The sequence below is a fragment of the Pinus tabuliformis genome, chromosome J (assembly GCF_031772625.1).
Source record: "Pinus tabuliformis cultivar Carrire ecotype Pingquan chromosome J, CPIR1, whole genome shotgun sequence".
Classification (NCBI taxonomy): Eukaryota; Viridiplantae; Streptophyta; class Pinopsida; order Pinales; family Pinaceae; genus Pinus; species Pinus tabuliformis.
In genome coordinates this window covers 1,321,547,477-1,321,619,565 of record NC_142295.1, presented here as the reverse complement: position 1 = coordinate 1,321,619,565, position 72,089 = coordinate 1,321,547,477, and the positions used below count along the sequence as shown (strand labels likewise).

General features: G+C 36.7%; 2 protein-coding genes across 2 annotated transcripts; both read right to left on the bottom strand.

Annotated features, from left to right (window-relative positions):
- Positions 1-19,412: 19,412 nt before the first annotated feature.
- Positions 19,413-23,469, bottom strand: LOC149232141 (cyclin-dependent kinase B2-1-like). The gene is made up of 8 exons (XM_089376439.1): positions 22,841-23,469; positions 22,607-22,748; positions 22,409-22,470; positions 20,626-20,737; positions 20,437-20,530; positions 20,186-20,255; positions 19,922-20,066; positions 19,413-19,835 (listed from the first exon to the last, which is right to left on the bottom strand). Exons 1-8 carry the CDS (start codon positions 23,038-23,040, stop codon positions 19,740-19,742), a joined length of 921 nt encoding a protein of 306 aa, XP_089232565.1. The 5' UTR covers positions 23,041-23,469; the 3' UTR covers positions 19,413-19,739.
- An 874-nt stretch (positions 23,470-24,343) lies between these two features.
- LOC149232140 (cyclin-dependent kinase B2-1-like) lies at positions 24,344-44,084 on the bottom strand. The gene is made up of 8 exons (XM_089381840.1): positions 43,754-44,084; positions 37,870-38,011; positions 37,672-37,733; positions 35,931-36,042; positions 25,067-25,166; positions 24,789-24,858; positions 24,526-24,670; positions 24,344-24,439 (listed from the first exon to the last, which is right to left on the bottom strand). Exons 1-8 carry the CDS (start codon positions 43,951-43,953, stop codon positions 24,344-24,346), a joined length of 927 nt encoding a protein of 308 aa, XP_089237966.1. The 5' UTR covers positions 43,954-44,084.
- Positions 44,085-72,089: the final 28,005 nt, after the last annotated feature.

Genomic DNA, 72,089 nt, shown 5'->3' with positions numbered 1-72,089 from the left:
GCTACAACTGAAATTAACTCAACCTAGGCTCCTAAAATTTAGGAACCCACTGCACACAACTGAACTTCATGCCCCTAACTCGAATTAACTAAGCTAGACTCATATTTTTTAGGAATCAACACAAGTAATTGAACCTCAGCTCATTAACTCGAATTGAGTGTTCTTAACTGAGTGACAAGTGCCATGTCACCTCAATTAACTCCTCCAAGTTGTCTGTTGATATGGAATTTCAAATTTTCTCAATTTAGTTAAGACAAAAATCAAATTGAGACTTTTCTTGTTGCATTTTCAATACTCTCAGCAAGAAAGGGATTATCAACCACCCCTATTCTACACCTGTGGAATGTACTGCATGAAACACCTCCCACTATTGTTCCTACTACTGCAACATCTGCAACTAAGAAGCACCCCAGAAAACAAATTGAATCAATTGTGTCTACAACTTTCTACTAGGAAAACCATGTTGTTTTTTACTCTGCTACTAAGCCTCCTGCGCTGTTGTCAACACTCCTCTGCACTCCTCAGTATATGACTGAAACTGATCCTCCTGTTACTGAATATTGTGGGACCATGTAGCGAGGTAATGATCCATGAGGAAAATTCCTCAAAGGACCCTGCCCAAATTTCTGCAACTCTTGGACTAAGGATCTACATCACTCCACCTCACTCTTAGAGGTATAGATGCATGTGCTCCCTTTGCCCACTTGGCTCGAACTCTCCCCCTGCTGGAGGTATTTTCTTGAGTGGATGTCTCCACTCTTCCTCCTGTCTACTTCTTCATTTGTGGCTACTCCACAACTTCCTAAGGCTTCTTCTGAGGCTACATGTTGATAGGTCTAACATGCTCCCTCTCAACCACCATATATCTAGTCTCTGCCTTACTCCTCAAGGCTTTGCATGCATATTCTACCTCAAGTGCATATAGGTTCTTGACTCGAACCCCGATCTACTTCACCTATCCTATGGATATGTGTCTCAGGAATGCCTTTCTTTTGCTGAAGATCACATCGTAACCACGATATTCCAAAACTACAATGGAGACAAGATTCTTCTTTAGACCCTGAACAAACATCACATCCTTAAGTTTGAGAGGGGAGCCCAACTCCCTCTGAAAGGAGATTGTATCAATCTTGATCACATTGTACCTTTTTTTGTCCCCAAACTCAATGTTCATATGGAGAACTTTCTCCTCCAATTCGTTGAAAATTTTTCTATTCCCCGTCATGTGGAACGAAGCACCACTGTCCAAATACCACATGCTCCCCATCATTGTGATCGCCATGCATGCAATGAGAGTGAAGTCAAGCTAGAACTATGAAGCCAAAGCTTCACCTGTTGCTACTACTACAAGCTCCTTCTTGCTTGTCTTCTTCTGTGGACACTTCGTGGCATAGTGCCTGAATTTATGACAGTGAAAACACTTGATTTTGGAAAAGTATTTATGCTTGCCCTCTTGGATGGAATGAGCCTCACCTTGGGACTTCTTCCCCTTGGACTTATTTCCCTTGCTGACTAATGCAAAGTCCTCTTCCTCTTCTTTGGAAGAGGTCCCATCTCTAGTATTTCGCCTTATTTCTTCCTGCACTAGATCAGACCATAACCACTCCCAACTTGGTAGTTTCTCTCTACCATTTATCGAATCTTGATAGCTATGCCAGCTCTTGGGAAGGCCCAAAAGGGATAGAGCTACCAAGTCTTCTTCAGGGACATTAACACTGACCCCACCAAGTTCATCATGACACTATGTAAACCTGCTCAGGTACTGTGGAATTGTGTCATTCTTTTGCATCTTGATACTTCGAAGCTTGTCCTTGAGTGCTAACTTCCTGTGGTCACTATTGTTCTCGAATAACTATGTACATCATGAACGGAGTCTCTTCTCCGTGGAGATTTGAGACAATATGATCTTGAACTCCCTCCAATATGATTCTCCTCGCTTTGGACACATCCTTCTTCCACTAAGCAAGACCCTGGGCATTAGATGCTTAGGGTTTGCTACATTTGTCTTGTTGTGTTCTAGCAGCCAATTATCGTCCAATACTACCTCCATGCATACCTTCCATGCAACAAAATTTGAGGTGTCTTCCAAGGCATACTCGAGCCTGAGTCCATTGAAATCCATCTTCTCAGTCTAGAAGAAAACCTACAACACTGATCTCCAAATCCGAACCTCCTACAATGACAACTTCGAAATCTCTACTCTACAGTGATTCTAGCTCTGATACCATGTAGAAATTAATGTGTAGATTCAATACTTCTCATGAAATTTACTAAATCAAAAGACTTGAAGCTTATCTACTCATTTTCAGAAGTTAATTCACCATCTAAAACAAGAACCATTGACAACATGCAATAGGAAACATCACACATGCACAGAGATTTATCTAGGGGAAAGAAGCTGCTCAAAACCCCTTCCTATTTGTATTTCATTAATTAGAGAATAGAGATTAATACATATGCTTTCTCAATCCTGAGCACAATGTCGGGCAGTATAAATGCAAGATTTACAACAACATTTAATTTGTTAATCCGATTAAGTAAACTTAGAGGCATAGCACAATATATGCTAGAATACGACCTCAGGGATCTGTTAAATAAAAACCAAGCTTTTGCAAGAAATTCAAAAGAAGCATCATTCAAGAAAAAGGAACAAGACTCTTCAAAACACACTCCGAGAATCTACTTATGGCTTCTCTTCTGGGTTGAGTTGACTCCTGCAGTAAGTCTTCCTCAGTTGTCCAGGGGACAAAGGAATGTAGGCATGTTCAAAAGAATGTGATTCAAGAAATAAAGAATGCAAAACCTCTTAAAAATTACTGCTATGTTGCAAGCATGAAACTAGAAATCACACGACAACTTCATTCCAACTAATCTAAGGAAAGAATCAAAATAATGATGCATTGCTTCTCTTAAAGACAATTTAGTACTACAGTTGTAAGAGAAATATGCAATAAGAACCAATATATGATTCGTGTTGTTTACCCTGATCTTATTAAATATGTCCTTATAATATATGCAAAAAAATTAATTATAATGAAGAATTATGTGAGCGTTTTGTCAACAAGGTTCACAATCTTTCCTTATGTTGATCCTGGCATCTACTTGCAAAAGTGCAGGAATAAATGTTTTTCTGCAAAAGTGTAGGAATCAGTCTCATATAATATTCAAAGGCAATCATGAATACATGTTAAGTTAAGTTAACCAGAATTCTTTCTTAGCAATTATTTCACCATTGCGTTCTGGAAATAAACTTTGTTATGCAGCAATGAGATCAGGGTAAATCTTTGTAATAATAAATAAGAGACGCAGTTAAAACATTCACTGTTTACTTTAGTTCAGCCTTTATGAAAATACATCCAAAAGCATTGATATTAAACTTAAATAACTAGAGCAGTAAAATAAAGATTTTGGAATGAAATTGAAAATTAAATGACTGAAAGAAGAGCTATGAAGTGAAATTGCAGAACTAGAAATGCACTAGTGCAGGCAGCGTGCTTGGACTGGCCGTGTGCTTGTACTGATCTTGCAGAAATGAAATCAATCATGAAAAGAAAAGCTTATGTAAATTGAAATCAAATACTTCTAAGCACTATGCAAAGAAAAATGCAGCAAAAGAAATTAAGAGGTTTGGGGAAATGGACTAGCTGGTGGGCCCAACCACCCAGCTTGTTGCCCTTGCAACAATTAAATCACAACCTTAAAACATTTAGGAGAAACAAGAACTCATAATCGAATGCCAAGTAAATTCGTATAAAAGTCCTGTTACAGAATTCATTGAATAATGTAGCGCTGCTCCAGTGGTCCCCTCTAGGGATCATCCCACTGAGTGCGCAGCTCCTCCCCTCCTACACAATCATAATCGATCCTCCATGCTACAAACAATGTGATTTACAAAGTACGATGTGCCATCCTCCTCACACCTACGTAACTCCTCTCTTTTATATTGTTTTTACATGATAGTTTCCTTAGAAAATAACATGGGGATTGAATCCCAACTGATATTAATCAATAGAATATCAGTAAAACCATTTACCTATTGAAGGAATGAAGATCTGACACGAATTTCCCAAATCTGGTCATTTTCTGCAATTATGGAAAAATTGGTTTTTTTAACAAAATGCCTCCAAAGAACTCTGCGTATCTCCTTAACCATTACGAATTTGGGAAATTTGTTTGGAGGAAACCTGGTGTGTTATATTTACAACAATAAACTCTCTCATAATTTTCTGGTTCAGCTCCATTACCTTAGAAATCGTGCCCGAAATTGACTGTTTGAAATCTAAGATCCTAAAATTTTAGAAAAACAGTCTATTTTTATAAAAATGCCTCAAAGATCATCATGTAACTTTTAGACCATTACGAATTTTAGAAATCGGTTTCAAACTTAGTCAATTTGCTATACTGGGACCAAAACCCATGTTCCATAATTTCTCTATTCGCCTTCACCTGCATGGAAATGGAGGCAGAAGTTGGTAGTCTAGAAACTATTGCGAATTTGGGGTTGAGGCATTAATTATTGCCTAAACATAAATCCGTACGACCTGGGTGTATTTTAGCTTATGTGGAAGTTTTCAAACACCATTTAGAACAAAAACCTCTTTCATATTTGCCTAGAAATGTGTCAATGTATGAAAGTCCCAAATTGGTGCAGGCGTGTTGGTGCAGGCACAGCTGGTGCAAGAACTGCTACTATAGGAATGTTAGCACCTTCCACAAAAGAGCCTAACATTAATGACATTCTCACATTAAATACTTTCAATTTAACAAAACAAGGAGAATTCATAAATCAATAATTGTTAGCTCTAAATGCCTCTTAATAATGCGTAAAAAGAATAATAATGACTATAAACACTTAGTACATGTATAGAGTTATTCGGCAAAAAGTGTGAAAATATGGACAAAAATGAGGCTCAACACTCCCCAACGTTGACCTTCTTGCATGTCCTCATGCAAGCCAAACCATAATATTATAAAACCATGGAAGAAGGCAGGGGGAATGTATGCTTCTCGATAAAAAGTGTCAGCAAAAATATCAGCAAGGGAATATGAAGATATCCGGTATGTCATCATTTTTAAAACATTCATTAAGTCTGCAACATTATTATTATTGTGCCAAATAAAACCATGTTACAGTCCTGATGAAGATATCAAGTGCTGAAATGGTAAAATTGCAATGTAACAGATTAAGTACAGGAAAGCAATGCTTTGTACCAAACATTATGGAAAAAGTGTACTACACCTTTACGATAGACATCACATACCTATTGTCCTATTTCCAATGAACTCCCTGCTTGACATAGATTTCAGAGCTCTTATTTCTGTCCAGAGTTTTATTAACACTTATGATAAAAGAATCAAATCTTTGGTGAAAAGGTGCAATTTCAAGAAAATTACCATAAGATTCTTACACCTAATACAACAATCATGTACCTAGGTCACATAGTGCTTATTTAGAGGCAACCAAAATCAATAGACATTGTCTTCCATCAACAAATAGTGAGTAAACATTGCTAAGTAGTTCATTGCTCTAAATACCATAAAAAATTAAGTGAGTTATGATACCAGAAAAAGGAGAGAACAAAATGACACCTTCTTGGACCAATCAACAAATTGAACACTCTAAATTGAACACACTAAGGGTACCACATCATTAAAGATTCCTAATTTTTGAAAGATAGAACCCAAAGCATCATGCTCAAATCATCTTAAAACGGTTACCCAAGAAATAAAATGATGAGTTTTAGGGAAAGATAAAGATAACCAAGTAAGTCATAGTATGTAATTACCTTTAATACCATAGACATGGCCCTACTGCCCACAGGTGTCTATAACCTCGGCAGGGATGTCTTTTAACCCAGCGAAATGCCTGTGTCCCACTTACTAGATATAGATTCAGAGTTAGCTTATTTGACTTTTAGATGAAGGCCATTGTCCTGGCTTGGTAACTAGCTAATGGCAGTGCCACTCACAAGAAGTAACACGGATGAACAGGCCGGCTCGTGATGAGACCTCATGTCTTCCAGCTTTTCAGCTGAAAGCCATTACTCTAGCTTGGTGACCAACACAGTAATGTCATGCATGTTAGGTCTCATGATTGTGGTAGGTTGGCTCATCATGAGACCTCCTATCCTCCCCTAAATCTTTTATAAATTATGATTGTAATTAACTTCAAATGTTACTTAATAAGTGGGGAGGCAGATCTACTCCTTAAGAGTACGGGATGGCGTGAAAAGTTTTTAATGACTAATCATTACTAGCTAGTTCCTCTACCCTAAAGACTTATTAAAAATATCCCAGATAATGACTGAAAGATTCTTTAAGTTAATAATGCTAGTGTTCTCATGAATAGCTTATTATGATCTTTACAAGAGTGGTCCACCATAGGGGGCTCTCCAATAGTACCTTCTAAGGGAAATTGAAAATATATATCTCAGATGACAACTTCATTAGAGTGGTTAATCATGGTTACTTTTGCAAAATCATGAGGTATTAGAGTGAATCATACTCAACAAGATTTGTCACAAATGTGTGTGTTAACAACCAATGTGGATCAAAAGCAGTTTTAGTGGCTATGCTTTGAAAGTCAAAACCCCAATTGCATTGTTGTAACAACTTTATTCATGGCATTTCTTTATTCTTCTACCCTACTCTACCCTAAGAAGCGGAAGACTCCCTTTTAAGTATAGGAGGACTTCCAGTGCAACCAAGTGCGCAACAAGAGGATAATCCCACTCATGTTCAAATTTGAAAAGCATAGTCGAGAAAATACAAAAACATGAGGAGCCCACTGAATTAACTAAGGTGATACTACAAATTGTTGAATGATAAAGGAGGGATGAATACTGACAGTCATCTGAAACCAAGATTCCATGGGATCCATATACTCTTGGTCATTTGATTCATGCGCAACAACTGGTGCATCATGCAAATCCTCCAATTTTCTTTGTTCCTCCTCTAAAGTGCAGGTTGGATCAGGTTGGTGTTCTTCAATCTCTACTTCTGATAGTTTCTCCTCAACAAACATGATTCATAGCTTCTCAGTCTCCTTAGGAAGATCTTCTGGTTCTTCATGATTCTCTTCTTCGAGAGGAGTAGACCGATTTCTAATTGATGCTAAGATGTGTTCTTTCTGTGAAGCAAAGACCCCAGCTTCTGCCAGAATTTGAGATAGTTCTTTGAATAACATCACACTTCCTGGCATTTTCCTACTAGCTGGAAAGTCTTGTCAGCACCTAGATTGAGAGCGGGGGTCCTTTTAGCACCTAAAAAAACTCAAAAGATCAATTTCAGTAAAAAGAACAAACCAATATTGTAAACTAAGGAAATCACACTTGCGGAAATTAAATAACCTCTATTGCAAAAAAACAAAAAAAACAAAAACAAAAAACAAAAAACAAAAACAAAAAACAAAAAACAAAAAACAAAAAAAAAACAAAAAAAACAAAACAAAACAAAAAACAAAACAAACAAAAAAACAAAACAAAAAACAAAAAAACAAAATAGAAAAAAAACAAAAACAAAAAGACAAACAAAAAACACACTTTGCAGTGAAAGAAAAATTACTCATAAAACAACTAAATTGCAGTAAAAGAAGCAAATCGGGCATCACACTTTGCAGTAAAGGAAATCACTCATTTGCAGAAAGGAAAACCTCGCTTGTGAGCTCTCTAGAAATGTCATCCATATGCTTCAGCAAGCAAGGGGAATCTCATTAATCTAGAAATTCAATTGCAAAGGAAAGGGAAAAGCATGACAAATCATGAGACATTATCCTACAACGCCTCCCCTGCAACGACGCCAAAATGTTGGACGGTATAAATGCAAGATTTACACCAACATTTAATTTTTCAATCCAGGTAAGTAAACTTAGAGGCGTAGCACAATATATGTCAGAATACGACCTCAGGGATTTGTTAAATAAAAACCAAGCTTTTGCAAGAAATTCAAAAGAAGCATCATTCAGGAAAAAGGAACAAGACTCTTCAAAACACACTCCGGGAATCTACTTCTAGCTCCTCTTCTGGGTTGAGTTGACTCCTACAATAAGTCTTCCTCAATTTTCCAGGGGACAAAGGAATGTAGGCACGTTCAAAAGAATGTGATTCAAGAAATAAAGAATGCAAAACCTCTTAAAAATTACTGCTATGTTGCAAGCATGAAACTAGAAATCACACGACAACCCCATTCCAACTAATATAAGGAAAGAATCAAGATAATAATGCACCGTTTCTCTTAAATACAATTCAGTACTTTAGTTGTAAGAGAAATATGCAATAAGAACCAATATATGTTTCGTGTTGTTTACCCTGATCTTATTAAATACTTCCTTATAATATATGCAACATTTAATTATAATGAAGAATTCTGTGAGCATTTTGTCAATGAGATTCACAATATTTCCTTATGTTGATCCTAGCATCTTCTTGCAAAAGTGCAGGAATAAATGTTTTTCTGCAAAAGTGTAGGAATCAGTCTCATATAATATTCAAAGGCAATCATGAATACATGTTAAGTTAAGTTAACCAGAATTCTTGCTCAGCAATTATTTCACCATTGCATTCTGGAAATAAACTTTGTTATGCAGCAATGAGATCAGGGTAAATATTTGTAATAATAAATAAGAGATGCAGTTAAAACATTCACCGTTTACTTTAGTTCAGCCTTTATGAAAATACATCCAAAAGCATTGATATTAAACTTAAATAACCAGAGTAGTAAAATAAAGCTTTTGGAATGAAATTGAAAATTAAATGACTGAAAGAAGAGCTATGAAATGAAATTGCAGAACCAGAAATGCACTAGTGCAGGTAGCGTGCTTGGACTGGTCGCGTGCTTGTACTGATCTTGCAGAAATGAAATCAATCATGAAAAGAAAAGCTTATGTAAATTGAAATCAAATACTTCTAAGCATTATGCAAAGCAAAATGCAGCAAAAGAAATTAAGAGGTTTGGGGCAACGGACTGGCTGGTGGGCCCAACCACCCAGCTCATTGCCCTTGCAGCAATTAAATCACAGCCTTAAAACATTTAGGAGAAACAAGAACTCATAATCGAATGCCAAGTAAATTCGTATAAAAGTCCTGTTACAGAATTCATTGAATAATGCAGCGCTACTCCAGTGGTCCCCTCCAAGGATCATCCCACTGAGCATGCAGCTCCTCCCCTCCTACACAATCAGAATCGATCCTCCATGCTACAAACAATGTGATTTACAAAGTATGATGTGCCATCCTCCTCACACCTACGTAACTTCTCTCTTTTATATTGTTTTGACATGATAGTTTCCTTAGAAACTAACATGGGGATTGAATCTCAACTGATATTAATCAATATAATATCAGTACAACCATTTACCTATTGAAGGAATGAATATCTGACACGAATTTCCCAAATCTGGTCGTTTTCTGCAATTATGGAAAAAATGGTTTTTTTAACAAAATGCCTCCAAAGAACTCTATGTATCTCCTTAACCATTACGAATTTGGAAAATTTGTTTGGTGGAAACCTGGTGTATTATATTTATAACAATAACCTCTCTCAGAATTTTCTGGTTCAGCTCCATTACCTTGGAAATCGTGCCCAAAATTGACTATTTGAAATATGAGATCCTAAAATTCTGGAAAAATAGTCTATTTTTATAAAACTGCCTCAAAGACTGTTATGTAACTTTTAGAACATTACGAATTTTAGAAATTGGTTTGAGGCTTAGTCAATTTGCTATACTGGGACCAAAACCCATGTTCCATAATTTCTCTATTCACCTTCACCTGCATGGAAATCGAGGTAGAAGTTGGCAGTCTGGAAACTGCTGCGAATTTGGGGTTGAGGCATTAATTATTTCCTAAACATAAATCCGTATGACCTAGGGTGTATCTTAGCTTATGTGGAAGTGTTCAAACACCATTTTGAACAAAAACCTCTTTCATATTTGCCTAGAAATGTGTCAATGTATGAAAGCCCCAAATTGGTGCAGGCATGTTGGTGCAGGCACAGCTGGTGCAAGAACTGCTAGTATAGGAATATTAGAACCTGTAGAAATTTTGAATAATTTAACACATATTCACAGAGATTATCCTGATCATACAATTATAAGCGGAACATGTATAATACATAATCTCCTCTACGTTGATCATCAATTTACAGAAGCAGAAACATTCACAGGCACACATAGAAGCATCAATCAAACTCATTAACACAGTATGTATCCCGGGGAAAGCATCTCGCTAAAAACCCCACACTATCTGTATATTATATTGATTGAATCATGTAACATTACAAAGTACAATGCTTATCACAAGCAATCCAGTACCAGCTCCACCTGTTACACACAATACAGCTCAGATTTGATCTCCAAATCTCCCCCGCTGCTTGCCTGCCTCCACTGCTCAATACCTGCTCAAGAACTGATGAGAATGGTTTACCAAACTCGTATTTGACCTGCAAATAATCACTCACACTCTGTTGGACGTGAGCACAGACTACAATTCTTGATATTGGCCAATTCATTGGCATACTCAATCCCTTTGATTGTGCAAGATTTGGTGCACAACTATAGTCACAACTGATAGCAATCTGATCCTCTAACACCTGTCCCTGCTGAACTAAACATGCACTGACATGCAACTGAGTTAAATGATGTATTCTATAGTTGCATTATGAGTTAATAACTTGTGAATTAATTAATAACTAATTCACCCAAATCATCTCTAGTATATTGATCAGTTAGACTAAATACAACCAGTTTAACAAAGCTAAACTGAACACAACTCCATCAACTGCACCTCCAGTCCACTAAACTCAACTCACTTGAGTTCTAACTGAAGTCCTGCATGCAAATATTAGTCATCCCATAGGTAACCACGTATTTCCCTCTGGGATCTGCATGTACCACATCCGTAGCTCATCCTGAAGTGCTCCAAGAAAATAAGATCAAGTTTATAGTCCAAATATTATTATGAGACAATAATATTTGACTTTTCTATTTTTGACAGCCAGTCTAAAAATAGACTTTGATCACTCACACTGTGATCACTCACACTTTCATCAAAAATATAAGTCCATCTATTTTTCCCAACTTGACCAATCATCCATAAACAGCAACCTGCAATCCATAGACATGATCCATATGTCTAAAAATAGACAAAGTCTAAAAATAGACTTGCGCCAAAAATAGCCTGCGGACCCACTTAGTGAAGGCGACTCTTTTCACTAAGCTCCATCATCTTGTTGCACTCTCAACAAGCATTTCTTGTTGCACACTTTTCAACACTCCCTCTCAACAAGAAAGGCTTCCTCTCAAACCTGATCCTGTAACTCTGGAATGTTCTCCATGCAACACATCTGGTCGGTCCACTTGCTCTGTCATCAAAGTCTCTGACTGCTATTGCCTCTGTCGATTGAAACTCTGCATCTCTGTGCTCTTCAGTATCTGACTGCTCTAGCCTCTGTCACTTTTATCTCTGACTGCATCCGTGCTGCTGCTGGTTCTATCTCCCAGCATTGCATCCACACTGCACCTCCCAACTGACCTCCCTGTTGGGATAGAAACATCCTCTGATGCTAAAGCTCTACCTGCTGCTGACAAGTGCTCCCTCTCTGACATTTGCGCTACTGCAACATCTCCATTCATCTCGCACCATTGCACACCTCTCTATGCCACCTAGCACTGTGCAAAACACTTGTGCCTCTCGCATTGTTGCAGCCTGCTAGCTATGTGTTGTCCTAGGATTCCCTGCACTATCGCTCTCTCTGCCGCTCCATCCGCATCTGTCTCTACCCAATCAGTCAGTTCCTACTACTACACATCGGGGCTCCCGTAGCAAGGTCTCATCCAAGAGGTTGGGTACCTCAAGGATCTTGCCCCTCCTCCTTGGGACTATCAATCAACATCACCCCACCTCCTACCTGGAGGTATGGCTGCATGTGATCCCTCAGCCCACCTGGCTCGAAGTTTCCCGCTACTGGAGGTCTTTGGATGAGTAGATGTCTCTACTCAATCTCCTCTCAGCTTCCCCTGTTGTGGCTCCTCCACAATCTCCTAAAGCTGCTGCACCAATCGTGGCTCCTCCACAATCGTCTGAGACTTCTTCTGGCTCTGCATGTTGAGATGTAATATACGCTCCCTCTCAACCACCAAGTCTCCATCAGTTGCCTCGCTGCTCAAGGCTTTGCATGCATCTTGAACCTCAAGAGCATACAAGTTCCTGACCCGTGAACCCTCCTCATGACAACGAAAGCATCTCACCTTCGACTTGTCAACCTTCTTCCCATCATTGGAAGAACTAGATTTGGAAAGAGAAACCTTCTTCTTTCCCTTCTTCACCTTACTCGCTAAGGCACAGTTCTCCTCATCATGCATAGATGAAGAACTGTCTCTGGTGTTCCGTCTAATCTCCTCCTGCGTCAAATCCGACCATAGTCGTTCCCAATTTGGCAGTTTCTCCCTTCCATTCACGGAGTCCTGGTAGCTATGCCAACTCTTAGGAAGGTCAAGGAGTCCTAGACTCACCATCCCCATCATCTGACAGTCACCCCCACACTTCCCAGCTCATCCCGGCATTGGGTGAACTTCGTGAGATACTGGGGCATACTGTCTCCATTCTCACACTGAATGGTTTTTTTGAGTTTTATCTCTTGCTTTGGAATTAAACTCGAATTCCACCAGCTCAAAACTCAACCACTTCCGATCTAGAATTCGTGAGAACAAAGTATTTCTTGTACAGAGATCGACTGTCTGGGCATTCACCGGATATTTCACCTTCCAAAAGAAGGATGAATCCAAAGGCTACCTGGCCCGATTACAGACTCTGCCTGAAGAAATAGAATGTAAACACTTCCTGAATAGTAGATCTGATGATCAATCCTCACTTGATATCCTGTAAAAATCTCTTCTACAAATCAATCAGCTCTGATACCATGTAAAAACGTTTTCTACAAATCAACTTGGCTCCGATACCATGTAGAAATTTTGAATAATTTAACACATATTCACAGAGATTATCCTGATCATACAATTATAAGGGGAACATGTATAATACATAATCTCCTCTACGTTGATCATCAATTTACAGAAGCAGAAACATTCACAGGCACACATAGAAGCATCAATCAAACTCATTAACACAGTATATATCCCGGGGAAAGCATCTCGCTAAAAACCCCACACTATCTATATATCATATTGATTGAATCATGTAACATTACAAAGTACAATGCTTATCACAAGCAATCCAGTACCAGCTCCACCTGTTACACACAATACAGCTCAGATTTGATCTCCAAATCTCCCCTGCTGCTTGCCTGCCTCCACTGCTCAATACCTACTCAAGAACTGATGAGAATGGTTTACCAAACTCGTATTTGACCTGCAAATAATCACTCACACTCTGTTGGACGTGAGCACAGACTACAATTCTTGATATTGGCCAATTCATTGGCATACTTAATCCCTTTGATTGTGCAAGATCTGGTGCACAACTATAGTCACAACTGATAGCAATCTGATCCTCTAACACCTGTCCCTGCTGAACTGAACATACACTGACATGCAACTGAGTTAACTGATGTATTCTATAGTTGCATTATGAGTTAATAACTTGTGAATTAATTAATAACTAATTCACCCAACTCATCTCTAGTCTATTGATCAGTTAGACTAAATACAACCAGTTTAACAAAGCTAAACTGAACACAACTCCATCAACTGCACCTCCAGTCCACTAAACTCAACTCACTTGAGTTCTAACTGAAGTCCTGCATGCAAATATTAGTCATCCCATAGGTAACCATGTATTTCCCTCTGGGATCTGCATGTACCACATCCGTAGCTCATCCTGAAGTGCTCCAAGAGAATAAGATCAAGTTTATAGTCCAAATATTATTATGAGACAATAATATTTGACTTTTCTATTTTTGACAGCCAGTCTAAAAATAGACTTTGATCACTCACACTGTGATCACTCACACTTTCATCAAAAATATAAGTCCATCTATTTTTCCCAACTTGACCAATCATCCATAAACAGCAACCTGCAATCCATAGACATGATCCATATGTCTAAAAATAGACTTGCGCTAAAAATAGCCTGCGGGCCCACTTAGTGAAGGCGACTCTTTTCACTAAGCTCCATCATCTTGTTGCACTCTCAACAAGCATTTCTTGTTGCACACTTTTCAACAGAACCTGCCACAAAAGAGCCTAAAATTAATGACATTCTCACATTAAATACTTTCAATTTAACAAAACAAGGAGAATTCATAAATCAATAATTGTTAGCTCTAAATGCCTTTTAATAATGCATAAAAAGAGTAATAATGACTATAAACACTTAGTACATGTATAGAGTTATTCGGCAAAAAGTGTGAAAATATAGACAAAAATGAGGCTCAACATGCAACCTACAAGTGTATAGTCTATCCCTCTACCTAACAGTTTAACTTTGGCCAATACTTAACCAATTTTCAAGCCCTCCAAGCTCCTAATTCCTTGTGTTGTTCCTCTGGGAATTAAGCCCATATTAATTAGGAAATTCCCTCATATGGATTGGACAATTATTCTAGGGTCTTCCGCTGACTACATGCACCATCTATACACTTTGGAATAGTCTACCACTGATAGTACATTGCCTTGAAATCTCCATCTCAACTGGGTAACTCGAATTCTCTGCATGCATGAGCTAATTTAGGTTGATTGATTAGTTATCACGGATGATCACTGAGTGTGGTTGAAGTTCCACTTCCATAACTTGACCTTCCACTAGTTCTTCCATTAGTTAGAATTGGTTTAACTAACCATAATTAAATTTAACTGAATTAAATTGTTACAACTTAAATTAACTCAACCTAGGCTCCTAACATTTAGGAAACCACTGCACACAACTGAACTTCATGCCCCTAACTCGAATTAGCTAAGCTAGACTCTTATTTTTTAGGAATCAACAAGTAAACTGAACCTCAACTCATTAACTCAAATTGAGTGTTCTTAATTGAGTGACAAGTTCCATGTCACCTCAGTTAACTCCTCCAAGTTGTCTGCTGACATGAAATTTTGAATTTGCTCAATTTAATTAAGGCAAAAATCAAATTGAGACTCTTCTTGCTGCATTTTCAACAAATAATGGCATATGTAATGATGATTTTTATGTAATTGATGTAAGGGAAAACAAAGAATAAAAATGTTTTTGTTGTTCTTCAGACATGGGTTTCATGCCCAAGAAAATTTATTTTATAGGTCAAGCTACCATTGAGAGCTTCTAGGTTTTGTCATTAAGTCAACAAGTCACAAGAGTCATTGTCATGTATGAAAGACCCTTCTTGGGCATGTTACATATTGTAAAGAAAATTATTTGAGTCAAAGTTAGAGTCAAAAGACCCTCCAAGACCTTGCTTATGTGCTACAATCAAGTCGGCCCTCCAAAGAAGCAAGTCAGCGTATCAAAAGGACATGTCGACGTAGGGACAGTGTCAAGTCAACCCACAAACATGAGCAAGAAGCCTATATATAAGAGGCTAGTCGATCACCCCTTAGACACTCACCAAAAGCATCTCGTGGAAGCACAAGAAGAGCGAAGATACATAGCGAAGGGCAGAAGAATTCAAGGAAAGGAAAAGCGAAGTTTGTAAAGACTGTTTTGGGCTATTCTTGTTCACACGTACAAGGAGACTAGGGCTCAATTTACTACAGCAGAAAAAAAGTACAGTCACCTCAAGAAGGTTGAAACAAGGTAAGAAGAAGATCCTTCTTGCAAGCCGAAGTTACAAGGAGATCAACTCAAGGCAAGCGAAGGAGAAGAAGGGCTAAAATTTCCCTTATCCCATCACACGTGTGAAGGTTGCAGAAATTTGCAGGACCCCGAAGATTATAGGAAGAGAGGCCAAAAATTGCAGTCTAGTGTTGCAGGGCCGAAGTTGAGGACGAAGAAGAAGTTGCAACGGTATTAAGGCAAGGTTGACTTTGTTTGGCTTCGTAAAAAAAGGTAAAGGTTTGACTTGGTCTTGGAGGAGTATTGGTCAAGGGTCATAGGTCTTGGAATTCATCAATTGAAGTTCTATAAGAAGAGAAGAATTATTGTGGGTTTTCCTCTCAGTTGGAGAGGTTTTGGCCTTGGTTGATCGCCTATATCTTGTGTCCTTTGTGATATTGTTCCTTATGGTTTGGTGGTTGTTTGATGAAGAGAATACTAATATTAATCAAGTGAAAGAAGAATTTAATCAAGTTAAGTAAAAATACATCACAAACAATTATCAAAACAAGAGAAATCATCTAATCTAGACGCTCCTAGATTTCTCAACAGTTATACTCCTGAGTTGGTCTACATCTACTTCAATATTCTTGTTCAAAATTTAGAGGTCACCTAGTGGTAGAGGATCCTTTGAAAGTCAAATTTCCCCTCAAAATCTCATTGGTCTAGTGCATTACGGAGAGAAAAGTTCCCACTTGGGATGTCATGCTAGGTAGAGATAACATAGGGCCTAGATGGTGTGCGCTATGCAAGGGCGACGAGAAAACAATTGATCATATTTTTGTTCATTTCTCCTTCACAAAACAAGTTTGGTTGGCTTTCAGTGCAAATTTCGAACAAGAATGTAGATGGGAAGGTATCTCATTTGAAGAGCCCTAGAAAGTATGGAATGAAAATAGGGCCACAAAATCATTTAGGTCTCTCCCCTTCATTACTAGCTAGGGTATATGGTTGGAAAGGAACAAGGAAATTTTTCAAAACTCTTCATCTTGTCCAGACACGTGCAGAAGCTTGGTTCCATTGAGGCATAATATCACTGAAAATGTATTTCTTCTGAGTCAGCCAGATAGCCCAGCAGACCAATAGTGGGAGATTTCTAGCTTTGTGAGGCTGAGTCGATGACCACCATGATTGCCAGGCTTCTAGGATGGTATTTCCCTTCCATCTGAAGGTAATAGAGAGAGGAGAGAATCAGGGCCCAAAAATCCATGATGGTGGGATAGTGAAGGAAGAGATGCTTAATGGATTCAAAGGCTTGACAACATAAAATGCACCAAGTAGGGCATGGAAAGATCGCTTCATAAGGTTTTCACTTGTGGGAGCTTTGTGGTGAAGAACAGTCCACATGAAGAGTCTGGTGCGGGGGGGAGCTTTCAGTTTCCATAATAAACTCCACCACCAGTCAGAGATTGGTGGCTTATGTGCAGAGTATATAACAGGGTATCCATCCTTGGGAGTGTAATGACCATGCTTAGCATGTGCCCAAATAAGTTCATCTTTGCCTTCAAGAATCCTAACATGTGATTCAGTAAGTGCATTAGTGTAACTGAGCCAGTCAAGATGCCAATTGTCAGGTATGCCAAGTTGTAATGCCGATTTCCAAGCCTGAGAAAAAATATTAGTGTTTTCTGGGTCTGCAATTTGATCAAGATAGATAATACCAACATTAGATAAATATTGGATGAGATTAGGTGGTAGTCTAAAAGAATTACCATTGTCAGACCATGGATCCATACCCACACGAATTGAGGAGCCCGACCTAATTCTCTAGGCCAGTCCATCTCGAACATAAGATATAGAGTTTAATACAGCTCTCCATATGGATGATATGTCTGTCCTGTTCCAAGTAGGGAGCCAAATCCAATCAAGTGTACGAAGGGGCCAGATAAACAACCTCAGTCCATAAGCTTTGTGTTGTGAGAATCTGCCAACCCATGAAGGACACTAAGTTTTTTAGTTCCCAACCACCCCTTCTTTGGAAGTGCAATCAAATCCCAACGAACCCATGCATAGATGTGACCATCATGTTTCCCTTTCCATAAGAATCTGCAGCACAACTGTTGGATCCACGAGAGTATACCTTTTGGAATCCAAGCCATGGACATCCAGTAAATCAGATTCACTTCCAATACAGATTTAATTAATACCAATCATCCCGCTCTGGAGAGGTATTTGTGATACCAAATGTTCAGTGTTCTTGCAATCTTGGCTACTCGCCAAGTCCAATCAACAATCTAATAAAAAAGTTTAAGTTAAAACCCAAGATACTTCAAACCATCATCCAATGTTTGGAGAAAGTATAGGAATCGAATTGGATCTCATGAGGTGAGCATCCTGAAGATGTAATTGTAAATTTCCGAACATTACACTCTATACCAGTAGCAAAACAGAAACAGATTACACTTTTACTGTAGAAAAATAAGGGATTTAAATAAATTATTAAAAAATATAAATTTTTACATTAAATATACTTTTACGTATCCTGAATAACACTTACCAAATATGATTATAGTTTCTTTCTTTTGTTTTAATTTTTATCCGTGATGGTCGTTACTACGTTAGAGTAGCTTAGTTATTTTTTATATGACTGTTGGACATACGCCTGGGCCGCCTCCAACTCCAAGCAGCGACAGGTCAGGGTGGCCTCCTCCAACAACATTGCCTCCAACTCCAAGTCTCCATGCAGCTCCGGGTTACACAGGTTAAAGGGAGTCAGGCCCTCAAAGCAAACCTTTCTCGATTTCTCCAGTGAAAAAAAAGTGCTCCTTCCCCGCATTTTGCCTTTTTTTTGAGTGGATCTATTTCCAAAAAAAATTACATCTTTCAGAACCGTTTCCAAAACTGGATCGAGGGTTTAAGAAATGTTGATATGGCTCAGATACGTTTTTCCGGCGTTTCAAGGCGAACCATGCACCGATCGTACCCATTTCCGTTTCAGAAACAGGGAACAACGTTTCAGGCAAATTATCTCGTTGTTTCCGGTAGCTTAGCTTTTTATGTATACAAGGAGAGGAATGGGACTGCTGACAGATTTTCTAAGGAAGGCCTGCTTTTGGATGGGGGGTTATGGCAGGTGACCTAGATGGTGGGCTCTGATCAACCTCCACTTGTTGTTCCTGTGTAGTTATTTCTTTTTTGTCTTTTCCTAAAAGACACATAATATGGATGCTTCTAAGCATATTTTGTATGTATGTATTAGTTCTTTTTGTGACTGGTTTCAGTGATTGTGGTTGGTCAGCAATACAGTGATTATATGACTTGTTTTGATGCCCAGAAATGTAAACACATATCAATTAGTTATTTTTAGTTTTCTATGTACAGTATATAAGTATATTTTTGGTGAATGCACATATTTTGTGTGTATATGTAAAATGTATTTTCTTTTTAATATGAATAAAAATATTGTTTTTGGGGAAAAAAGAAAAAGATAAAAGTTTACTTTCATAATCGTATAAAAACTATATAAATCTTTTTTTTTAATTAGTTAATAGTTAAATATAATTTTGGTGAAATTAAATAAATCTTTTTTGTATAAATATTGATAGACATGTAAACATTGATATATAATTTAAATTTTTAAGACTCATACACACATATATATATTTATGAAATTATAAATGACAAATCCTTCCTCAAATAAACATGCCAAAATCATAGGCATACTGAATTTTGTTCAACTATTACACAATTAAATCCACTCTATGGAAGAACCAATTGCAGACTATACCGGACTAAATAGTATCCAATGTCTGGTTAAGCTTCATTTGTATACTTGTCTCAACTATCATATAACAAAAACTCAACCATCATTTGTGGAATAGCCAATTGCAGGCCATACCAGACTAAATAGTATCCAATGTCCGGTTAAGCTTCATGTGTATACTTGTCTCAACTATCATATAACCAAAACTCAACCATCATTTGTTGCCATTTTCGGAGGAAAGAAGAAAAGCTAACGTATCACTGGACAAGAAGACTATTTCTCTCCTCTAATTCTACTCAAGTGCAACTATATTTTGTCTCTTTGTCAAAATAAGGATGGTTCATTGCTTCCTTAGCAGAAATTCTCTTTGATGGATTAAACTGCAACATTCTCTGCCCATTAAGCACATTTAATCATGAGGAGAAATGGATACAACTTAAAAATATGATAGTAAATTGTCCAACATACAGCAACTTACAGATAACAAGTCTAATCCACGCTTATCCATATTAGGAACAACTTCTGACAAATCTCTAGGGCAATACTGTGGATACTTATGTCCATGCCAATATTTGTGGGTGGACAATCCTGGCCACAGCTCTTCACTGGGAGTTCCAAGCAACCTATTTGATCAACAGATTCAATTTAGAAAATTCTTAAAACTTTTTGCACTTGTAAAAAATAAATATCCGTTGATATTGAATTAAAAGTGACACTGAGCTAAAGCCCTTGAAACCCTCACTTGAATATGTGATGAAGTTGTTGAATTTCGCCATTCCCTGCAAAGATAGGTTTCTTAATGTACATCTCAGCTGCAAATTAGAGGATAATGTTGTGGTGGTCAGAAACACTCATTTTATGTATAACTGTCATTGATGTTTTCCAGTTTAACATTGTATATCTAAATTTTTAAGCCTGCAACTCATTCCCCATAATCCAGGAAACAACAAGAAGCAAAATGATACAAGTGTTTTGATTAGAATGAAGGCATACCAAAAATGCAACCCACAGACCACATGTCAACTGGTGAAGAGTAGTGCTTACAACCCAGAAGCACTTCAGGAGCTCTGTACCAAAGAGTCAGAATCTGTAGCAAGTAGTAATAGTATTGGATTTCTTTTACAGCTCAAAAAAACTGGAAAGTAGGCTTTCCTATGACTTCACAAGATTGAAATTTATAACCTCACGATTGTATGGGTCCATGGGAACAGTAAAAGCCCTTCCATGCCCAAGATCTGTTATCTTGAGCAAACACTTTCCCTTGTCCACGAGAATATTTTGAGGCTTTAGATCCCTGCACAACTACTAGTTGCTGTTATCAAAATGTTTGACCAAAGCTACATGAAATGCAAATATTTAAAAGCCTTCTTAAATTTTTTTTATCAGATGAGTGTAAAGTATTAGAATTAGTTTAGCTGTTATCAACATCTTTTGACAAAAGCTATATGAAATGTAAATATTAAAAGCCTCTTTGATTAAATAAAAATTTATTAAATTGAAAGTAATTGAGTTTACTTATGGCACTGGGGTTATTATTTTTTAGCTAGATTTAGTTCTTACGATTAATATGATAAATTTTATTGTAATAATGACTTCGAAAGTTAAAAAATCTTTACCAAATTAATATAAAATATTGTATTTATTTTATTTTAATGTAGTAAAGCAAACCAGCAAAGATTAAACTTGTAGTTGAGCTGGAGTTGGTGGCATGTCAAATCATCTGTCAAAATACAATTCAACACGTTGGAAGTGACGATTGCAGAGAAAAAAAACCAACCAGACTCAATAATGTTTAATTCCTGTCACATTGAAGAGCTGGTAAAATTTGTCTTATTTTAAAGTATTTAATCAAATATAATCAAGTATACGGATCATTAGATTTTTTTTTAAATATATATACTAAGGATATTTCTATATATATACGCACATCTATTTTAATGAGGATTCTTTTACATACCTACTAATATATATTTTGCTTTTATTTTTTTCATCTCTTTTTAAATTAAAGGTTTGACTTCTGATTTATAAATTATTTTAAGACTTTAATAAAAAATTTCAACGTTTAGAATTGATAATATTCGTTTATATCCTTAAACAATAAAATAAACCAATTCAATAAAGTTACAATAAAAATAAACCTATTCAATGGAGTTTAAGCTGAAAAGAACAGTCAAACAGATAGGTTTTCTTAAATTTTTGATAGAAATATATTTTCAGAGTTCTCAAATACCCCCTGAGGTTTTAAAGTCTTTGAATCAATCTATAAAAAAAAAAACCTACTGAATAAATTGGAAACAAGCATATTTATTCTGCTGAATTCGAACTAGGTGCAATAGAATTATCTTTTCACAGTTCTCAAATACCTTAAGGTTTCAAAGTCTTTGAATCAATCTATAAACAAAAAAACCTACTGAATAAACTGGAGAAAAGCATATTTATTTTGCTGAATTCCAACCAGGGGTAGCCAGGAAGGTGCATTTTGTAGCATCATTGTATACCTTAAAGTAAAAATCTAACTATCCAAATGGACCCGCTAACGAAAAACAGTATAAGCAGTTTGGGGCTGAATTGAAGTCTGAGTGAATTTTGGCAAGCAGGTTTGGAAACAGAATAAGTAGTGAGGGTTACCTGCAAGTCTACTTTTAGCAGCAGGTTTGAAAACAGAGTAAGTAGTTGGGGTTACCTGCAAGTCGACTTTTGGCAGCAGGTTTGAAAACAGAATAAGTAGTTGGGTTACCTGCAAGTCTATTTTTGGCAGCAAGTTAGTGGTGTAAAAACCCATAAATCCTAATGTAGCAATCAAGGTTGGGACAGGCCTGAGTGGTGCATATTAGCCGAATAATCAAGCAATGCAACTGGGTTTCAAATGTGAATGTTTGGGTTTCAAATAAATCTACAAATTAAAATTGAAACCAAATAACCTGTGCATTATTCCATGACTGTGACAATGAGCAACGCAAATAACCTGTGCATTATTCCATGACTGTGACAATGAGCAACGCCCTTCAACAACTGGTACATGAAGCTCTGCATTTCATAGGCCCCAAAAAGCCCAGTGCATTAATCTCTTCAGCGAAATTCAGCAAAACATAAAAAACCAGGTTATCAATCTCTTCAACGAAATTCAGCATAACATGAAAACCAGTGACACCAGCCAAAGTACCTTAACAATATGAAGCGGCATGCCATCCCCATTTTTGGAGAACGAATGAATATATTGAAAAAGGTCACAATCCAAGTATTCCAGCACCAGATTTAGCACGGATTTGCCACATTCAGTTTGGGTGTGCTCCACATCCAACAACCTGCTCTAATAACTCTGTGTTACTCTCAGAAATTGCAACTACCCATTATTAAAATAGCAATGAAATCCCTCATATAACATACTATAACATACTTGACAATGTGAGGATTCCCCGAAAGCATATGCAAGAGAGATATCTCTCTATAGGCATGGTAAGGAATTCCTTGCTCTTCTTCAAGTTTTAGTCTTTTAATGGCGACTATCTGTTCATAAGCTCTTTTGCTTCGCCCCTTGTAGACCTTCCCATTGCTTCCTTCTCCCACTTTCTCCACCATTTCATACATGGTACACATGATGTGAATCCTTCGGATTACCTAACGCCTTGACAACTCTCTCGTTCACTCGAATTTGCTCTCAGGAATCATGTCTTCATGCTCAGTTAAATTTATATGAAAGAAGAGAAGACCAGGAAACGCAGTTGGACTTCTCATGTCCAGAAACTCAACCGTTCAACTGTGCTCAGAACCGTTTCCAAAACTGGATCGGGGGTTTAAGAAATGTTGATATGGCTCAGATACGTTTTGCCGGCGTTTCAAGGCGAACCAAGCACCGATCGTACCGATTTCCGTTTCAGAAACAGGGAACAACATTTCAGGCAAATTATCTCGCTGTTTCCGGTAACTTAGCTTTTTATGCTTTTATGTATACAAGGAGAGGAATGGGACTGCTGACAGATTTTCTGAGGAAAGCCTGCTTTTGGATGGGGGGTTACGGCAGGTGACCTAGATGGTGTGCTCTGATCAACCTCCACATGTTGTCCCTGTGTAGTTATTTCTTTTTAGACACATAATGTGGATGCTTCTAAGCATATTTTGTATGTATATATTAGTTCTTTTTGTGACTGGTTTCAGCGATTGCGGTTGGTCAGCAATACAGTGATTATATGACTTGTTTTGATGCACAAATGTAACACATATCAACTTTCTATGTACACTCTATAACATATAAGCATATTTTTGGTGAATGCACATATTTAGTGTGTATAGGTAAAATGTATTTTCTTTCAAATATGAATAGAAATATTGTTTTTTTTTTTTAATAAAAGTTTACTTTCATGATAGTATAAAAAGCTACATAAATCTTTATCTATTTTTTTTTTAATTAGTTAATAGTTAAATATAATTTTGGTGAAATTAATTAAATCTTTTTTTATAAATATTGATAGACATGTAAACATTGATATATAATCTAAATTTTTAAGACTTATATATATGAAATTATGAATAACAAATCCTTCCTCAAATAAACATGCCAAAATCATAGGCATACTGAATTTTGTTCAACTATTACACAATTAAATCCACTCTATGGAAGAACCAATTGCAGGCTATACCGGACTAAATAATATCCAATGTCCAGTTAAGCTTCATTTGTATACTTGTCTCAACTATAATATAACCAAAACTCAACCATCATTTGTGGAAGAACCAATTGCAGACTAAATAGTATCCAATGTCCGGTTAAGCTTCATGTGTATACTTGTCTCAACTATCATATAACCAAAACTCAACCATCATTTGTTGCCATTTTTGGAGGAAAGAAAAAAAAGCTAACGTATCACTGGACAAGAAGACTATTTCTCTCCTTTAATTCTACTCAAGTGCAACTATGTTTTGTCTCTTTGTCAAAATAAGGATGGTTCATTGCTTCCTTAGCAGAAATTCTCTTTGATGGATTATACTGCAACATTCTCTACCCATTAAGCATATTTAATCATGAGGAGAAATGGATACAACTTAAAAATATGATAGTAAATTGTCCAACATACAGCAACTTACAGATAACAAGTCTAATCCATGCTTATCCATATTAGGAACAACCTCTGACAAATCTCTAGGGCAATACTGTGGATACTTATGTCCATGCCAATATTTGTGGGTGGACAATCCTGGCCACAGCTCTTCACTAGGAGTTCCAAGCAACCTATTTATCAACAGATTCAATTTAGAAAATTCTTAAAACTTTTTGTACTTGTAAAAAATAAATATCTGTTGATATTGAATTAAAAGTGACACTGAGCTAAAGCCCTTGAAACCCTCACTTGAATATGTGATGAAGTTGTTGAATTTCGCCATTCCCTGCAAAGATAGGTTTTTTAATGTACATCTCAACTGCAAATTAGAGGATAATGTTGTGGTTGTCAGAAATGCTCATTTTATGTGGAGGAAGGAAATAAATATAACTGTCATTGATGTCTTCCAGTTTACCATTGCATATCTAAATTTTTAAGCCTGCAACTCATTCCCCATAATCCAGGAAACAACAACAAACAACAACATGCAAAATGACACAAGTGTTTTGATTAGAATGAAGGCATACCAAAAATGCAACCCATAGACCACATGTCAACTGGTGAAGAGTAGTGCTTACAACCCAGAAGCACTTCAGGAGCTTTGTACCAAAGAGTCATGTCACGATCCTACCCATGATACATATAAATAAAATTTTAATTTATTTTAATCTTTACATATTTAACCCTACCATAACCTTTATTCCGCACATACTCTGCCATGACATATAGTTTATTCGGGCTATTAACATCATTAGGAATTTATCGTACCAACAACAGTCTATTCAAATGTCTGGTTTATAGTTTTGTTTGTATGCATCGTTTATATATATATTTGGCAACCGGATAAGTGCGCTGGCATATTGCTATGTGACCGGAGTAATATTCCGGCGTTGAGTTGTTGGGTTGCAATTAATTTTAAGGGCAGCTGTTTAATGCTCCCCAGCACAACTGGCCTGTCCCTCCTGCTCGACCATGTGAATACGCTGGATCCCGTACCCTCGTCCCTCACGCCTTTGGTTCCCGCTTCTTTTCAACGGCGTGGATCAACCGATCTGGATCCGAGGGTGGAGGTCTGTCGGAGGGTTTTAGGGTTCTTATTAAGTGGTTTGAGTTCCCACTCGGCTCATTTGGTCCCGACGCCGCTCCCGGGTTCAGCTTGTCTCTTCGCGCACCGGGTATTTCTTCCATTCACACCTCCACCGAGGTTTCATCTGCAACACAGGAGTTTCTCGTTCGATTTTCTGGGATTATTCCACACAGGTAATGGCATTTCTCACAGTTAAATCCATGATTTTACTATTATGATATTCTTTCATTACAGGTTTCTCCGTTGGTTTTACATGTGTATTAACAGCTCTCATATTTCTCTGGTGTATGAAGGTGATGCTATGGTGATGAAACTTTCCAATACGCAGGACGATGGGCCCTCGGCAACCTGACCTCCTTCACTGCATATCAGGTAAGCAATATCAAGCTCGTTGATTCCTGGGTGTGGTGTTTTGGGTTTTCCCCCTTTTTTCTGTTATGGCTACGAGATTTATACATACTCGTTTTTCTTTCATTGGCTTTTAGATTCCCTTAACCTGACCGAAGTTACCCAGGACAGGGTCCTTGAGGGTTTGCCTTCGAGGCTATTCATGAATTCTCATATTCTCAGATTTTGTGATCTCGGCTTGCCCTATTGGGTGGTGAGGAACAGTCAGTTCCTTTCACACAGGAGGTGCCTTAGCAGTCCCAGTAGTTGAGTTATCTCGGATGCCTTTCTGTCTTTTATGAATTATTATCTAGTTGTAATTATTTGAGTAACAAGTAGTAAAGACTACTAGTGGACTGGGTCGTGGAATATGGGACCTCTTTGCTTTTCAATGGATATTTTGTTTATATTTCCAGTTCGCCGTTTCCTAGAATTAATGCTTACTTTGTAAATGTCATTTTATTTCTAGGTTTCCTCGGAAGGTTTTAATAGTGGACTAAACTGTATTTCTGAGAGCCTTGGCTCCGGTGCTTTATGGACTTGTCACTCTGAAGTAGTTAATGCGATTTATAATATTGTCACAGTTGCTTATATGTGCTCTCAGGATTCTATGCTACGGCGGAACTGCCATTGTCTTTAGAGGAAAAACTAATGTATGCTATCAGTTCTGTTTTTGACATATTGTTCCTTTTCGAGCTGTTAAGATTCCTTACTGTTGATATGTATTGTTTATGATAAAAGAGTTATGGTTATTGCTGAGAATAAATGTTTTAGTTGGTTTGAACAGTAGAGTTCCTTCTGCTGTCGCATTTGCTACCGTGACTATGGTGAATCATACGGTTTGCATTTTCGTTGTTTCATTAGCTAAAGATATAGTAGCGTCTGGTTCTGGTTCATAACTTTCTCGAACCTTCTCTTAAGATTATTCACGTTCTTTACGGTTTAACAGTTACCTCTATCTATGTGTATTTTTTTATTTATATATAGTCGCTTCACAGTTTATGCAGACTGTCTTATTTGATATAATCTCATATGGCCTTCTAAATTCTTTTAATGAACATTCACACCGTAGATGTTAAGGTGTTTAGTTCCAACGAGTTTTTCTCACTACCGTTCTGGTAACCCCAGCTTGGGGCCCGCTATCCTACTCTCCTCTAAGATGAACAAACTCATGTCATCAAAAACTTATTTATTTTCTTTATATATGTAAATTAATTCCTCAGTATTCTATACAATGCAATTTGACCTCTGTTTTGTTTTCTTGGAGTTACTAATAAACATATCAGCATCAGGGTTCTTCTCAACAGTCATCTATTAATATTTTTGTAATATTTGTCTGAGCTAGGTAACATTACAGCAAGCATAATAATGATATAAAAATGATGTATATTTTTCAAATAATTTTCACAGCCATTCTATTGTATTTAGGCTACTGTAATTTTCAGTTAACAATAATATCTATATTCACTGTTGAAATGATTTCTCTAGAAGCTGCTACATACCTGGTCCGCCTGGTTTGTAGATATGCTTCAGAAGTTCACCTGTATTCCTTGTTTCTCTTGACCACCCAACCATGAGATCCATCGCCAAGACTGGAATCTCCCCCCGAGCTATCTTGCAGGCCCAAAGCCCTCAACAAGACACATGCAACTTGTGCCTGGTTATCTGGTCCTCACCAGACTTAACCAATTTTTCTCTTTTCTTTTCTGTCTGTCCTTACAGCACAAAATTTTTGTCTCTACCCTCCCTTTTCCCCTGGAGGCCTTTCCAGTTAGGGAGGGTAGTTTCATGCAGTTTTCACAACTGATTTCCTCTTCCAATCTTCCTTTCAGAAGTTGCCAGCATTTCAAGAAGTATATATTCCTTTTTAATATATATTTTAATTCACAATAATAAAAAACACAGTCTTTCAATTCTATCTTTTACCACAGTAAAATTCCAATATTTACATTTTCCGGGGTCATCACATCTCCCCCTCCTGAGATTGGACATCGTCCCGATGTCTGATTTTCACAAACAATTCCGGGTAAGCCTTTTTAATGAGCTCTTCATCTTCCCAAGTGGCCTCATCAGGCCCATAGTGCTGCCACTGCACTTTAACTTGGGTAATAGCTCGCTTCCGCAGCTGCACTTCTCTCCGGTCGAGGATGTTCAGTGGCTCGACCAGAACCTCGCCTTCCGGTTCGACCTGCAATCAACAACATTTCCAGTCATTTTCCTTTCTGGAATAAATTTTTAATTAGATCAACCGGATTAGTTCTTACCCGTATATCCTACCATTTGATCACATGTTTAGGGTCGTAAATGTATTTTTTTAGTATAGAAACATGGAAGACATTGTGGATTCTAATATGGCTTGGCAGGGCGAGTTGGTAAGCTACCGGCCCAACTCTTGCCAAGACCTGGAAAGGTCCAAAATAACGGGGTGCAAGTTTGGCACAACCGCTCCATTGCAGGGTACTCTTTCTGGCTTGGATCCTCACATAAACATGGTCACCGACCTGGTATTCTTTGAACCTTCTTTTCCGATCAGCAAAGCTCTTTTGTCTGTCCTGAGCAGCCTTTAAATTAGTACGTACCCTTTTTACCATGTCCTCCATTTCTTTGAGCATTTCTGGCCCCAATCTTAATTTATCCTCAGGTCCACCCCAGCTTGAGGGTGTACGGCATTTCCGCCCATACAAGACTTCAAAGGGGCTCATTTGTGTTGACGTGTGATATCCGTTATTATATGCGAATTCAACCAAATGTAAATATTCCTCCCACTGGGTTGGTTTCTGCATTACGCATGCTCTTAACATGTCCTCCACCACTTGGTTCACTCGTTCTGTTTGACTGTCGGTCTGGGGATGATAGGTTGTGCTGAAATTCAGCTGTGTTCCCAGTTCGGTAAACAATGCTCTCCAAAAGGTTGACGTGAATTTTACATCACGGTCAGATATTATTGTCTTCGGAAGTCCATGCAGTTTGAACACATTCTGCATAAAAATGTGAGCAATTTGCACAGCCCTGTAAGTGGACTGCACGGGTATAAAGTGTGCTGCCTTACTCAGTTTGTCTACCACTACCATAATAGAATCATTGTTCTTCTTTGTCCGAGGCAATCCTGTTATGAAATCCATAGAAATAGTTTCCCATTTCCACTCCGGAATGGGTAAAGGTTGTAATAGCCCTGCTGGGTGCAGATGCTCCGCTTTAATCTGTTGACACTCCAAACACCGTGCTAAGTATTCAGCTACATTCTTTTTCATTCCTGGCCAATGGTATTCTTTTCGAAGTGCGGTGATCATTTTTTGGTACCCCGGATGTCCTGCATAGTGGCTGATGTGAAACTCATCCAAAATCAGATTTTTAAGACTATTTTTATTAGGTACATACAGCCTCTTATTATAATACAGCATTCCAGCATCATCTAATTCATATCCCTGCTGATTTTTTCCGCTGGAAAGTTGTTGTACCTACTGTTTTATTTGCTGGTATTCAGCATCTTGATCTGCTGTTGTTTTTATCATTTCAATCAAGGGATTCTTCCATTTACTGGACGAAATTTCATACAAGCATTGCACCTTCCGACTTAATGCGTCGGCCACGCGGTTCTCCTTCCCTTTCAAATGCTTAATTTCAAAATCAAATCCACTTAAAAAATCTGCCCAGCGGGCTTGCCTCGTATTTAAGGTAGGTTGGCTGAAGTAATTTGTCAGACTGTGGTGGTCTGTTAGCAACAGAAATTTTCTCCCCATGAGATAATGCTGCCACATTTTCAGTGCGTGTATGACGGCTGCTAATTCTAAATCATAGGCAGAATATTTCTGCTCATGCTCCTTTAGCTTTCTTGATTCGTAAGCGATCACTCTTCCTTCTTGCATCAACACACCGCCCACACCCTCCTTACTTGCATCAGTACATACCACGTAATCCTTATTAGGATCAGCTATACTCAAGATGGGTGCTGTGGTGAGTAAATGTTTAAGTTGCTCAAAGCTTCGCTGACACTCTGAGGTCCATTTGAATACCCTTCCTTTTTTCTGTAAGGAGGTGATAGGGTATGCTACCCTTGAAAAACCTTCCACGAATCTTCTATAATAACCAGCTAACCCCATAAAGGACCTGATGTCTGCCACATCCTTTGGTACGGGCCATTCCATTATGGTCCTTATCTTTTCAGGGTCCACTGCAATCCCCTCTTTTGTGATTATATGGCCTAAATACTGTATTTCCTCCTTGAAGAAATCACACTTGCTGAACTTAGCATACAACTGGTGTTCTCGGAGAGTTTGTAGTACTAACCTGAGATGCTCCTCGTGCTCCTCCTTAGAACGAGAGTATATCAGAATATCATCAATGAATATCAGCACAAATTTATCCAAGAACCCATGAAACACGTTGTTCATTAAACACATAAAGGTGGCGGGTGCGTTGGTCAACCCAAAAGGTAGCACTACAAACTCGTAGTGCCCATACCGTGTTCTGAAAGTTGTTTTAGCAATATCTTCCTCCTTAATCCTAATCTGGTGGTAACCTGATCGCAGATCGATCTTAGAGAACACTGTCGCACCCTTCACTTGATCGAAAAGTTCATCAATCCGAGGTAAAGGATATTTATTTTTGATCGTGAGCTTGTTCAGCTGACGATAGTCTATACACATTCGAAGAGTTCCGTCTTTTTTCTTGACAAATAACACTGGGGCTCCCCATGGAGATACACTGGGGCGAATATAATTTTTGTCTAGCAGCTCTTGTAGTTGCATTTTTAATTCTGTCAATTCAGGTACGCTCATTCTATAAGGTGCCCGCGACACTGGTGCTGCCCCCGGTGTCAATTCGATGGTAAAGTCTATATCTCTTTTAGGTGGCAGCCCGGGTATCTCCTCTGGAAAAACATCCGCAAATTCTTGTATTACAGGAATGTTTTCCAGCGTGGCTGTTTTATCCTTTGAATTTGCATAGCCTACCTGAATGGCATAAATTTGACATCTTTTTCTGATACATTTAGCTAGTTGGGATGCAGTGATCGGCCGGATCTGCACGGGGCGCTTAATCCCTTGCATTTCCTGCTTCTCTCCAAAGTCATCTTTGTAATAAATGGTTTTCGTTTTGCAGTTTACTAGTGACCAGTGTTTCTCTAACCAATCCATCCCAATCAGAACATCATATGAGCCCAGAGGAAGTACATTCAAATCTGCCACTACTGGCTGTCCCGCTATGGTTAAAGAGCAGTTATTAATTTTTGCCAAGACTCGTCTCTTGGCCCCCGTAGCTAGCTGTACCAGCCATGGATTCTTGAATTTTTCAGGTTGTAGCTTACATTGTTCTACTATCTTTGGGCTAATATAACTTAAAGTAGCTCCTGGATCAATTAGAACAGCTATAGAAAGATCTGAAATTTTACCTTCAAATTCCACCATAGTCGGCTGGTATTCCGCCTGACGATCGTCCAGGGCTGCGTTAATCCTTGGTACACTATGTCCCACATCGCCAACGGTCGATGCTTCATGGATCTGAGATATCTGATCAGTTCCTTTCCGCTGCAGGCAGTTTTTGACGTAGTGTGGTCCTCCACAACCCCAACATTGAACTGGGGGTCTGGCCATTCCTTCGCCCTCCAGCCTGACAGGCTGTTCACTCACTCTAGATTCACTGATTGGCTTAGACCTGAGTGAACCTCTTTGTATAGTTCTGTTGTTCTGCCCTTTACTAATTCCCTTACTTCCACTGCTGCGACTTCCTTTACTATTCCCAACTGTTTTATTACCTCTTTTTTCATTCCATCTTTTGTTTGGAGCATCTCCTTTCTATTTATTCTGCTGGTAGCAGATTCTAGCCTTGCAGATAGCTTCATCCATCGTCCTAGGATTGTCAAACTCAATCCTTTCTCGTATGTATAGGGGTAAACTACTAACAAATCTTTGCACCTTGGCTTTTTCTTCTTTAATATAGGGCACATAGCGAAGTAGGGAGGTAAAACGGTTGATAAACTCGTCCATAGTCTATTGTCCCAACCGTAAATCGTGGAATTCCCTTGCTTTTTCATCATAGAAGCGCTCGGTCAGATATCTTTCTTTGAAGTATTTCTGAAACTTCTCCCATGTTATGGTCCGTTCGCTTACCCCCTTGACGATCTTAACTTCCTCCCACCACAGGGTTGCTTTACCTTGTAACTGAAAGATGGCCAATCGTGCCTTCAGGTTGTGGTCATATTCATACAGCTGAAAATATTTGTTCATGTTAATTAACCATGCTTCAGCCGCTTCTTCCTGTTCCCCATCAAAATGTGGGGGTTTAATTTTTCGAAATTCTCCCTGTAGTTCCACTCTCTGACGTTTTGAAGTCTGCTGTTCGGATGCATTATCAGAATGGTCCTCCCTTTCTTCTGATTTTTCAGGTTTTGTTTGATAATTTCGTTCTTCTGTCATCCTCTGCTGTTCTGCACTAGGATTAGCTAGTGGTGGGTTCTGCCTGTCTGACAAACTCTTCAAAATTCTTTCTTGTTCCACCGTCAGTCGTGCATTATCCTCTCGTAATCGTGCCATCTCATTCTTCAGTTCCTGAACCGTCTCTAGTATTGCAAGGTTCGTGCTACGTGTCTCCTCGCCAAGCTGTACCCACAGCTCTGGGTTATCCCTAGGATTTACTGCAGGTTCCTGACCTGCCATCGATCTATGCGGAGCACTGCCAGCTCTCTGCATATTCACTGTTTCTGTCTATTGTCTATTTGCTGTTGTTTTCCTGTGTCTCAACCCTAGAAATGGAACAAGAAGAGGAGTTAGCTAGATTAGTTGTCCTTCTTACAAATATAATGAGATGGTTATCTGTACATTGCTTGTTTTTTTTTTTTTTTTTACATGTTGTTCCAGAGGTCACAGTATTGTAACTTTGCTCTGATACCAAATTGTCACGATCCTACCCATGATACATATAAATAAAATTTTAATTTATTTTAATCTTTACATATTTAACCCTACCATAACCTTTATTCCGCACATACTCTGCCATGACATATAGTTTATTCGGGCTATTAACATCATTAGGAATTTATCGTACCAACGACAGTCTATTCAAATGTCTGGTTTATAGTTTTGTTTGTATGCATCGTTTATATATATATATATATATATATATATATATATATACATATACATATACATATACATATACATATACATATACATATACATATACATATATATATATATATATATATTTGGCAACCGGATAAGTGTGCTGGCATATTGCTATGTGACCGGAGTAATATTCCGGTGTTAAGTTGTTGGGTTGCAATTAATTTTAAGGGCAGTTGTTTAATGCTCCCCAGCACAATTGGTTTGTCCCTCCTGCTCGACCATGTGAATACGCTGGATCCTGTACCCTCGTCACTCGCGCCTTTGGTTCCCACTTCTTTTCAACGGCGTGGATCAATCGATCTGGATCCAAGGGTGGAGGTCTGTCGGAGGGTTTTAGGGTTCTTATTAAGTGGTTTGAGTTCCCACTCGGCTCATTTGGTCCCGACGCCGCTCCCGGGTTCAGCTTGTCTCTTCGCGCACCGGGTATTTCTTCCATTCACACCTCCACCGAGGTTTCATCTGCAACACAGGAGTTTCTCGTTCGATTTTCCGGGATTATTCCACACAGGTAATGGCATTTCTCACAGTTAAATCCATGATTTTACTATTATGATATTCTTTCATTACAGGTCTCTCTGTTGGTTTTACATGTGTATTAACAGCTCTCGTATTTCTCTGGTGTATGAAGGTGATGCTATGGTGATGAAACTTTCCAATACGCAGGACGATGGGCCCTCGGCAACCCGACCTCCTTCGCTGCATATCAGGTAAGCAATATCAAGCTCGTTGATTCCTGGGTGCGGTGTTTGGGGTTTTCCCCCTTTTGTCTGTTGTGGCTACGAGATTTATACATACTCGTTTTTCTTTCACTGGCTTTCAGATTCCCTTAACCTGACCGAAGTTACCCAGGACAGGGTCCTTGAGGGTTTGCCTCCGAGGCTATTCATGAATTCTCATATTCTCAGGTTTTGTGATCTCGGCTTGCCCTATTGGGTTGTGAGGAACAGTCAGTTCCTTTCACACGGGAGGTGCCTTAGCAGTCCCAGTAGTTGAATTATCTCGGATGCCTTTCTGTCTTTTATGAATTATTATCCAGTTGTAATTATTTGAGTAACAAGTAGTAAAGACTACTAGTGGACTGGGTCGTGGAATATGGGACCTCTCTGTTTTTCAATGGATATTTTGTTTATATTTCCAGTTCGCCGTTTCCTGGAATTAATGCTTACTCTGTAAATGTCATTTTATTTCTGGGTTTCCTCGGAAGGTTTTAATAGCGGACTAAACTGTATTTCTGAGAGCCTTGGCTCCGGTGCTTTGTGGACTTGTCACTCTGAAGTAGTTAATGCGATTTATAATATTGCCACAGTTGCTTATATGTGCTCTCAGGATTCTATGCTACGGCGGAACTGCCATTGTCTTTAGAGGAAAAACTAATGTATGCTGTCTGTTTTGTTTTCGACATATTGTTCCTTTTCGAGCTGTTAAGATTCCTTACTGTCGATATGTATTGTTTATGATAAAAGAGTTATGGTTATTGCTGAGAATAAATGTTTTAGTTGGTTTGAACAGTAGATTTCCTTCTGCTGTCGCATTTGCTACCGTGACTATGGTGAATCATGCGGTTTGCATTTTCGTTGTTTCATTAACTAAAGATACAGTAGAGTCTGGTTCTGGTTCATAACTTTCTCGAACCTTCTCTTAAGATTATTCACGTTCTTTACGGTTTAACAGTTACCTCTGTCTATGTGTATTTTTTTATTTATATATAGTCGCTTCACAGTTTATGCAGATTGTCTTATTTGATATAATCTCATATGGCCTTCTAAATACTTTTAATAAACATTCACACCGTAGATGTTAAGGTGTTTAGTTCCAACGAGTTTTTCTCACTACCGTTTTGGTAACCCCGGCTTAGGCCCGCTATCCTACTCTCCTCTAAGATGAACAAACTCATGTCATCAAAAACTTATTTATTTTCTTTATATATGTAAATTAATTCCTCAGTATTCTATACAGTGCAATTTGACCTCCGTTTTGTTTTCTTGGAGTTACTAATAAACATATCAGCATCAGGGTTCTTCTCAACAGTCATCTATTAATATTTCTGTAATATTTGTCTGAGCCAGGTAACATTACAACAAGCATAATAATGATATAAGAATGTATATTTTTCAAATAATTTTCACAGCCATTCTACTGTATTTAGGCTACTGTAATTTTCAGTTAACAATAATATCTATATTCACTGTTGAAATGATTTCTCCAGAAGCTGCTACATACCTGGTCCGCCTGGTTTGTAGATACGCTTCAGAAGTTCACCTGTATTCTTTGTTTTCTCTTGACCACCCAACCATGAGATCCATCGCCAAGACTGGAATCTCCCCCCGAGCTATCTTGCAGGCCCAAAGCCCTCAACAAGACACATGCAACTTGTGCCTGGTTATCTGGTCCTCACCAGACTTAACCAATTTTTCTCTTTTCTTTTTTGTCTGTCCTTACAGCACAAAATTTTTGTCTCTACTCTCCCTTTTGCCCTGGAAGCCTTTCCATTTAGGGAGGGTAGTTTCATGCAGTTTTCACAACTGATTTCCTCTTCCAATCTTCCTTTCAGAAGTTGCCAGCATTTCATGAAGTATATATTCCTTTTTAATATATATTTTAATTCACAATAAAAAAAAAAACAGTCTTTCAATTCTATCTTTTACCACAGTAAAATTCCAATATTTACATTTTCCGGGGTTATCACAAGTCAAAATCTGTAGCAAGTAGTAATAGTATTGGATTTCTTTTATAGCTCAAAAAAACTGGCAATTAGGCTTTCCTATGACTTCACAAGATTGAAATTTATAACCTAACCTCACGACTGTATGGGTCCATCGGAACAGTAAAAGCCCTTCCATGCCCAAGATCTGTTATCTTGAGCAAACATTTCCCCTTGTCCATGAGAATATTTTGAGGCTTTAGATCCCTGCACAACTACTCGTTGCTGTTATCAAAATGTTTGAGTCTTGACCAAGCTACATGAAATGCAAATATTTAAAAGCCTTCTTATTTTTTTTTATCAGATTGGTCTAAAGTATTAGAATTAGTTTAGCTGTTATCAACATCTTTTGACCAAAAGATTAAATGTATTAAATTGGAAGAAGTAATTGAGTTTATTTATGGGAGTGGGTTATTAGTTTTTCTTATCTAGATTTAGTTCTTACCATAAATATGATAAATTTTACTGTAATGACTTCGATAACATCTTGTTATCGAGTTAAAAAATCCTTACCAAATTAATATAAAAATATTGTATTTATTTTAGAATATAAAATATTGTATTTATTTTATTCTAATGTGGTAAATCAAACCAGCAAAGATTAAATTTGTTGAAGTGGAGTTGGTGGCATGTCAAATCATCTGTCAAAATACAATTTAACACGTTGGAAGTGACGATTGCAGAGAAAAAAAAACCAACTATAATGTTTAATTCCTTTCACATTGAAGAGCCGGTAAAATTGGTCTTATTTTAAAGTATCTAATGAAATATAATCAAGCATACGGATCATTAGAATTTTTTAAATATATATACTAAGGATATTTCGATATATACACGCACATCTACTTTGATGAAGAATCTTTTACATACCTACCAATATATATGTTGTTTTTATTTTTTTTTATCTTTTTTTAAATTAAAGGTTTGACTTTTGATTTATAAATTATTTTAAGAATTTAATATTTTTTTTCAACATTTAGCATGGATAATATTCATTTATATCCTTAAACAATAAAATAAACCAATTCAATAAAGTTACAATAAAAATAAACCTATACAATAGAGTTTAAGCTGAAAAGAACAGTCAAACAGATATGTTTTCCTAAATTTTTGATAGAAATATTTTTTTCACAGTTCTCAAATACCCTAAGGTTTTAAAGTTCTTGAATCAATCTATAAACAAAAAAAATCTACTGAACAAATTGGAAACAACCATATTTATTTTGCTGAATTCAAACTAGGGGCAGTAGAATTATCTTTTCACAGTTATTAAATACCGTAAGTTTTCAAAGCCTTTGAATCAATCTATAAACAAAAAAACCTACTGAATAAACTGGAAACAAGCATATTTATTTTGCTGAATTCCAACGAGGGGTAGCCAGGAAGGTGCATTTTGTAGCATCATTGTTTACCTTAAGTAAAAATCTAACTATCCAAATGGACCCGCTAATGAAAAAACAGTATAAGCAGTTTGGGGCTGAATTGAAGTCTGAGTAAATTTTGGCAAGCAGGTTTGAAAACAGAATAAGTAGTTAGGGTTACCTGCAAGTCTACTTTTAGCAGCAGGTTTGAAAACAGAATAAGTAGTTGGGGTTACCTGCAAGTCGACTTTTGGCAGCAGGTTTGAAAACATAATAAGTAGTTGGGGTTACCTGCGAGTCTACTTTTGGCAGCAGGTTAGTGGTGTAAAAACCCATAAATCCTAATGTAGCAATCAAGGTTGGGACAGGCCTGGGTGGTGCATATTAGCCGAATAATCAAGCAATGCAACTGGGTTTCAAATGTGAATGTTTGGGTTTCAAATAAATCTACAAATTAAAATTGAAACCAAATAACCTGTGCATTATTCCATGACTGTGACAATGAGCAACGCCCTTCAACAACTGGTACATGAAGCTCTGCATTTCATAGGCCCCAAAAAGCCCAGTGCATTAATCTCTTCAGTGAAATTCAGCAAAACATAAAAAACCAGGTTATCAATCTCTTCAATGAAATTCAGCATAACATGAAAACCAGTGACACCAGCCAAAGTACCTTGACAATATGAAGCGGCATGCCATCCCCATTTTTGGAGAACGAATGAATATATTGAAAAAGATCACAATCCAAATATTCCAGCACCAGATTTAGCACGGATTTGCCACATTCAGTTTGGGTGTGCTCCACATCCAACAACCTGCTCTAATAACTCTGTGTTACTCACAGAAATTGCTGTAAAAAAAAATCTTAACTTACAGCCCAAAGATCATCAATACCGAATATTTCACAAACAGAACTTTATATGAGATGACATACCTTGATCAACAGCGGAAGATGTAATGGCTGCCATCTACTTTGATCTGACTCCTGACTGTTCCTCTTCTTCAGAATTCAGTTTCTCTCCTCTTGCCCTCACTTTCTTTATGTGCTTCTTGATGGAGAAGAATGCAACTCTTGTGTGTGGGAGAGAGAGGACCCAATCCTTTATATATTATTTAACTCTAATCTGGTACGTCCATCATATACCAATTCAACGCTTAAGATCTAATGCTTTAGATTAGAAACTGCTTTAGGATAAAATCTAAATGCTTTAAGATTAGATCGGGTCACATTAAGATTAGAAACTGCTTTAACGTTAAAAAGCAATGAGCCTTTTGCTGTTTCTAATAGTAGTTTCTAACATTCTCCCACTTGACCCGACTATTCATAATATTAAGTGTTGAACATCATACTATGATAAATTGCTGAGAGTTATGGCGGTTGTGCACTATTAATTCAATGCATTCCCTTCCATATACTACAATACCAGCAATCCATCAATTCATACTCATAATTTATATAAAACAGCATAATGGTCCACATAATGTCTTATATCATAATGATTAAACATAATATCTTTATAAGACTCTTTCTTGTTTAAAATTACATAAAATACGTATTACTACATTAAAACAAGAAACACATGATTGTATATCAGAAACACATAAAAGAGCTCAGAATGTCACACATCAATTATCATTAATACAACCAAGACCCATTCTTTGAACATGTTCCTTAAATTGTCTTGGTTGTAACCCTTTCGTCAAAGGGTCTGTAATCATAAGTTCTGTCCTGATGTGCATGATTGACATTCTTTGTTTCTGAACCTCATCTTTCACAACAAGATACTTCAGTTCCATATGTTTGGCACCTTTAGAGTACTTGTCGTTCTTTGAGAAAAATACTGCTGCAGAGTTATCACAATAAATTTTCAGCGGCTTGCTAATGGTGTCGACAACCGCAAGTCCTGAAATAAAGTTCCGCAACCATAATGCATGAATTGTGGCTTCAAAATATGCCACAAATTCTGCCTCCATAGTGGATGAAGCAACGATAGTCTGTTTCGCACTTTTCCATGATATGGCACCTTGAGCAAACATAAACAGGTAACCAAAAGTCGATTTTCTAGTATCAATGCATCCAGCAAAATCTGAATCGCTATATCCAATCACTTCCGATTCATTGGATGAGCATGTAATCTTTCGTTGAGAGAAATTCCTTAGTCTCATGCAATATACTTAAATTATTTGCAGCAAGCAAGACGTCATCAACATAAAGGACCAGATAAATAAACTTGCTCCCACTGATCTTTCGGTATATACAGTGATCAACCGTATTTTCCTTAAAACCAAAAGATGTAATAATGGTATTGAACTTAATATACCACTGCCGGGATGCTTGTTTAAGCCCATACATTAACTTCTTAAGTTTACACACCAATTGTTCTTTACTTTCTTCAGAAAAACCCTCAGGTTGATCCATATAAACATCCTCATCAAGATCTCCATTCAGAAAAGCTGTTTTCACATCCATTTGATGCAACTCCAAATCATAATGAGCTACTAATGTCATTATTATTCTTAGTGAGTCCTTTTTCGAAACAGGAGAAAATGTCTCCTTGTAATCAACACCATCTTTCTGAGTGTAACCCTTAGCAACAAGTCTAGCTTTATACCGTTTGATATTACCACTAGAGTCGTGTTTGGTTAAAAAACCCATTTGCATCCGACTCTTTTACAGCCATGTGGTAACTCAACGAGATCCCAAACTTCATTCTGTTGCATGGATTTCAGTTCTTCTTTCATGGCATTAATCCATTCCTTTGACTCTTTACTTTCTACAGCATGTGAAAACGAAACTGGATCCTTATTGATTCCAATATCATAATCTGATTCTTGCATATAAACCACATAATCATTAGAAATAGTTGACCTACGATTTCTTTGAGGTCTTCTTAATGCTACTTGTTGTGGTTCATGCATATCAGCATTATGTAAGTCATTTCCTTCAGGAAGTACTTCTTCATTTATATGTTGTTCATTATCATCATGCTGTTATACAACAGCTGGAACAACATTTGGAGTAATAGTAGATGGAGGAACTATTCTAGGTAATGTAACATTTACCCTTGTTTCCTTTATTTCTACTATTTCTCTTCTAGTACTCCCACTGACTTCACCATTCTCAATGAATCTTGCATTACCAGTTTCTAATTGCCTCTCAACTTCATTTACAAACGTCTCAAGGACATTCACAAATATCAGTGTGTATTAGTTCAAGAAGCTGGCTGCTTCTAGTGGCTCCTTTCTTATTATGTTATTATGTTTGGTTTGTTTACCTTTAATACAATCCACACATAATTCTAGATCACTAAAGTCCAAATTTGACAAAATTTCATTACTTACTAATCTCATCATTCTTTCTTTGGATATATGACCTAGTCGTTTATGCCACAAGAAAGCAGAATTTTCATTCAACATGCTACGTTTTCATCCAACATTATTTACTACATTCAACAAGGAATTCGCATAAGTGTCATTCAGTTTCAATTTATATAAACCATCAATTAGAATACCAGAACCAACATTATCAGCATTCTTATATAAATTGAAACAACCAGATCCAATCATACATCTAAAACCAGAAATATCCAATTTACTTGCAGAAATAAGGTTTCTAGATAATGAAGGTACATAAAGGGTACTGTATAAGTTTAATACATATCCACTTTCTAGAATTAGACGATAAGTCTCTTTTTACAGATACGACATTGAACACTCTTTAGTTCCTTCTTTTCCTCATCCTGCCCATTCTTAGCAGGTGCCTTTTTCTTCTTGAAATGACTTGATTTTCCTTTCTTTTCTTTACCAGCTTTATTACTCACAAAACTTACTGAGTGATTCACTTGATTTTTCAAACGTCCTTCTTCCTGAACAAGACTACTGGCCAATTCATTAACATTCCACTTATCCTTTATAGTGTTATAGTTAATTTGAAAAGGTCCATATTCAGAAGGTAGCGAGTTCAGAATGAACTGGACAAGAAAAGAATCCTCTACTGTAAGTCCCAGGGAGTTTAACCTTGCTGCAATATTAGTCATCTCTATAATGTGCTCTTGCATAGTTCGCGACCCATCAAACTTCATGGTCGTGAGTTCTGCCATAAGAGTACCAGCGAGTGACTTATCAGCTGAACGAAAACGCTCTTCCACAGACTGCATATATTCCTTAGCACTTTCTGTTTGTGGAATTGTTGACTTGATGTTGTTAGCAACAGTCATCTTAATAAACATAAGGCTCAATCTGTTACTGTGTTCCCATGCTTTATGGTGTGATTTTTCTGCCTCAGTACTATCTCTTGTAAGAGCAGCAGGCTTATCCACAAGGAGTGCCAAGTCAAGATCCTGAATACCTAAATGGAAATTGACTTGTTCTTTCCATTCAGAAAAATTAACACCAGTGAACAATGTAACAGATGAAGCATGTGTATTCATGGTAACTCCTGCAAATTAAAAATGAAATCACTATAAGCTCATAACTAACGCGATTCAGATGTAGACATAATAGTATAATATAGCACTCCTTTGGGTAGATACTATCTTATACTCAACATAATTAAATACCAAAACATAAGCAGGTAATAAATATATTCAATCAAATAGAACTGACATCTTTGGATGATCAATATTTATTTAATCAAAATATCTATTAAACCTCATCATGTCAACTAGTTATAGAACAAGACTTTCCTTTGGGTAAGTTCTCAGGTTCTATCATTAGTGACGCCAGCTTTAATTGGTATTTTTTATAACTGGCAATTTCCATCAATAATCGTTATGTCAATTATGCACTAAATGATTATTCTGATTTTGACCACTTTGGTGATTAACAAAATCATAAATCTCATGTGCATAAATGATTTATAACACATACTTGATGCGAAACAACATTCTGATTTTGACCACTTTGGTGATCATAAATCTTATGTGCATAAATAATTTATAGCACATACCTTATGCAAAACAATCAGTCATAGAGCAATTACTTTTATGCCCAAAATTTCAAACAATTATTTTGGATTTCCATTACTGGAAAGGCATACGAATGCGTCATTCAAACAACAGATTGGACTTTCATTACCGGATCGGGATTCTTTATGCCGGAATCACATGAACGGTTCATTCAAACAACAGATTGGACATGCATTTCCGAAAAGGCATTCTTTATTTCGGTTTCATCAATTTAATTCAATACGAACTGTTCAAGTCTTTATTTTACGGCCTGGTGGAATGCGTGGACGTTTCAAATTCCTCTTGTCGGTGTTTAAGATTAAAGGTTTCGAAATCGGTACATGCTTGCCATTTATTTAAACAATGTTCGGACTCATTCAAACAATTCGATTGAATGGAGAATTCGTTCTGTTATCATCATAAAAATAAAAAAGGCTTGGCGTCCAAGTTAGTTTGACTGCTGACTGTGGCAGTTTCTTGAAAAAACGAAACTCTTAAATTCTTACCCGACAAAGAAACATTATACCCCATGCCTAGTCCAATCCACAGACTCTCAGTGAGGTCCAACAATATGAATCGTTCATTCTTATCTTAAACAAATTGTTGGAGGTTCTAGTCAAAGAGAATCATGAACTTGTCCGGCTGTCATAAGAATCCTATTATTTCCACCATGTTAACAAAGCGTATTGAATACGGTATGACAAAGTCCACTGGCAAAGCCATTTTCGGCCTCTGATTCGTGGAAAAGAAAAAGCAGAGAAATTGGGTAGACTGAGAAGTGATGGCGAGTGATCACGAGATATACATATCTCTCTTAAACATCACCGTCTCTTCCTCTTTATCACACCAACTGGTCACGCAAACCATAATATAACAACTCAGCACGCAAACTGCCAAATTCTTGATGAATTTGTAGTCGTATGGAAACAAAAAGAAGATCAAACATGGACTGTGAGGGGAGGCCATGTTGTGGGCTTGATTGTGTTTTTCACACAGGGTTTATTTTTTAGTTATAGCGGAGGGTTTTGATTAACATCATGAGTAAAGCACAGAACAGATCAATTGCAATCATAGGAAATATTCAGTTATTGATTGTGGCTCTGATACCAAATGTAAAAAGAAATCTTAACTTACAGCCCAAAGATCATCAATACCGAATATTTCACAAACAGAACTTTATATGAGATGACATACCTTGATCAACAGCGGAAGATGTAATGGCTGCCATCTACTTTGATCTGACTCCTGATTGTTCCTCTTCTTCAGAATTCGGTTTCTCTCCTCTTGCCCTCACTTTCTTTATGTGCTTCTTGATGGAGAAGAATGCAACTCTTGTGTGTGGGAGAGAGAGGACCCAATCCTTTATATATTATTTAACTCTAATCTGGTACGTCCATCATATACCAATTCAACGCTTAAGATCTAATGCTTTAGATTAGAAACTGCTTTAGGATAAAATCTAAATGCTTTAAGATTAGATCGGGTCACATTAAGATTAGAAACTGCTTTAACGTTAAAAAGCAATGAGCCTTTTGCTGTTTCTAATAGCAGTTTCTAACAATTGCGACTACCCATTATTAAAATACCAATGAAATCCCTGATATAACATACTTGACAATGTGAGGATTCCCCGACAGCATATGCAACAGAGAGATCTCTCTATAGGCATGGTAGGGAATTCCTTGCTCTTCTTCAAGTTTTAGTCTTTTAATGGCGACTATCTGTTCATAAGCTCTTTTGCTTCGCCCCTTGTAGACCTTCCCATTGCTTCCTTCTCCCACTTTCTCCACCATTTTGTACATGGTACACATGATGTGAATCCTTCGGATTACCTAACGCCTCGACAACTCTCTTGTTCACTCGAATTTGCTCTCAGAAATCATGTGTTCATTCTCAATTTAAATCTATTTGAAAGAAGAGAAGAGCAGGAAACGCAGTTGGACTTCTCATGCCCAGAAACTCAACCGTTCGACTGTCCATATGAGAACAATTTTTTAAAATTAACAATGGTCAATGCTTTCTTAGGCGAGCAACAAAGTTGGAAGCAAAAAAACATATAAGGATAACCTGGGTAATTTTTTTTTTTTCCTATAAAATACATGGAATTATTGTTAGAGGTTTCTGGAAACATATAAGGATAACCAGGGTAATCTTTTAAAACTTTTTTTCCTATAAAATACATGGAATTATGGTTAGAGGTTTCTGGACTATTGGTTTGGGATGATGGATGGAGTTACTATTTGAAATATTGGACAGATCACACTCATTACACTTTATACAGTGTTAGTCTAGAAATCTCTAACAATATAATTCACTGTGGAAATCTCCAATCACTTATATAAAATTAACTTAAAATAATATATTTAAAAATATTAATAAATCTAAATATTTTAATTTTATTATAAATACACTAATTTTATACCAATTTTACAAAGAAAATAGAGTATTTATAAAATATTGATAATAATAATAAATTAATATAAATGATAAATAAAATATTTTAATATTTATTTTAAATAAAATATTTCAATATCACTGGTGTAATTTTATAAAATAATTAAAAAATATATATTATTTTAAATAATATTTTACTAAACTTAATATTATGTAATTCTTTTATTATATATAACTAATTTTAAATTTACCTTACAATAACAAAATAAAAATCTTTAAAATAAAAAATAAATAAAAAATAAAAATAAAATAATATATTATATTATATAGTTACTTCAACTAAACTAATAAACTAATAATTGTATACCAACTACTTACATATTGTCAATTGTGATATATCATCCTTTAATATTTTATAATCATTATAATTCATCCATTTAATATGGACTTAGAACATTATTTAAAGTTGGAGATGTGAAAAACGAAAGCCCATTCCCATTTAATTTGCATGTACTTTATGGTCCAATCTAAAGGTTTGTATTACTTGGTAAAGGATAACCTTACTTTTCCCTAAGGTATACTTTAGCTTGGAATTAAGTATTAAAAATCCATTTTATTCGGTTTTTTGCTCTAAAACCCTAGTGTAATTTGTCCCCATTTGCACATGTGGTTTTTCAAGAACATGTGTGTTAGATCAGCCTTTTTCAGATGGGCCGCTTGATTTCTTATGGTCAATGAAGAAAGGGGAGCACATGCCCGATAAAAGAAAATGTGGGCTAAGATTTGCTTATTTCTTTAAATATTTTGTAAGGTGAGATAAGTATGACTTTGCACTATGTTTCAAACATATATTTTACTGATTATTATGTAACATCAAACATAAGTGTTATGTTCCTTTTTTATTTCTCATATATTTTATATATGATTTGGTTCGAGTAGCAGCTTCTTGTGGTTTCACTAGTGTTAAAAAAATATTCAAAAAAATATTAAAAAATAGTGATCAAGTTAAGAAAAAGAGTTAAGCTAGATAAGTATACTCCACCTCAAACTTGATCATTGCCAGGGAAGACCTCTCTACAACCTAGTAAGTAGTTATATGCATAAATTACTATAAATTGCATTAAAGCATATTGTAGTTTCTTTTAATATAATTAAATCAAATTAAATTAGTTCAAAATGTTAATTGAATTTATTTTTAGTAGTCATCGGAATAATTGTTATGCTTTCTGTCTAGAGTTAATTTCCACAAGTGATAGGTTAAGTTCATAATGATCAATGTTATTGTAATAGTTTCGTTGTTTGTACCTTGAATATTTTAGGGTTTACCATGGGTAACATCCTAATGGCACCCAATTTCACACTGGCACTAATATCACTAATATACTCCACACATAGCTCTGTATTTACATACAGTTCAACAATATTTCATGAAACATTTAACATATGCATTCAATATAAGAATATGAATAAGAATAAGAATATTGGTGCAACGGGCAAGCCAAAAGGGGATTCCCAACAGAAACACGGTTCTCCAAATATATATATATATATATATATATATATATATATATATATATATATATATATATTTTATAGTCTCTACGAAATGATTTGGTAGCGTCCTTTTCTAATTAATTGTGCAGTCGCTACAGAATAATTTCATAGCGTTGTTTGCTACAAGATAGTTTCGCAACACAGTATTAATTTTTGTACAACAATTTTCGAGGAAGATGAAATGATTCAACTCTTTTCCAAACCGACTCTCCTCAGCCTTTGGCTTGATCCTCAACACAATATTTGATTTACGTTGCCTTCCCTCACCAGAGTTGCAACAGTATCACAAATTTGACAATAAAAAAAATAATCTAATAGAGGTTTGATCGTATTCAAAACAGGGTACCCTGTCTTGCTGTGTCTTGCTATAACAACACTCAAATCACTGTAAATACCACATGTTCGCCTACCAGAATATAGTGAACACTCCTTCATGGGGTTTTGAAACACTTGAAACAAAATACCAAAGATAAATGAACAATCACACAACGATTGAAGCTACAATGTTCAGATTTTTAATGTAAATCAGTTCAACAAGTTACAAATTCTCAAATTGATCAACACACACAGGAATAAAACTGCAAATAATAATGGTTCACAAGTAGAAATTGATTCAGTGTAACCACAGTGTTTCGATTCATTTAACAATCACACAACTTACATCCCAATTTTTGTTCATTACACCATTCACACATAAATGCCTTTCAGTTCACACATATTTGAAGGTACAAGTGTGTTTTTCCTTCATAATTTTAGTTACACAAAGAAACAACGAGTTCCTCTCTTCTCTTTTTCCTCCTTCTTCTCCTCTCCTTGGGAACTTCCAAACACTATTTTCTTATTGTTTCCCAAAAGAAATTGATTGTGACAACCAAGAGTCACAAAAAGGTGAATCATTTCCCCTTCTCCACAAAATAAGGGAAACTGAATTTTATTTACAATATAAAATAACTTATCCAACTTATTTCTCGAAAAAAATCAAACTCACTCCCAAATTAAATATTCAAACTTTCTTAACAAAACATTAATTTATTTTTTTCCAACATTACCATGTGACCATCCCATCACATTGGTAAGCTCTTGTCCAGACTTCAACAAATTTTGTGTTAAACCTACACACTTGCGTCAGACCCCCATGTTGAAAAAGATTCATGGTCACCTGACCATGTGTTGATAAAATGAATATTCCTCGATCCCTATTATACACGAAATTCACCCCTTCCAAAGCTCCCTAAGATAATAATGATAAAATCAATTGGAAGGTTTTTAAATTTGGTTTGATCGGGAAGGCTAATATTAGGTTCGTAGATTTGGTCGATTATCTTATGCTTCTCGAAATCAATGGCGCAAATTAGTTCATTGGGTCAAAATATGCCTGGGTTTTAATCTTGTCTCAATCCCCGCTAAACGTAAGTTTGAATTATTTTTTTGGCTCCTCAATTGTTCGAGGTGAAATCGATGCCTAGATTCATCCCATCGCATACAAACATGCATGAACGTTAAGAAGTCAACCTCCTCTTGATGGATCATATCCGTTAAAACTAAATCGATCTAACGACTCTCGATTCACATTAGGCCCAAACATGCGAGGGAGATAGTGCATCCCTCATATCCAATGTGATCTCAGCCACCCCACTCATCCATCATTAATGGGCGTCAGGCCCATACTTGTGTGAGGTTTAATCACTCTCTTAGGCCCGATGGGAGAGCCCATCTTTTCAGTCGTCGACTCTGCCAATTATTGTGCAACAGGTGTTATATGGCATTAATTAATCTTGTAACTCGATCTAAAATTGTAACTCTGCCAAAGTTCCATTTTCATTTACCTTTGCTTATTTTTCCTACATGTTGTTTGTGAGCCTATCAGTGTTGAATGCTAGCCTATGTGCAAACTTAGGACCTAGACATTCTCGCCATTAATTCGATAAGTTTTACTTCACCTACTTTTCCTTCCATTCGACTGTTAATTTGGCTATGAAGGGTTTAAATGCCAGAATTATCATCTAGAGAAGCTCTAGTTAATGAATTAGCTGGCATTACGGATACTAAGGTATGTTTGACGGATATTCTTACTCTTAAAATAACCTTAACCTCCTCTCCGAGTGTATCAAACGACAATTTATGTCTGATAAAGAATGGGGTTCTGGACACTACACTTCCCCTAGTTCATTTCGACATAGACTCTAGATATCTTGTTTATTGCCAAGCACTTCGAGCTTGAGCAACAAGTTATCTTCTCTCTATCAAGCTGTAAAGTTTTCTTGAGACTGAATGAAAAATAATTTCCAAAATACTCGACATCCCTGCCCAAGGAATCGATATAACATACAAAGGATTAGACCAAGAGTTCATTACCTGGGCTGAGGAAGATAAATTAGAATTTTTGAAAGGTTTATTTGAAAGCCCTGACCCAAAGTTAAAATTGCAATTCCCTATACTGGTTGATTCATTAAAACCCTTCTATCACACTTTGACTTCTCTTTTTGCTATTATTTTTAGGTTGGAAGATGACTCTAAAATGGATGAATCTATATTCCTGGCCATTTGACGTATCCCAAATATCTAGTATGGGCCATCATAGTCGATCTTTCTACTGCCATCCCATTTAGCTCATGCCATCATTGTACATACTTGATTCATTTAATCATGTTCAATTACCCTTCTTACTTCTTATCTACAAAGCTCCTCATGAGTGTTATAGATGTAAATAATAAATAAAAGGAAATTTATAAGTGGACATATGTAATCTATCCTGAGCGCCTCCCCAATTCATATTCTTAGCACGTAGATTTTTTTCTCATATCATTTAAAAGTTAAACTAACTTAAGCAAACGTGGATAGAATTTCAAAACAACAAAGAATAACACTCAGACTTACTGAGGAACAAAGTATAGGAAGTTGGTTCTTGTACCCTAACTTCACCTTGATTCATCTGTATGGTTTTGAAAAGCAACCTTTCCAATTACCAAAATATGTTTCACCCTTATTATTTTATTTTGAATTTCTCACACAGAAAATTATTTTAAATGAGTTTCAATTCGTGTCTAAGAAAAAAGGAGCATTGTTCAGTTATCCCTATGCTATCACACCTTTAATTGCTAAAGGTAAAAATGTTATAGATACCCTGAAAAGGGAAATGGTATCATTTGGATTGTTTCAGGATGATAGATGGCAATACGATCCCCTGGGAATTATCTTAGGACTGAAGAAAAAAGTAGGGTTGTCAGCCTATATAAATGAAAGTAAGCCTGAGGCATAAAAGTGGGAAAATATATATAGTCTTGCACAAGCGGTGTCACCTACACCTACAAAGAATGAAGGGATAACTCACATTGTTTCAAGCTTCACTAAAATGTAAACACAAGAAACTAGTACGAAATAGTGAACCTCAGCCCCAATAGTCTCTACAACAAAAAGAAAATTGGAATATTTATTTCTGATTGAAGTACCACGACGAGTGAAAGTGAAAGATGATGATGTTGATACTAAGGTATTCGAGCAAGAAATAGAAAAATTAAGTAAGGATATGCAACAAGCCATAGATGACACTAGGCGAAAGGATTCAGGAGCACATGCCCTTGGCATTAAGCATAGTTTCATGGAGGGAAGACCAATAATGACAACCAGTATATAATTAGCTCTATTGTGTGAATAGTCTCAATTAACAGAAGCAACAACACTTATGGACATGGTTTCCACAGATGGACCTCGATTTATTTTTGCTATCGATTTTGAAACAAATACTCTAAACCTCACAATCATTTAGCCAGAAATAAGAGATAATCAAAAGATGCTAGGAGCTCGCTTCTTCTTTGGCTATTAATTTGGGGAAAGTTTCGGATATGGATGTAATCAACCTACATTGACAAGTAGGGGAAATTGTCGTTAGGATATTTCTTGATTCAACAACTAGAAATAGAAGGATGCAGGCAATGTTTGAAAAAGGTTCTGACGGGTTACATATAGCACGGGTAGCTCTAAGAACCAAGGCAAACCAGATTAAAGAATTAGAAGATATTGTGATTCGAAAATCTAGGCAACCTAAAGAAATCGAGCCAATTAAAAAGTAGAAGAAAAAGAGAAGGAAATCAAAGTTCTGCAAACCATTATGAAGATACCAAATCATGACCCACATGTTTTAATCCAAGCTTTTGAAAGGATGGAAGAGGTCGAGACTCACCTGCAAGAGATGGAGACGTCCTTGCGACTTAAAGAGGAATAATTTAAAGAAGCACTTAGACAAATGGAAGTTTTGAAGGAGGAATTTCGTGTAAAAGAGGAATGCCACCTCAAGCTTCTAGCATATTATAAAGATACAATTGATCAATCCCTAAATACTTCCCAAGCATATGAAGCTGAGGACTCAAATCTTCTTCACATCAAAATAGCTCAGCTAGAATAAGAACTATAAGAGGCTAGGTTAGAGAAGAAAAGAGTTGAACATAGAGGGGAAAATTTAGTGAACTGAAAAAACAACGAGATTGAATACAATCAGAATGCACTTAAGTGGATACATGGTGAGGTTAAAACCCTTCAGGAGATAATTAGAGTCACCTCGCAGGAAGACATGTTTTGATACAAGCCAAAGGAGAAATCTGGAGGGAAATCAAAGAGAAAATCTCTATAGTAAGGGCTTATGTGGAAATCCTCTCTGACTGTGAGAAGGGCATCATTAAAAGTGCCAACCTAGAAGAAAAAATCACATCTATAGTATTGGAGGAAATATTAAAGGATGTTGATTCACTCATTGAATTCATCAACACCTTTGAAGATGAAACACTAGTAGGGTTGAGTTTTCTTTCGAGAGATTGTTATGAAACCAACTCACAAAAAGATAGAAAAGATAAATCAATGACATAGAAATCAGCCTCTTCGAGGGGGAAACCTCCTTTACATTACACAAATGAACAATTCTTGGATGATACAAATGACAAAACCTCCTTTCTATATATAGGAGTCTAAAGGGTCACAATATAACTAAATCTGACCTAACAATAATAATGTAAGGGCACAAAAATAACAATAGTGGGCTTCTATGGGGCACAATAATAACAATATGGGGACAATAGGGGAAAAATAATAACAATAAGGGATACAATGACAATAGTAATGGGAGAATAACTAGTATTATAGGAACCTAACATGCCCCTCTCCTTCAAAAAAATGTTGTCCTCAACGCTTGAGTAGTTATGGATGCTTCTGTAAAAAATTCTCATCCTCCCATGTCGAATCTTCAACAGGTAAGTTCTTCCACTTGATGATATACTCTGGAATTGATCGATTTCATAGCTGTCAAGTTCTTGTTTCTTTGACTGCTTCAAGGTCCAATATGATTTTTCCTTCCTCATCAAGTTCTGCCAATATTGTTTGAACTGGGATCTTGTCACCTATAACCTTCTTTAACCATGAAACATGGAAAACTAGGTGCACTCGAGAAGCTGCGGGAAGCTCCAATTGGTACACCATAGTACCTATCTTTTGCAACACCTTGTACGGACCATAATACTTTGGCGATAATTTATTATCCTTCTTAGCTTGCTTGAGGGAGATTTGTTTATATGGTTGTAGCCATAGGAATACCCAATCGCCTACATCAAAACTTCTCTCGCTGTGATGTTGATCTGCCTACTGTTTCATTCTATTATGTGCCAAGGTGAGGTTATCCTTTAAGAGTTGGAGAACTTGTTGTTGATGCTTGATGTGATATTCCACTACTTGAACCTTATAATTTTCTCTTAAATATGATGTGATGGATGGTGGATGATATCCATAAAGTGCCATAAATGGGGTCATTTTTGTTGCAGTATGGAAGGAAGTGTTATACCACCATTCAGCCAGAGGAAACCATTTGACCCATTGTGTCTATTTATTAGATACAAAGCAACGAAGATATCCTTCCAAACGTCAGTTTTCCCATCAGATTGAGGATAATAAGATGAGCTATGAGCTAACTAAGTACCAAGACAAGAAAATAATCCTGTCCAAAAAATTCCAGTGAAAATGGGATCTCTATCGCTTACAATAATCTTTGGGTTTCCATGTAGCTTTTGAATTGTTTCCATAAATGCAATAGAAATTGTACTCACTTTAAATGGATGAGATAATGCATAAAAGTGTGCATACTTGGTAAGTCTGTTAACTACCACCATGATAACACTCTTTCCTGCGGAATTGGGTAAACCGTGATAAAATCCATTGAAACCTCCTCTCAACGTTGGCTTGGAATGGATAAAATTTGTAATAGACCTGGAGTCTTAATTGTTTCAACTTTATTTTGTTGGCAAACCAAACATTCTGCCATAAACTTTTGAATATCCTATTTAAGGCCATCCCAAAAAAAATCCTTCTTAACCATGTGGTAAGTTTTTAGAAATCCTGAGTGCCCTCCTAAGGGAGAGGTGTGCAATTCCCTATAAATATTTTGTTTGAGTTGGGAATTCTTACATAGGTATAAACGATCTTTGTACCATAACAAATCATTCTTCCAGCTAAATGTATCAGATGTACTAGGATCTTGTTGCATCTTTTGAATGAGTGCCCACACTTCTTTGTCATTCTTCCATTCATCCCTTGCTTCATTTATCTAATCTGGTTGGATAATAGAAATGGTGCACATAAATTCTTCCATAGCCTCATCCTTTCTTGAGAGTGCATCTGACACAACATTTTTCTTCCCTTTTTTGTAGATGATTTCAAAGTCATAAACCAACATCTTTGTGACCCATTTTTGCTACTCTTCTGAAGATAATCTTTGTTCTAAAAAGTATTTAAGACTATCATGATCTATTTTTAACTTGAAGTGTCTTCCCATTTCTTAAGTGCATGTAGTATTGCCAACATTTTCTTCTCATAAATATCTTTGTGTAAATACTTTCCTTTGATTGGACAACTTTCAAAAGCAATGGGTCTTTCTTCTTGCATTAAAACAACGCCAATTCCATTTCCTGAGGCATCACATTTCATAATAAAGGTTTTTGTGAAGTCCGATGTAGTTAAGACCTGTGCTTGACACATTGCCTCTTTAATATGTTCAAAGGCCTTTGTTGCTTTTGGAGTACATGAAAATGCATATTTCTTCAATAATGTTGTTAGAGGTACTGCCATTCTCCCATAATTCTTAACAAACTTGCGATAATACCCTATCAACCGGAGAAATCCTCGTAGATGTGGAGATTTTCCATTCCTTAATGGTTTTAATTTTTGCTAGGGTCTACCTTAACACCTTCATGAGATAAAATATGACCCAAATATTCCACCTCTTGTACTCCAAAGAAACATTTGGAGCTTTTTTCATATAATTATTTCTCCTCCAATAGTTTGAGCACCCTGTCAACATGTTGAACATGATCCTTCCAAAACTTGTTGTAGATTAGTATATCATCAAAAAATACTAACACAAATTTTCTAAGGAAGGGTTTGAAAACGGAATTCATCAAACCTTGAAATGTAGAAGGTGCATTGGTAAGGCCAAAAGGCATGACCAAAAATTCATAATGACCCTCATGAGTTCTAAATGTTGTTTTTGGAATGTCTTCAGTCTTCATTCTAATTTGATGATATCCTGAACGAAGTTCCAACTTGGTGAAGTAAATTAATCCATGCAATTCATCCAATAATCCATCAATGACAGGAACGGGAAATTTATCTTTAATAGTGAGCTTGTTGAGCTCCATATCATCTGGAAACATGCGCCATGATCCATCGTTCTTGTGAACCAATACTACTGGAGAAGAGAAAGATCTTTGACTAGGTTGAATTATACCAGCCTCTAGCATTTCTGCAACCTTACATTCAATTTCACTCTTTTGGGCATAGGGATATTTGTAAGGCCTAATGTTTGGAGGAACACTTCTTGGAATCAAATGAATAGCATGATCATGATCATGAATAGGTGGGAGGCCTTTGGGAGTCTCAAATACCTTGGAATGATTGTCCAAGATTTTTTGGATATCTGGAGAAATAGATGATTTCGATGTGGGAACCTTTAGTGAACATAATTGTGCAATTATGCCTCGTTGTTCTTTCTTTAGAAGTTGTGTCATTCCATTAGAATTGATTATCTTTCTCGGTTTCCCTATGATACCCCTTAATTCAACTTCCTTTCCTTCTGAAGAAAATTTCATGAAAAGTTCTTGAAAATTAAAAGCTATTGTACCCAAGGATTGTAGTCATTGGACTCCTAGTACAACATCAGCACCACCCATTGGAATGGAAAGCATTGGGCTATTCAATACATATTCTCCCATGGATAGCTTGATATTATGGCACTTTCCTGAGCAATTTATGGTTCCTCAACTTGCAACCATCACTTGACACTCTAGTGCTGGATATAGGAAGCAATTCAATTCCTTGGCTATCTTATAATGAATAAAATTATGGGTACTTCCTGAATCAATCAACACTATTACCTCTTTCTTCTTGATATGCCCTTTTATCTTGATAGTTTTAGGAGTGGTAACTCAAGCCAATGTATTACAAGATATGGTCAGATTCATTTCTTCTTTCTCTAAGGTTTGTTCCTGGTGTATATCCTCTTCTTTTGACATTTCTTGTTCATTTTCTTCCTCCTCTTCACAATCTATATAAAATAATTTCTTCTTGGCACACTTATGACCTTTAGTGTATTTGATATCACAACTATAACAAAGCCCTTTTACTCTTTTTTCTTCCAATTGGTGTGGTGTCAACCTTGTAGGTTGTGGATGGCTAGGGGCAACAACACTTCCATCTTTATGATTGTGAGTGGTAGGCTTCCTTGTTGCCATAATTTTACTTTCCATTTTTCTTGCCAACCTAAATGCCTTCTCCAATGAATCAGGTTCCCAAAGATACCTCATGTTGGATGTTATCCTTTAAAGTCCCTATAAACACATCAATCCTATGCTCCTCTGGAATATCTTTTACCTTTATATTCAATTTTTGGAAGTCCTCAATGTGCTCCATCATTGAACCCTTTTGTTTGAGATTTATAAATTGGCTAAAAAAAGTGTTGCTTTTTGTATCCTCGTAATGTGCTATCATTTCATCTATAAAAATATCCCAAGTGACAATTTGTTTACGAGAGAAAAGCCACTGATACCATACAAATTGATTTGGTTTCAAATATAAAGTTGCAATGCGTACCTTTTGTGTGTTTTGCACATTATGGAGATCGATAAATTGTTCCATCTGTAGTATCCATGATATGGGATCCTTGCCATCAAACTTCCTCATATCGATATTTGGAACATGGTTGTTATTCGATCCACCGTTAGAGTCTATGAAATCATGATTAACATTTATTTTGTTCTCATCATGAGTTTCCTTTACTACCCTTTCACCATTAGTAAGCATTTCTTGTAGAAACTTTGTCAAATCTGTCTTCAAATCTTCGATCTTAGCTTCCTTGCCTTTCTTTAAATCATTCATCTTAGCTTCCATGCCATCCATCTTAGCTTCTACACCTTTCTTTAAACCATCCATCTTAGCTTCCGTTACTTTTTGCGCAAGTGAAATTTGTTGCACTTGGTCTCGTGATTTTGATATATCATGTTGCATTTCTTCCTCTTCTTCATCAGTGATGCTAGAGATTTTAGGTTGCTTACTAGGTGTTTCCATTTTCTTTCTTTGGGGCATCAATTAGTGATAATAATGCTTCACTATGCCCTCTGAATTCCTTTAAACTAATTTTTTAAACCAAACTTATGAAAAAATTTAAAACAAAAACTACACACCTTTTTTCACTTTGTAGGAGCTTGATATTGAATCTACTTTATATCTGTAATTTTGGATCTCCAAGGTCTAAAATTGCTTCTTGTGGTAACACTCTAAGTACTCTTTCTAACCCCACAAGTCTGATCAAGATTGGATTGTCCAATGAAGAATTAAGCCAAATCTCCCATGATGACTTGATTATAAACAGGTTCAGTATAGTGATATTGTACGAAGTTCCACATGTCACTATTTTAACCTTAGGATCTAAAACTAATACGCAGAAAACTATAGTCCATCTAATTTCTGTAACTTCTGACGAAATTTCAATCTAATGCTCAGAAAAGAAGTTATGACAATTTTCGCTAGGTCACCTGTTTGAGATATAATTCAGGATCATGTAAAAACCCTAACTTCCTTGGATCATATCTTCGAAAATTGAGCAAGATAAGATCTGAAATTCAGACCTGAGGTTCAAAGAAATTTCGCCTCAAATGGGTTTTTTTTTTTGCTTCTGAAATGTCGCAGAAAAATGTTATAGCGAAAATTCCACGATGACCTTGTTTGGAGCAGCGAAACCCTAGAATCCAAGCTCTGATACCAAATGTTATGAAACCAACTCACAAAAAGATAGAAAAGATAGATCAACAACTTAGAAATAAGCCTCTTCGAGGGGGAAATCTCCTTTACATTACACAAATGAACAATTCTTGGATGATACAAATGACAAAACCTCCTTTTTATATATATTAGTCTAAGGGGTCACAATATAACCAAAGCCGACCTAACAATAATAATATAAGGGCACAAAAATAGTAATAGTGGGCTTCTATGGGGCACAATAATAACAATATGGGGACAATAGGGGCACAACAACAACAATAAGGGATACAATGACAATATTAATGGGGGAATCACTAGTATTATAGGAACCTAACAGAGATCAGTGCATCTTGTTCCTTTGTATGTTGAAGGAGAAGTGTACCACGATGTAGCTTACGTGGGAAGAGTTTGAGAAAGATTCTAAGGAAGTAGATGGTTTTAAAGCCAACTGGAATTATCTTAGTATATTTTGTGTGCCATCCTTTTGGGGAAAATAAAACTGGATAATATCCCATAAGGAATTTTGTGACAAGTTGAAGAGTACATAGCAAGACCTCGGTTGTTTATCAATACAGGGAGAAGAGTTGGTTTCACCAACTACGATGGTGAATGCTCTTTGTAGAGACTTTAAAATTTTGGCTGGAATTAATAAAATGATACAGAATCTTCCTACGACATGGTAGCAGATTAGATCGTGTTTTGTTGTGATCATAACAAAATATAAAAATATACCTTGGCTATCAACTGCGGAATGGGATAAGATTGCTAAGGTGAGGAAGCATTTGAAACAAAGTCTTACTATGGAGCAAATGTCTTCCACAATTTAGGCAGTCCATCTTGTTCAACTGATCCAGTCGACAACAAACCAACCAAAATATTGGAGTGAGATACCCTTGATCACAACTCAAACACGGTGGTCAGGATGCGTGCGGCCCATAGTCTCTCTCCTAAGAGAACGTTAAATAAAGTTAAAAATTCAAATTCATGGAAGCGACCATGATGTTCAAGTCATTTATTCGAATATATGTTGTTTAATTTTAATTTGTTTACAATAGTTATTCAAGACAATTATTTACCGCATTACTATTTAAAACCTATTGAAAGTAACAACAAGAAATGTTAAAAATAGAATTTAGAAACTCCAATTTAATTTTTCCTTGAATTAAATTTTGAGTTAAAATTGTAAGTATTTTCTCATTTCAACTTGTAATAGTTAACTAAGTTTGGCTTGAGCTAGCTTGTGAGTTGAGAGTGGATTTTACTTGTGTAGGGATTGTTCTTGTGAGAACAAGCATTGTATTCTCATCTTGGATTTCTGATTAATGCAACATAGATAGTAGGGGTTTTGAGTTGTGGCTTTCCCCGGATACATATTGTGTTATGTGCCATTGATTTGTCTTCTTCTTGTTCATATTTTTTTCATCGATCTATTGGCTTCCGTTGGTTGAAAGTAGAAGTATATTATTGTCCTGTGCTTCAGTAAATTGCATGAGCTTGTGAATCTACAGGAAATTCTACATGGTATCGAAGTTGAAGATAGTATAGAGAGAAGAAGTTGAATTTTTCCTTGCATATTTTCGGAGCTCTAGTTCAGGGTAGATTGAAAGGACCCTATGTGCAGAATCCTTAATGGAGCTAGAAAGTTGCTAGTGGGCAGATTGAGGAGCGGGAAATATTTTTTTTGGCCGCGTGTTTGTAGAGCGAATCTGAATTTTTTTGTTGAAAATTTTCAAAGAAGAATAGAATATATAGATTCCTTACGAAAAAATACCAAAAGAAAAAAAACAAATTGTCTGAATCAAAGTTCAGACGAGGGAGATATCACCAATTTAAAATCAGCTCTTCTTTCAGAAAATTTCGTGACGGGGAGTGCGCGACTCAAGAACCTCTATGCACTTGAGGTAAAATATGCATGCAAAGCCTTCAGGAGAAAGGAAATGTTAGAGACTTGGTGGTTGAGAGGGAGAGTAAATTACCTCCCAACATGTAGCCCCATAAGAAGCCTCTGAATCAACTTCAGATAATTGTGGAGCAGCCACAATTGGAGAAGCAGAGAGGAGACCAAGTGGAGGCATCCACTCATGCATAGACCTCTAGTTGGGGGAATTTCAAGCGATGTGGGAAGAGGGAGCACTTGCAGCCTTACCTCCAGGTGTGAGGTGGGGCGATGTGGAGTGATAGTCCCAAGAGGGCTGAAATTGGGTAGGGTCCATTGAGAGGCTTTATCTCATGGACCATACCTTGCTATGGGAGCCCATAGTACATAGTAGCAGGAGGAATCAGTGGTGGTTGATGCATTCAGAGATCAGAGTGACAAAGCTTAAAGCAGTCAAATACTGAAGAGCATAGAGAAGAGTTGACAACAGTACAAAAAGGTAGAGTTAACAGAAGTGCAGAGTTTTCAGTCGACAGAGGCAATCGTAGTCAAAGACTTTGATGACAGATGCATCATATTGATTCAGGTTGGATGTTTTTTTGTTTCTAGAGTTGTTGTAGCAACAACACTAGATAGAAGTGTTGCATATAGAACATTCCAAAGGTTCAGGATCAGGATTGAGTTGAAATCCTTTCTTATTGAGAGGGAGTGTTGAAAATAATAACAAGAAATGTTAAAAATTGAATCCAAAAATTCCAATTTAATTTGTCCTTGAATTAAATTGTGAATTAAAATTGTAATTATTTTCTCATAACAAATTGTAATAGTTAACTAAGTTAAGTTGAATTAGATAACTTAAGAATTTCGAGTTAGAAGTCTACTGGAGTCATGTAAGTGTGATCCCTAAGTTCTGGGGGTCCAGATTGAGTTTATTTGAGTTGTAATTAGATAACTCAATTTGACCGAGTTATAGTTAGTTAAACTAGTTCTAACTGTTTGTGGAACTAGTAGAGGATTAGTAGTGAGTTGGTGCATTGGTGCATCTTTAGGTGCTACTCCAGCTAACTGAAGATTCCCTCATGAGAAACTCATGCATGTTAGTTCAGAGGAAGACCCAATCGATGCTAGAGTGCAGGGACAATGTACTATCAATTGTATAATTTTTAGAGTTGTACGAATGGCGCATGCAATCAGTTGAGGACCTATGTTTGGATTGCACAGTTATGAAGTGAGGATTTCCATTTAAATAATGGTTAATTGTCTTAGGAATTGTGTAAGGAATTAGAAGCTTGAAGGCTAGGAATTTGGCTAAGAATTGGCCAAAGGAAGTCATCAGGAAGAGGATAGGAAATACTTGTGTAGGTTGAGCTCCAGGTTGATCAGAGCATATTGTATTCATCCAAATTCTTTAACTAGTAATGGCGCAAGGAAATAGGGGCTTGGAGAGCTGTAGAATAGGCCTAGAGTTTGGCTTGAGCTAGCTTGTGAGTTGAGAGTTGATAATACTTGTGTCGGGATTGTTCTTGTGAGAACAAGCATTGTATTATCATATTGGATTTCTAATTAATGCAATATATATAGTAGGGGTTTTGAGTTGTGGCTTTCCCAGATACATATTGTGTTATGTGGCATTTATTTTTCTTCTTGTTCATGTTTGTTTTCATCGATCTATTGGCTTCGGCTGGTTGAAAGTAGAAGTAGATTCTTGTCCTGTGCTTTAGTAAATTGCATGAGCTTGTGAATCTACAGGAAATTCTACAAAAATTTGTTTCCCGTAGGGGGGGTTGTTGACAGAAGATAAATATTTTATTTTGCATATCTACTTGTACATGTTACAAATTTTTTTTAATGTGTGACTGAAGTTACTCTATGTTTCTGATAAACCTTTTTATGTATGCGTTTGTATATGAAAATTGAAGTGTTGAATCTAGGACTTGTTCCAGTTTAGTATTCTTTTCTATTCAATTTTTTCATGTTCTGATAACTATATTATGAAATTGAATTATTGAATGACAAGTATTTTATTGACGCTAATTTTAGGAGCCTGCCTCTAAAGTTAATGACATTTTTTCTCTTATTTTATTCAAGATTGTTACGTTATTTAAATGTTATGTAATTTGTTTGTATTCGAGATATTAGTTAAACTCCAAAATCTATATGTTTCTCTTTTGCCTCCATGATTTTAGAGTCTCAATATTTACTATTGAATTCAACCATCATAGGAGAATTGAATCGAGAAATTAAGAAATACTTGTACCTATTGCAATAATCTTACGTTATTATTGAGTTTACTTGTTATCTTGTATTATGTTATTTTTGTTATTTTCTGGTTTTTATTATGTTCATTTCAATTTTCTTTTAATTTAAGGGTTTGGAGTTTACCATACACGCATGAGTTGTATCGTTTAGTGATCATTATTAGTTAGTATTCCTTCTGTTAATCCCACGATATTACTACGACATTTCAAACTATTATTATATGACCTTATTATATTTGCTTTATTGAAAATTATATAAGTATTATCAGGGTTACCCCCTATGGCATATTGGTGGTCAGTCTATAATGCCTAGAGTGGGAGGGCTTCTAAGTCCTCAGTGAATGCGTCCTTAAGTTGTTCAATTGTGGGAACAATTTGAGCACTAACATTCTTTTGGCGCCATTGTTGGGGAGCATTTGGTTCAAATCTACTGGATGACTAATCCTAACCCTTTACAACCACATATTATTTTTGGTCTTGTTGATCAATGCAATATTTTGAATGGTCTATACGAACTCTCCTTGTAGGTTTCACGAACTCACGAAGAGTTGCATCAAAATTGGAAAGTACTAGCACGGGAGGATGAGTGCACCCAACCAAATCCAAATGTTCCTAGACTACGACAACAACTGAGGATCTAAGTTTACGACAGAAGTTCACGTCCATTGTTAACCAGGTACCATATAAATCACGCTCAATTTTGTGGTTTCATGATATCCTTATTGAGTTTCTGAAATCAGCCTATAATTAAAATTATATTGTATTACATTTTCTTAAAAAGAAAGAAATAAAAAAATCATAAAATAAAATAGTAAAATAATAATACTCCCTACTTGTATCATTGGTGATTTTTCAATCTGAATACTCCTTGAATATTAAATAGGTCTACGTCTTAAATAAGCCATTCTCCTTTAGACGACCTAGAGCTTAATTGGTCACTATATACAAAAGAAGGAGATGTCTTAACGAATTCAAACACAATCATCCTTTGTCTCCTAATCCAAGGGTACAAGAAAGTTTTCCGCCCCCTCTCTCTATTTTTGAATATCAATTTCTACATTCATCATCAAATTCTCACTTTTCACCCTAATCTTATCTTGTTCCTTCTACTCCATGAAATAGCCCTCCACCTTCTCCTTATCAATCCTTACCTCCTTCACCTAATTCACCCCCACACATGAATGCTTGGGTAAATGCTCGGTACCGCCCCCTTAATCTTCAGGGGGCCCTTCATGATATTCCTCCCAAATATGATAAGAACCTTCTTAGTGATCCGGGTGGATATAGAAATAGAAGTGGCCTTGAAAATAGCTTAAAAATCAATTTCATCAGATGGAAGTGAAATAAGGACCAGATCATAGTGCTTGTTGCCTGATTCCAACGGTGTCAATGACACCCAAGTCCGAGTTCGTATGCTCAACTTATAGCTGTCAAAATTTTGGTCAAACTTGGCCAAGTGGTAGTCACTAACGAGGCAAAGATTTGCCAGTCCTGACACACATAATCTGGCCACCAAAAAAGGCAAATTTGTCGCCTCCTTAATTTGTCTAGTAACCCTTAATTTCCGGCAGAAAAAAAAAAAAAAAAATTAAATAAAAATCAACTTCTATGGCTAAATTATATATATATATATATATATATATATATATATAGATTTGGCGGGCAGGTTGTCACCCCTGCCACCCCCCAACGGACCCAACAAATATGATATATTGAATAATCAGATTCAAATGTGGAGGGTGGGCCACCCCCAAAGGACTTGCTCGACCAACGGTCAACAATAGTATGTACATAATATAATATGGAGGTTCCATCCACCACGACAAGTGTCATTGCATGATGGGACCAACGAGGTTCGAACTTGCTTTATCCATGTGGGTCGGTGTGCTAACGGGTGGTCCTGCATTACAATTAAACCAAACGAAACCGTGTTTCTAATTAACATGAAAACCATAAAATGAAATGCAACTATGTTAAACAGACGCAATGAGATTCGAACTGGGACCGCCCCTATCCTAAATTCCACCACCACCAATGGGCCAACAACCCAACATTGGTTGGTCTACCCACAATTTTATATAAAAAACCTCACTTGTTTCCATTAGGACTGACTGAGGAGCAAAGCATGTAACCCTGAGTGGTCAGGAGGGCTAGAACCATGAGTGAGGAATCTATTTCGATGTTGAGAATATTCCCTTAGGGAGCTAGAGGTTCCAATGTCATAATTTGACAAGTTTATAATAATTTTTGCACTCTTTCTCACCAGGAGTCCAACCATGTAACCCGTTTCTCCAACCAAGGTCTCCATTTTCAATCCACCATTAGAAATGGAGGTATAAGGGTCATTTTTGAAAGTTGCTTGTAGTTTATTTCTTTTTTCCACTTAATAAAAGAAGGCCTCCCCACTTTGAGAAAGGCTTGGAGACATAGCCCACATTAGGTGAACTCCATAATCAAATCATTTGTGTGCCTTTGATCTCATGGTTGCTTTATGATTTCCACTTCTTTTTCATGCGATAAATTACTTGGTTAACATGCTCTTTCATATGAAATTTTGTATGCATCCTTGGAGTTAAAAGATATAGATCAAGTTTGTTATCAAAGAAGGTCTTCTTGATGCGAGTTGCACGACTGAATGCTAACCACGAACAAGCTCCAAAGAGGAGAAGGAAAATATAAACTTTTGATCTTGAAGTAGGGCATGCACCACGAAGATGAAACATGGTAGATGAGGAAGCTCAAGTGGAGGAAGAGAGAAACTATCGCAAGATCTGCTTCACTATGGGAGATAAATTTGACAAGACAAGCAAGCTTGAGAAGAAAGAGCCAGATTACCATGAATTGGTAAATCATGAAGGTGGAAGAGGAGAGCCTCCTAAACCTCCCTCTCCATCCTTTAGTGATAGTTCTTATTCTTCTTCTTCTCATCACTCTAACATGCATCATAGGAATACATTTAAGAAGCCATTTTTAAGCTATATGTAAAGTTTGATTTGCTATATATAATGGAGAATATAATGCAGAGAAACTAAATAATTGAATTAGACAAATCGAGGTTTATTTCCATATTCAATATATCAAGGAAGATGAGGACAAGATCCAATTAGCATCTCTTTGGCTGAGTGGCATTGCACTCATCTGGTGGAAGAGAGTTGCAGAAAGGAAGTAAAAACTCAAGTAATCTCATTTCTTCTTGGTCCAATTTTGTTTTTGCATTAAAAGATCAGTCTTATCCTTTGGGTTATTGGAAAAAGGCTTTAATGGAATGGAAATATTTAAGACATGGAAAGAGTCAAAATGTGCAAAGCTTAACAAAAGAGTTTAGAAAACAAACACTGAATTTTGCCATTTCACTTGATTCACTCGAAACTGTAACAAAGTATATTGGTTCTTTACATAGTTACATCAGACATTATTTTTTATTATTTGAGCCTAATACTATTCATGCGGCCAATGTGAAGGCCATTCACCTTGAAAGAAGGGGCAAGAATGATAAAAAAGAGCAACCAAAGAAATCATCTTTTAAACCTCATAATGCCAAGTTCAAAGGAAAAGGCAAGGGAAAGGACAAAAATACATCTACAACCAATAAGGAGGAAGGACAAAAACCATCTTGCACACATTGCAAAAAGGAAGGCCATGATGATGAACACTCTTGGATGTTTCATCTAGAGTTGAAGACAAAGAGATTTGGTGGGAAGAACAAGAAAAAGGTGGTGACAACCGCACCACAAGACCTTGGATCTGATTCCGGTGATGAGACATTAACCACAATAGTGGACACACAAGGTATTATTTCTCTTCATGCTAATGAAAATTCTTAATCACATGCAAGTACAAGTTCTTCGAATGAGCCTCTTGTTAATTAATGAATGAGAATTAAATTATTCCACATTAGAGTCATAATGAAACATACTAAAGTGGAAACCTTGTTTGATCTAGGCTCATAAGAAAATTTGATTTTAGAATCCTTGGTTAAAAAGTCTTACTAGAGACTAAGCCTCATCTAAAACCATAACCTCTTGGTTGGGTGTGTGATAAAGAAAAATTACATTTGCATCCAAACTAGTAGATGAGCTTTATCTTGATGTTGTAGCCTTGGATATTTGTGGTATTGTATTGGGGAGTCCGTATTTGTATGAAAGGAAAGTAGTTTTCTTTCGCCATGAAAACAAGTATCGTCTCACAAAAGATGAGGTGGAATACATTGTTCAAGCTCATCACGCCAAAATCAGAGCCAATATTGTAAGTGTAGGTCAGATGAAGAGATTGATTAATTCCAGAAAAGGGTGCATGCTCATGGTTGTGAGAGTAAAAGACGTCGAGACATCTGAAGCTTTCCAAGGTTTTAATCTCGTTCATAAAAAGGAATTGTATGAAATTGTTTCTAACTATGATGTGATTTTTCAGGAACCAAGTAAGTTGCCTCCAAAGTGTGAGATACAACATGAGATTCACTTGCAGCAATATGCTCCTTTAATCAACATTGGTATGTACAGGTTGTCAACCATTGAGATGGAGGAGATAAAGAAGTAGGTAAAAGAATTGTTGAACCAAGGGGTCATAATGCCAAGTTCTTATCTAAGGGGTCATAAGGCCAAGTTCTTATCCAAGTTTTCCTATGTCTAGGATAAGTCATGACTATTCGTATTTCGTTGTGTTTTGATTTAGAAAAATGTGTGTATTAATTCCTTGTAAAAAGCAAGTCATTGCAGAGCAGACTACTCATCTCTTCTTCCAAATTGTATGGGTCCATTTTGGGTTTCCCACATCCATTGTGTCTGATCAATACTTTCACTTTCTTGAAGAGTTTTGGAAAATTTTGCAGAGAATAATGGACACAATTTGAAGAGGAGAAAGGAATTTCATCTGCATATAGATGGATGAACAGAGGTTGTCAATCACACAGTGATACACTTACTCTGAGGCTATTGTGGCAAGCATCCCAAGTTGTGGGATGAGCAGCTTCCTTATGTACAACATGCATACAACTGGGTAGTGCATTCATCCACTCAGAGCTCACTGTTCGAGACGTGCTTTGGCTATTTTCCAAAGGATCCATTATACATGGTTTTTGGGAGAGATGAAGATTCGAGTGGGCATGATGATAGGGACAAAGTGAGGAAGTTTATTCAGCGAATTCGGATGATTCACTAGGTGGTGCAGGAGAAATTAGAGAAAATTCAAGATCGATACAAAGCTTGACATGACAAGCACCGAGTTGATCATTAATTCCATGTTGGAGACAAAGTGTGGCTCCACAATAACAAAGAAAGAATGAAATGGGAAGGAAAGAAGTTGCGACCAATCCTATATGGTCCATTCACCATATTGGAGAAGATTGGAGACAATGCTTTTCATCTTGATTTTCCAGCATACATCTAGATGTACTTAGTGGTGAATGTTGAAAACCTAAATCTTTATGAGCCTCTGTTGATCATGGACACTGAAGAGGGTGGACAGGTTCCTACAGTGGATGATTTTTCACTTGAACAGTTAAAAAAGCTACCAAAGGAAATCATTCTTGATAAGAATACCAAGACTTCATGATGGCGAGACGTGGAGTATCTTTGTATTGGTTTCAAAGGAATGCATCCAAGTAAGGCTTGATGGATGGAAAAGGAAAAAATGAGGGAGAAATTCTCTCACTTTCCAATCGACTGATAAAGCTTTTGGATCATTCATCCCCACTAATGAGCTATTGGTGGTCCAAAATCTCATTAGTGGGGAGGAATGATCCGGGTGGATCCATAAACATAAGTGGCCTTGAAAATGGCTCAAAAATAAAAGTCATCAGATGGAAGCGAAACCAAGACCAGATCGTATTCCTCATCTCCGTGATTCTAACAATGCGAATGATACTCAAATCCGAGTTCATATTCTCAAGTTATAGTTTTAATCAAAGTTCTGGTCAAACTTGACCAAGTGGCAGTCACTAATGAGACAATAATTTAGTAGAGTCCCGATGCATGGAATCCAACCACCGAAAAAGGAAAATTTTTTACCTCCTTAATTCATCTAGTAAACCTTAATTTTCAGCGGAAAAAAAATTAACTTCTATGGTTAAAAAATAATATATATATATATATATATATATATATATATATATATATATATATATATATATATATTTGAGGGGAAGGTTTCCACCCCCCCCACGGACCCCACAAATATGATATATTTAATAATCAAATTCAAATGTGGCTTGTGGGCCAAACCTGGTGGACCCGCTCGACCACCGGTCAACAATGGTATGTACATAATATAATATGGTGGTTCCTCCCAACACGACAAGTGTCATCACATGATGGGACCGACGAGGTTCAAACTCGCCTGGCCCATGTGGGTTGACCTGCCAACAGGCTATCCCGTATTATAATTAAACCAAATGAAACAATATTGTCGATTAACACGACAACCATAAAAAAAATGCAACTATGTTAAACGGATGTGACGAGATTTGAATCGAGACCGCTCTCATCCTAAACGACACTGCCACTAACGAGCCAATGTCACAACATTGTTTGGTCTACCTACAAGTTTATATAAAAGCCCTTATTCGTTGCCACTAGGAACCGCAAAGGAGCAGAGCACAAAATCCTTAGCGGCTAAGAGGGCTGAAACCATAAGCAAGGAATCTATTTGATGTTGAGAATATTCCCTTGGGGAGCCAAAGATGCTAGTGTCATAATGTAGTATACCTAGGGGGGATATTATGGGGTACAGATGGAGGTACCCAAGGGAATAATGTAATAATGTGATGGGCAATAGTTAATAAATAAAGTGGTTAACCCACATTATGTAAGGGACCACAAGTAGTTAGCAATAATGCAATAAGTCAATTGTATTAGATATATGGTATTGAGAGACCCATGGTATTGTATGTATGAAGCCTATATATAGGCTATAGACTCACCATTGAGAGATGTCAAGGATTATTGTATTGGCAAGCATATGGCTTGTGGAGTGTTCTCCTTCCTTGAGGAGTGATTGTATAGTGTTACTCTACCTCAAGTGTTTGATATTAATAAAGATCTGAAGCTTCTGGTGCACAATTTGTAGAAATAAATTGCAGATATATATATATATATTAAAACACCCAAATTAAAAAAAAAAAAAAGTGAATTAAAGTCCGAATGAGGGAGATATCGTTGATTTAAAAATAAGTTGTTGCAGAAATTTTTCTGACGACAATTCGTGGACGGCGCATCTCTAGTCAATTTTTGCAGTTTTTGTAGGGAATTTTGAGAAAATAATAGCATATATGAGATCCTCTTGAGAAATTACCCAATTTGAAAAAAAAAATCGGTCAAATCAGAGTTCGGATGATGGAGATATCGTTGAATTAAAATCAATTTTATTTTTTGTGTCAGAATTTTTTGACAACAGGACAATTGCAGAGCGAATATGAATTTCCAGAGTGCCTAGATAGAGATTTCTATCACATGGGAAGATGCAGAATGGTAGTTCCATTTCCAAAAACTGGTCATAATAAGGATTCTAATCACTCTAAAAATTCAGATTTGCTATGCAACTATCCCGCTGTAAAAAAATTCTGAAAAAAAACAAGTTGATTTTAAATCAGCGATATCTCCCTCACCCGGACTTCAATTCCACATAATTTTTTTTTTTCAAATTGTGTAAATTTTTAAGAAGGTATCACATCTGAAATTAGTTTTTCAAAATTACCCACAAAAGCTGCAAAAATTTACTAGAGATCTGCTGTCCACGAATTGTCGTCAGAAAAATTTCTGCAACACAGCTGATTTTTAAATCAGCAATATCTCCCTCATCCAGATTCCGATTCGGCCGATTTTTTTTTTTGAATTTGGGTATTATTTTTCAAGTAATCCATATTTTCAATTTGTTTCTGCAAATTTTTCACCATAATTTTCATATCTGATCTTCAAACTTGTCGTCCCAAAAATTCCTACAAAAAAATTAAAAAGGATATCTCTATTAGATTTTTTGGGATTCAACTGCGTTAAGTAAGTCATTCAAATGTATGACCATTTCCATGAGAGGTAGTCGTAACTGACTAATTTCTCATGATTTTTGAATAGTTCACTTAGCACTCATTGCATCGGGTGATGCTCACAGGGGTGAAGAAGTTCTCTGTTTTGCCCAAGAAAGTGCTCTGATACCACTTGTAATAAATCTGACCTGCAATTATGTTAAATGGAAATATGCCAAGATACTGTAATTAAACCCAAGAGCTAATACAAGAGAAAAATAGATAAACTTCATATCTTTATTAATATCAAACCCTTGAGGTAGGGTAACACCATACAATTCACTCCTTAAGGAAGGAGAACACTTCACAAGCCATATGCTTGCCAATGCAATAATCCTTGACATCTCTCAATGGGGAGTATCTAACTTCTATATAGGCTTCATACATACAATACCATGGGTCATTACCATGGGTTTCTCAATACCATATATCTAATACAATGGGTTTATCACATTATTGTTAACTACTTGTGGTCCCTTACATGATGCGGGTTAACCACTTTATTTATTAACTATGGCCCATCACATTATTCCATTATTCCTTTGGGAACGTCCCTTTGTACCTCATAATATCCCCCCTAGGTATACTACACATAATTTGACAAGTGTATAGTCATTTTTGCACGTTTTCTCGCCAGGACTCCAACTGTGTAATCTGTTTCTCCATATGAGGTCTCCATTTTTAGGCCATCATCAGAAATGGAGGTATAAGGGTTATTTTTTGTAAAGTTGCTTGTAATTTAATTCTTTGCTGCCACTTAATGAAAGAAGGTCTTCCCACTTCGAGAAGGGCCCAAAGACGTAGCCCACATTGGGTGAACTCCATAATAAAATCATTTGTGTGCCTTTGATCTCATGGTTGTAGTATACCTAGGGGAATATTATGGGGTACAGAGGGAGATACCCAGGGGAATAATGTAATAATGTGTTGGGCCATAGTTAATAAATAAAGTGGTTAACTTGCATCATGTAAGGGACCATAAGTAGTTAACAATAATGTGATAAATCCATTGTATTAGATATATGGTATTGAGAGACCCATGGTAATGGCCTGTGGTATTGTATGTATGAAGCATATATATGCGAGTTAACCACTTTATTTATTAACTATGGCCCATCACAAATTTACATTATTCCCTTGGGTACCTCCCTATGTATCCCATAATATCCCCCCTGGGTATACTACAATGGTTTCTTTATGATTTCCGCTTCTTTTTCATGTGATAAGTTACTTGGTTAATATGTTCTTTTATATGAAATTTTGTATGCATCCTTGAAGTTAAAACATTTGGATCACCTAGGTTCGACAATGAAGGGGAGAGAACTGCAAAATCTTGGTGTCAAGTATGAAGACATTTGCATGAGACTCTTTGTGAAAATTCTAGAAGGAGAAGCCCTTAAATGGTTTAGGACTCTGCCTTCCAAAAGTATCAATACAATGGATAGATTAGTCGAAATGTTTCTATAGCAGTTCGATGTTAAGAAAAGCAATGAGTTGTGGCTGACTAAATTCTCCGCTCTAAAACTTAAACCTGACGAGTTAGTTTTTGATTTCAATAAAATATTCAAGAAATGTTACAACTTGATACCAGTTTTTGTTTGACCATCCGACACTAAAACAATTGTTGCCTACTCTACAGCTCTCGATGATGATCTGTCATATGCATTATGAGAGAGAGAGCTATCTACTTTAGCTGATGCTCAATCCAAATCTTGTGGTTGCCAAGGAAATCTTATTGCCACTAGGAAATGATCATCTCGAGATACTCGATCTGAAGGGAAGAAAAAGGTTTTCGAGACATCTCCTCAAATCCCTTCCGCTTCCTCTTTCCAGGAATAAAAGATAGAAGAAATGTCAAAACTCATCAAGTGTTTGACTAATATGATCCAACACCTCGAAGTCGGGAACATGGCAGCACCCCTTGCCCCTATTAACCCTCCCGTCCAACCAAATTTTCGTCCTAATGCACCGAATAGAAACCCAAGTTTCCCACCAATAAATCAAGTTACTTATCGTCACCCTAACCCTCCTAAAATGTTGCAAAGAGGATGGTGGCTAGAAGAGCCTCCTATTCAACCACCTCTCAGAAATAATGCCAATCTCGTCGATGAATATGACGATGACGTGGCCAGCGAATTGACGAATCCTAAGGAAGAGGATTATCCAAATGTAAATTCTATTATTTCTTTTGATGTTTGTTCTCTGAATCCAACAAACTATGTAGAACAATATTTTTGGGACCCTCAGCTTCAGCATTTTTCTGAGCAATTAAAAGCACAATTTCAACATAAATACAATATTAGACCTATGAAGGATCACATTCCTTAGAAAGAATCACCTCCCCAACCCCTTCCATTTAATCAAAGACCATCCGTGCCTGATAATCATATCCCACATGATCCTGATCCTCACTCTGTACATAAATTTAATTTACAAAATGAATTAAATAAGCTTAAAATTAGTATGCCCTTAACTGAAGTTTTCAGACTTCCTACTTATAAGCAAGAGATTGATTCCTTCTTTAAAACTTCCCACCTTCATCCCCAAGAAATCAAGTAACAAACGTTATCAACGTCCAGGATGACGCTCCTAAGATCACTCTTGGACCTCTGAATGAAAAATATGATAATTTGGTACCCCCTTTCTACATCAGTTTAAAAATCCATGATTGGAATCTACATAATTGCATGCTAGACTTGGGAGCCTCTAACAATTTGATTCCTAAAGAAATTATGGATAAGATCAGGTTATAAATTACTCAGGAATATAAGGATTTGAATTCCTTTGATTCTCGAAGGGTTAAGTGTCTAGGGGTAATCAAAGACATGGTTTTAGTTCTAGCTCAAGTTCTCATTAAAAGTATTGTCATGGATGTCGTGGTGGCTGATGTGCCTTCTAATTATGGAATGTTCCTATCAAGGAGCTGGGGTGCTGAACTCGATGATTCATTGCAACTTGACCTTTCTTATATGACCATACCATTTTTTGGGGGGAAGGGGATGCGGGCGGGCGGGTGGGGGAGACACATTGACTTTATTAGGAGTCTAACTTGATCTATTCTATTAGCTTAGAACAACATCCTGAAAAATCTCCAATTTACATTTTTGAAGATAACATGGGAAATTTCATCTTCGCTCTTTCTGAAGAAGACAAGTCCCTTATTCACGAAAAAATTCCCCCCATTTGTCTATCCAAAGATTCCAATGTCGTCTGAAAGATGTACTTCGATGATGCTTCCTCCAAGGTAGGCTCAGGCGAAGGAATCATGTTAATACCTCCACCTCAATGCAATAAACATTTTCCTTTAAGTTAAATTTCAAAACCACTAATAATATAGTTGAGTACAAAGCATTAGTGCTTGTATTAGAAACAACACGAAAACTTAATATTCAGGACTTATGAATTTTTAGCAACTCCGAATTAATTATTAAACAAGTAACTAATAAATGATAAGCCAAGCGCCCCTTATTGCGTGCATATATAAATCAGGTCTAGGACCTTATCGACAATTTCTTTTTCACAATTAATTTGACTACTATACATAGGGAAAATAATCAA

Coding starts and splice junctions, on each gene's coding strand:
- LOC149232141 (XM_089376439.1), bottom strand. CDS start 23,040: ATGTGTACCATGTATGAAATGGTGGAGAAAGTGGGAGAAGGAAGCAAT. Junction 22,471..22,606: donor TGCCGCTTCATATTGTTAAG/GTACTTTGGCTG, acceptor TATGAAATGCAG/AGCTTCATGTACCAGTTGTT. Junction 20,067..20,185: donor CAACTTCATCACATATTCAA/GTGAGGGTTTCA, acceptor TTGATCAAATAG/GTTGCTTGGAACTCCCAGTG.
- LOC149232140 (XM_089381840.1), bottom strand. CDS start 43,953: ATGTGTACCATGTACAAAATGGTGGAGAAAGTGGGAGAAGGAAGCAAT. Junction 24,671..24,788: donor CAACTTCATCACATATTCAA/GTGAGGGTTTCA, acceptor GTTGATAAATAG/GTTGCTTGGAACTCCTAGTG. Junction 24,440..24,525: donor ATGGATTAGACTTGTTATCT/GTAAGTTGCTGT, acceptor CTTAATGGGTAG/AGAATGTTGCAGTATAATCC.